The 72,089-nt window shown below is 46.7% G+C and overlaps 2 pseudogenes; one reads left to right on the top strand and one right to left on the bottom strand.

Moving 5' to 3' along the window:
* Positions 1–5,666: 5,666 nt before the first annotated feature.
* Positions 5,667–37,116, top strand: LOC142574740 (monocarboxylate transporter 12-like; annotated as a pseudogene).
* Positions 35,207–35,388, bottom strand: LOC142576932 (U2 spliceosomal RNA; annotated as a pseudogene).
* Positions 37,117–72,089: the final 34,973 nt, after the last annotated feature.

The following is a 72,089-nucleotide window of genomic DNA, read 5'->3' on the forward strand; positions in this document are numbered from 1 at the left end:
TCTCTCGTATGCGGTATATTTGTCTGTGTAGTGCAACTACATTGAAGCTACCTATTGATAACACCTCCTGAGTCTATCTGGTAAGTGATAGCTAACCCGCTCACAGAAATCGCACTTCGTTACATCTCGGCGACGGCTGTTTGTTTGCTTGAGGAATAAAATAATGAGTGATTTATCTTTGCGGAAGATGTCTAAACACGTGCTGCACGGAAGAAGTCGTTAGTTTAGAGAGCACTGTGCTTGCCTGTGGTTCTTGGTTGGACATTGCAAGTAACCTTAAACTTCGCAAGGTTCGAAAAGCAACTGAAGGAACTCTGGGCGGGCGCAACCACTTCAAGCAGGGTTTTCATCACGTTGTCAGCTACTGCGTCGGGCGCATTTTACATTGCGAAACGGAATTGTTTTAATGTTGCCAGAAAAGCAGCCTGATTCTCTGTTCTTTTTTATTGAATATAAATGTGCGATGGTGCCATGTTCGCACTTGCTAGTTGAGAAGCAAGCAGGCGAGCAGATTTTGTTGCGAACGAGCGAATTAACATTCGTGGCAAGTGGCGCTGCAGCGCAACGAGCACGAAGGTGCTTGCATGGATGCTTAGCGAGCCACACGCTCAGATGTTGCGGCGCATTTTAGAGCGCAGCTCTTTGGCGTCCGTTCCTGGGTTTCGCGTCGTCGTCGGCGTCGTCGTCGGCCTCGTAACCAGCTCCGCCCCCCTTTCATCCCCCCAGCGCTAGCAGCGACCGACTGATACCGCTGGATGCCGCTGACGCCGCTAGAGAGTCAAGATAACGTGACTGCATAGAACACCGTCGCCGCCATGCAGAAAGAGGAGGAAAGGGTCCCCCCCCCCTGTTCTTGTGTGGCGGATAGCTGGGGTTGACTCACTATCGCCGTCAGCGGCATCAGTCAGTCGCTGCTATCTCTTCCCTCCTCCCTTTATCGTGTTGTCCGCTTGCTGCGCGCGCTTCTGCCCCCATCGTTTGCCGCTGGGTGTACACGCCGCCCCCCTCCGCTTCCGCTTACTGCTGGTTGCTCTCGACGGCGGCGATGAGCCTCCGCTTCGGCGGCGCGAACTGCAGGGTCTTCTCGGCGGCGGCGATGAGCTTCTGCTTCAGCCTCGCTTACTGCTGGTTGCTCTCGACGGCGGCGATGAGCCTCCGCTTCGGCGCGCGAACGGCAGGGTCTTCTCGGCGGCGGCGCTTAGCCTCTGCTTCCCCCACGGCTGTGACAACCTCGCGAGGCACTTGTATAGATCTCGTCTTTGAGAATCAAGCATTGGTGTACCAAGTCGAACATATATCAGTCTATTTCTCCGACCACAAAGCTTCCTTCATGACTGTCAAGAACTGTTAGTGGAGTCTTTGTTAAAGGAATACGTGTGAAAAATAAAAAAAAAATTATGTGATAGCGCATACATGTGTTGCTCGATTTCTTTGCCTCAATCTATCCAAAAGGTGAAACAGCTTATTTGCTGCGCTCAAATTTCGCATTAAGAAGGAAAGTAATCGTCGGTAATTTTTTCTTCCCCCTGTGCAAAACAAATTCTTCTAGAGTAGGAATTTCTCACAGAAAATGGAGCAGTGAGTTAGGAATTTTGCAAGCCAGTGTTCCAGCAATTGGCATTCGGCCGAACGAGGAATACAACGAGGAAAGTAAATGTTGAGCGAACTTACCTGTAATTTTCTTATCCATTAGTGCATAAAAAATTCAAAGATCAAGATAATTTAGCTGTCAGAAACTAATCTGTATTTACAGACAATTGTTGCCATGGCGGCAATAATAATCTTGTTACTTCAGTATAGTAGCACTTCAAGTATGAATTTGCCGTGCTAAATTTTTGTGCCATACTTTCAGTATAAATCCCGACAACAAAAGATAAAGATATTTTACCTAAATGGATGGAAAGCACTATATTGTGGTAACAGTAATGACATTTCGTTTCATTTCAAATGACAATTTCTGTGCCTTTTAATCTCCCGCCGAAAGGAAGTACCCGCGTGCTATGGGTGTTGTGGCTCTCGTACTTTGAACACAATAGGGTGAACTTTTAAGCAGCATGATTGCGGTGCTGGCCCCTAATAACACGCGAATCCACATACACAACTAAATTGTAATTAAGAGAAAGAAGAGACTGGAAATGACAGCTGTTCACAAAAAAAAAAATCCGCCTCGATTCCATTCTGTGAAATTGGATGTACAGCGAAGCTTTTGCCGACGTTACGCAAGCCCAACCGACGTCAGACGAAGTTACACAAGCACCAGCACCACATTCGACGTGCATTGTGAGGTTGTCCTTTGCTGAAAGGTATGCTGTTCTGTGTGTTGTGCGCGTGATTCCAATGAATGTTTGCACTGTTCGCGCGCGAGAGAGAGAGAGAGAGAGAAAACATTTATTTATCATCAGTTTGGGCGACTTCCTCGCAGGGTGGAGCCCTTAGATCAGGGCCCCATTGGCTCGCGCCACTCCACGTGCCCGCCGGATCAGCCGCCGCTGCTCTTGCGGTTCTGAGCTGGTCAGCGCAGTCTCCCAGGAGGAAGGTGAAGGTGAAGGAATAGGGGAGTAGCCCGGAGGGTGTGGGCACTCCCAGGTGCAATGATATACTGTGGGCTTTGCTCCACAATAGGGACAGTATGAGGGATAGTGTGTGGGGTGGAAGAGGTGAAGATAAAAGAGGCAGGGAAATGAATTAGTTTGAAGCTGTCGCCACGCGACGGCATCTTCTCGATTTGCTGAGCGCTTGTAGCCTCTGCCTTAAGGGGGTATTAGCCACTGCATTTGTTGCTTCCTTACGGGTGTACGATCCTTTGCTTAGAAGGTATGAGCCATTGCTGACGATGACAGATCCGTGTTTTGACCTTGTTCTTTTCGAGACGCACGCTGTTCAGGGCGTTGTATGCATGATTCCAATAGATGTATGCACTGTTCGCTTCAATTTCCTGAGTGCTCGTAGCCTGGGCAATACGAAAGAGACGAGTCAATGCATGTTTGCCTGATTAGGGAGTATGTGCCATTGCTCAGGATGACAACTTTTGTTCACGGACAGACACAAAGTGCAGACCAGCGTGAGGATAATTGCTTCACTGTAAAAGCCGCGTGCGTTTGCCGCCACCGCCGTACAAACTGCTTGCTGACTTCCAACCTGGAGCAGGTTAGAAAAGACGCGAGAAAGAAAAATGACGGACTACTGATAAAGAAAGAAGAAAAACACTGCAGTACATCTAAACAGTTGTAATCAATATGCAGTGAAGCTTTGTGTCGCTGCATAAAGAGTCTAAACACGAGTAGAAGCCCACATACAACACACAGACACGTACAAACATACACGCAAACACACCCACACATACACACACGAACAAACACGACAACGCTGGCGCGCACTAAATATACCAAGCCCTTTGTTCAACTGAATTGCAGACTACTTGCGAGTACGACGGACCTCTTGAAGGCATCATAGTTCCAGAGGTAGGATGAGCATACATGCATAGCCCAATTCGAATACCTTCTATCCGCAAGAAGCGTTTACTTCCTCATCACCGTGCCGCGCCGGATGCGCGAACGCGAGCTTTCTGGCTCTCTTTGTTCTTTCTCTCGCCCGACATGCGCCGCCACTACCGCGTATGGATGGATGAGTGAGCGTCCCGGACGTATGAACGTCCTACCTATATTTGAAAGGACGGGAGGGAAGGGGGACAAATAAAAGAGCAAAAATAAAAGAGGATTCCCAGCATGACGCTTGCTTACTTGCTTTCTTAGAAGCCTGTTTTGAAGGCGAGCGCCATCTGATGCTGCTGCAAGGAATGCAGCTGCGCGCACGGGCTGCACTACGATTGGTCGACCTGTTAGGCGGGGGAATAGCAAGGTGGCGGTCGTGAAACCCGGCGAGGTTTCCAAAAAAAGCATCGCTTTAAGAAACATACAAATAATTGCTGTCTATCTGAATGAGCTATACGCAAGGGAAATTTGTACCTGTGGTTGTTCAATGACGAACCTCCGAAACCGCGCGCGCCGTCGCACGCCTGCCTTCACCGCTGCACAAAAATGGCTGTCGATCTATATCCACTCAACTGCTTCACTGCAAAAGCTTATAAGGCTGTCTAGTGCTGAGTAGCGGAATTATACCCCGCAGCTAATGGTGGTCCGCGAACACTTAGTAAGGCCTCAAATAGGCCCGTCACTTATTTTATGAGAATTAGCTCTTCAAGGCTAAAGCGGTGCACGTTCACTGCGACTGACCTGCGTAGCGCAGGATTGTCGCAAGATGGCGTTTATTTGGTAAGCCGGAGCAATGTGACTATTCGTAGAAACATTATTTTGGTTCCGCGCAGGAAATAAAAACGCGCGCAACGTCAGCAAAGGTCACCATAGAGATGGGACCCTTTTATCCTATAGTTACCGGTAACGGCTGTCACGACTGCGCATGCGTGAAATTTACCGGGCTCCGTTAAATTTACCGCACACTTACTCTAGGTTACGTTGACTCTGCAGCAACGTGGCAACGTCCAGGCTGCCCGCATTGATCCAAGTGCGTTAGGGATACTTGCTCTCTATCGTGCAGAAAAAAAGTAAATTATAAAATCAGTCATCACTTCGTAGCATTTCACGCCGAGGACAAAGTATAAGCGTTGTTTTGTTATCATTCTCTAGAAAGGTTGCTTGTTTTGTTGCTGGTGAACTTAAAGGCTCGGCACTAAGGCTGAAAGATATGTGGATTTTCATCCAACAGATGGTGCCGCGTCACTACACAGCTTTGACTCTGTGCACTATACCGATGGGATCTGCACCTGTTGAATCATTAAGTTCTTTTATCCTTCATGAATGTTTACGTATCCCTACCTAACCGTTCATGCGGCCTATTGCGCATTTACTTATATTATTCGCTGTTAGTGTATGCGTATTTCTATCCGTTTATCTCTATGTATGTTTCTCTAAGTGCCTGTATCTTTGTGTCTGTTTATTTATCTGTCTGTATTTTTCTATCTCTTCGCAACCACGCTCCTATCTTCTCTTCATACATGTATCAAAACGTAACTTTACGCAATAAGAGTTATGAGGAGTTCCATGACAGTGTAAATAGCATGAAAGAAAAGTATCACAAAAATTGTGACAATTGACCAGCAGAAAAGAATCTAGCAAATTAAATCTAGGATACTAAGCTGAATCAAGTCACGTAGATATAAAAAACCTAAACAATCGCCAATGCTAACAGGGCTGTCCCATTGCTGCAGAAGTGTACTTTTCCACACCATTGCACCACATGCCATTCTACCAAGATCCTTACGTTCATTTACTTGAAAGGGCACCAGAGTGCAATGAAGACTTTTGTAGGCTGCGCACGCCAGGACCATTATGCAATGTGCAGGCAGCGGGGGTATTTCTTTTGTGGAGTTTTCTTTAGAATGTCGAATTGCCTATAAGCGTTCTAGAGCTGCATCGATGTTCCGCACTGCGTATCAGCCAAACCCAGAGCACCTCACTACTGAAAAGAAGTAAACTCCTACAAAACCAGTCCTGTCTCAGAATGAAAAAGCAAACATGCAGAGCGGTGAGCTCCAGTGATCGACGATAAAAGCAAAGGAAGTGCTTCCACACAGAGAGCTCGTGTTTGCAGAGGCCCCTATAAAGAGGCGTTGCTTCTACAAAATGCAGCGTGGCAAGTGCACATCATCGATGGTCCAAGAGCTGAATGATTTTTCTTACCTTCCAACCATTGTCGTCGAGAATGCTGCTCTCCCCACCGTTGTTCCCATTGTGTCAAGCGACGGTGACGTCAACCTCGCAGAGGTGCGAGAAATCCCAAAGGTGCGTATGGCAGGTACATACAGTTAAAGGTAAATGGGAGCTTCCAAATGAGTACATACTTTTAAAAAATTATCTACACTGCCGCCTTCATCGTGTGGAAGCCTGAATGCAGCGTAAAAATTTAACCATGCCCTACCGCATCTATTACAAACCTGATTTGTAAAGGAACTTGAGTTTAGACGGCATTTCAATAAAACGGGGATTGAAATTGTGTGCAGGCTACTTAACAGGAAATACACAGCAGCATATAAATGGGTGCTTAGGTTTTTAGCCTCGACCGCGCAACGTCTAAATGCTCGTCTGAATGTCTGAACGTATGCTCGGTGGTGGCCTGCTTTAGAGGTTCCGTACTTGTTGCACTTGCTCCAATCCCGGGACAATTGTATTAGTCAGATGTATACGATACTATAGCATTCTGTGTTATTTGAAATAAGAATAAACTTCACAAATCTGCGAATTATTTAGAGAGCCCAAAAAACATTCCTCGAGGGTCTGTACTAAAAAAAACATTTTGCATGAACCATGTCCTTGCGCACCATAGACACCTATATGTGTTCTACCCAAATTTCGGTAGTGAACAGCATAAAATGCACACTTAATTCGATAAAAAAAGGATATGATTTATCAAGAGCTTTCAACAAATTGCACAGTTACCCTCTCTATAGACTATCTTTCCGTCCTCTTAATGTCGTGGTTTGCGCTTTACGTACCCGGTGCTGCTGGCTACTTAATTTTACCAAGCATTCCTTATGTTTGTCTTCTGCCTCCATCCCTATACAGAATCATTCGCGTGTCCAGGCATGAAATGCAAAGGCGAACATCTGGAAAACCAGCCGGCACGAGTGTTTTAATATTGAACAAAAACTGAACATGCTACTGCCATATGGGATCCCGATCAAGCATACATAATGAGCAACATTGAATCTCTGCAAAACCCTGCTGTTCGCTTCATCTTTTCCGATTATTCACGCTTCACCAGCGTCGCATCATTAAAACAACGGGCCGAGTTGGAATCACTATCACGTCGACGCCCGTTTGCTCGCCTAACCTTATTTCATAAACTTTATCACCATTCCACGCTTCACGATGACTTCTTTTCACCACCCCCTGCAGTTTTCCCGCGCCGTGACCACGCTAACAAAGTAAAACGCATAATGTGCCGCTCATAGCTCTACGCAAAATCATTTATTCCTCGCACAATAATAGAATGGAATAACCTACCATCACGTATAGCTACTGAAGTTAACTTACCATCTTTCCAAACTGTGTTGCAAGAAAACGGTTAGTGGTAGCAGGTTAGATATTACGTATGGTTATATGGCTCATATTAACATATTATGTAAAATGTTCTTGTGTATTCATGACTAAGTGCATGTACCCCTTGTTCATATCTATTTATTTTATGTTGCGTGTGTGTGTGTTTATTTGATGTAGTTTTATTTCCTTTGTATATTTAATGTTTGTGCCCCCCCCCTATGTAATGCCCTCGTGTGAGGGCCCTAAGGGGCAATGTAAATAAATAAATAAATAAAAAGAAATACAATGATTTTAATATCAAACATGTGCCGACATTGTGACACGAAAACACTTTGAGCAGCTCTCAATAATTACTACTCTATCATCTTCTATGCGCAAAGTTCACTTGACACGTGGCATTTTTGTACACCTGCTCTATAGCATAACAAAATTGAAGTATAATTTGCTAGGTGCTAAGCTAGCTTAAAACTCAGTCATTCAATGTTCATGCAGGAAAATCTGCAAAGCAACCGCCAACGATCCTACAGCTGTTAATTATATTTTTCCCCTTTTGTTACCGTTGTGCCTTACACCCTCGCATATAGCTCACCTGATAGGCCAAGCGACCACTTTGGAGGAAATAGCCATAGATTTGCCGGCCCGCGGTCCCAGCGTACTTGCTGCGGTTGGGCCACAAGGGATGGGCTGGTATTCAGCCCCCCATAGCAACACCCTCTCACTACGCCCACAGAATTCATTACCCATAAGCCATACCGATATCGAATAGAAAATCGTAGATTAGAGCAAACGCTTACACGAATGAAATAAAAAGAATTCTAACACACATTCCAGAAATATGCGCCAGTTGTGCCGCCAGTCAGGAGTCCCAATCAATAAGCACACCCTCACTGTTATCATTATAGGAAGTTCTGAACCTCTCCACACAACCGACAGAAATCGCACATGTCGAGGCGAAAATCAATCCACTGCACCAGAAAACGCTAGCCATAGAACAAAGCACCCAGCAGCTGGCAAATACGACAGAGAAGACTGCTCGCATGATATTATCACACGAGATTTTGGAAGAAATTGTGCAACAGAAAGTACGGCAGAGACGCCATACTGACCACCTATACTCCATGATGACTAGCAAAAGGAACCACAGGAACAAAAACCCAGTGCTCACCTAGCCATGGAAATGTCGCAGCTACAAAGGCAAGTACAGATATTGCGACAGCACATCGATAACGCCGTCACAACACCGAGAATCATCGCATTGCATTAAGCAAACACACAGCCAACTCAAACCGGCTACTAATCACATACCACAACCCTCTAAAGCCGCGTAGCCACAACATCAACTAAAACGCTCACCTCAACAAAACACGCTTTAGACGGCAGTGATGTCGACTACAACCTGATTGTGACCCTACCGCTCTAACAAGGCCGAACGAGGTTCCCATACTGAACGTCTACAGCCCACCTAAGCAGAAGCAGGCAAATTTCGATGACTTGATCATCAAAGCGCTTACTATAGGCAAAAACAAATTCGCGCTGATAGTAGGAGACTGCCACGCAGCTTCTCAGGTATGGAACAACAGGACAGCCACATCAAAAGGTACCGTTCTCCAGTAGATGATACTGCAGCACTGTCTCATCATCCTCACCGATCCCGCATATTCCACACGTCTAAGAAACAGTGTCTCCAGAGACAAGTGTCCCATATACGTGCCCCACTTTCTTCAGACATAGATGGACATTCAAATAACATCACACTCACGTCAAACATATCCGCAGTAGACTTGCATCTACTCTACCTCTCGGAGGCCTGCCGAGGCCTTGTTAGCTACTGGAAGCGCAAAACATAATCCGATGTCCCACAGGGCAAAGACACACTGAACTACCAACAACTACAAACCAACACGACAACTACAAACCAACACTTACCCCTTTAAGCCGACTACACTCAATACATCCCATACTGCACTCATACAAATTCACCCTTTGCGACGACTAAGCCTGCCTTTACCACACTACAACGGCATACTCCAAGGTACAGGCAGCGCCGCTAACACCCAACCTAAACCTGAACGGTGGGAGACCGTGCTGACTATCTCGGACCCTAGCGACAAGCAAAAGCCGGTATGGCGGGCCTAGGAGACAGCAAGGGCTGCGCTCGCCCAGGACTCAGGGTTCCTCTCCCCGCAAGCTGTTAGACACCTATTGTTATTAATCGCCAAACACTCCAAGAGACTTTCTAGCACCTGAATTGAACGTTGCGTCGGAGTTCGAAAAAAATAGAACTCAATTTATAGGACTAATTCCCGTGAATTTACTTCAGTACTTCGTGACGTTACCATGATAATTATGACACGGTCCCGCTCAGAGTGGTTGCACAAGTGGCCATCATATCGGTAGCGAATTCGAACCATTGCTTGCTAAATTCGCAATGCTAAATCCGCCTGCTTCACCACCAACGCACCTCCTCCGAACCACCCCGACCCAGAATGTTCTCTTCTAATTGCCTCAAATAGAACAATTGCTCAAGCCACTCACCTTGCCAGATGAGCAGTAGCAAGAGCTTATATTTCGTGCATTTTCTCACTCAGACAAATTCAGCCAGAAAAAAGAGCATCACCGACAGGTCGCCTTCGCTCTTTACGGGACCCACAGTTGCCCTGCCACACCTTATGGATAGCCTGTGGAGCGTGCCTCTGATCACAGCCGCCGCGGCGTTCTTGAGCACAGCGGGCATGTCCACTTACGGATTCTTCTACGTCGTGTACATGAACCACTATGGAGTCACACGCAAGGAAGCGTCCTGGCCCGCTAGCATTCACCTGATTATCTCCCATGTGATAGGTAAGACAAATTTAGCGTTCTGGCTGAACAAAGGCCACACGTGTTCTTTGCTGAAGTGGAATTTCGGATTTCTACATTAGTGAGAAGCACAGAGGGACGTTCGTCTTTCTGTGAATTGCCAGCAAAGTTCAGATCTTCTTACGATGTGAAAGCGTCAAATGACCCAAACGGCACCTCACACTCCATTAACTGCGACGCCACGTCGTGGGCGCACCTCGCGCGCTCGTGACGCTGGCTGGCGCATGCAGGCTCAGGAAGCAAGTAGCATTATGGAGTCTGCAGCGTCTACATCGTCGGCGGCCGCAACCTCGGCAGTAGCGAAACGCGGCCGTCCACACCAGTACCCCGCAGACGAAGCAAGGGAACGGAAGAACTAGCAAAGAGACAGGCAGCAAAATCTACCATCGTCGTCACCTCTACCAATACACGGTGGCCGGAATTAGGATTAACGCAAACATTATTCGCAGCGCAAAACTCGAAGGTCTGCTCAGTGGCGTTCAATTCGACATTATTGCTTTCGTATACACCATTCATAAGTACTTAGATGTCTTAAGAAATTTTTTTGCGTAAGCTTGGGTTTGTGAACCCTAGTAGCAATTCGTGTTCTCGTTCTTTTTTTCTTATTGATAAGACGATGTGTTCATCTGCTTTCTATTAAATTTTTACGAACTCTTCCCATCTTGCACTCCTGAGTGATAAACAGCACAACGGACTTTTCCTATAGCCGACAACCCTGTTCTCCTGTAAGGGGATGCTCATTTTGGGCTGCCATTGTGAAGGATAAAGAAGGACAGGCTCTATAGTAGCCGCTTTCTCTCCCCGCCGCGTGCATATGTACTGCGCTGTTTCACCACCATTTTTTCACGAAATAACTCGCCGCAGTAGATTAGTGTCTATGGCGTACTGAGAACGAGATCGCTGGTTTGACCTCAGCCGCGGCGGTCGAATCCGGACGGAAGTGGAATACAAGTGCGCTTGTTTTGCTTGCTTCGCGACACGTTAAAGAAACCAAGGTAGTCAAAATTAATCTGGGATTCCCTATCACGGTGTTCCTCATAATCATACTGTGGTATGGTATGTGTACCCACTAAATCTAATTTTAATGCGATCAGCATTCTTTGGGAAAGTCACGCACTTTTTGTAAGCCCAACCACTGGAACATACACGTTCTAAAGGATTGGCCAAGAATGTTCAAATACGTAGCGGCACATGCGAATTTGCTTATACCCAGTGGATCAAGTTGGGTATTGGGGCACATACCCAGTGGTACATACCTAGTAACCCAAGTTTTAAAGAGCTATAGCTCTTTCAAACTTGGGTTACTAGGTATGTACCACTGGGTATGAAAGAGCTAGTAATAATGTACCCAAGTTTGAAAGAACTATAGCTCTTTAAAACTTGGGTTACTAGGTATGTACCACTGGGTATGTGCCCCAATACCCAACTTGATCCACTGGGTATAAGCAAATTCGCATGTGCCGCTACGTATTTGAACATTCGTGGCCAATCCTGTAGAACGTGTATGTTCCACGGGTTAAGTGCCCAGAGAGATAAGCAGCACAAGAGGGAAGCAGTCAAGAACTTGGCAACAGAAATTTGAAGAGATCCATTAAAGAGAAGTGCAAAAGTCGCTATAAAAAAGCAGCCGAGTGTGAAGAATAAACGCAAGCCTACAGTATTGGACCACAGCGTGCATTGAGCAAGGATGGTGAAGCGCCAGGGCTGCCGTCCCCAAAAGGTAGCATTGCCAGACGATTGGAGGATGAGGCTACACAGATGGGAATAATTTCGCAATACGCTGTGTCGCTAAATATCTCCACTGCTGATCGCGATAAATTGAAATTCACTGGGAGGTGGGTTCTGCTGTAATTTTTTATTCCTTGATTGAAATTCGACATGCGGACCTGTAGCTTCGTGCCGCTATCCAAGATATGAGTAGAGAAATGTGTGTACAGGTCCGGGCATAACGTGCCCATGGGTTCGAAAAATTCAATATGGCGTTGCTCCTCCTGGTGACTTGCCCCTTTGGGGGCCGTGTCGACATTAGAAAGTTGATGAAAAGTCCAACTAACTTTGGATATTTAAGTAATTTCGCTGACTGACAAATTTCCCATGCATAGTAGAATGTGTTTCTATTAATCATGTGTTGTTCTGGCGTTTTGTTCATGTGGTGTGCATGCGAAAGTTTGTTTATTTGCCTGTTTTATCTTCTAGGTCTCATACTCGCAGTTCTACAAAGAACCGTATCCATACACAACCTTACATTGATAGGCGGTCTATTCTCCTGGGCGGGCTTCGTACTGTCCGCATTCGCTCCTAATATCCAAGCAATGTCTTTAACCATGGGGGTCATTTACGGTAAGTTATTGTCTTGAACACTAATCATGTCTGAGATCATTGTGCACTTGCAACATTACACGGTACTAGAATACACCAAAGCACGGTACTTTTGCAAGTCAGAATTAGCTTCCCGGGAAGCTTCTTTGCAAACCCCCTTTTTATTTTCTCTGTTTTGTTTTCGCTGTGGTATAAGGTACGTTAACTTTTACTGGCAAACTTGGCGTTTTCCGCAGCGATCATTAAACATTGCTTCAGCTTACGCATAGTGTTATTTGAAGGCAAATTAAGCAGAAACAATAAAGAATGAACAAATTTAGACTGGTGAGATATTGTTTAAAACCTCCGTTCCTCTAACTTTGGTGCTACAACGTTCATACTTTTATGAGAAAAGTAATGCGCAACTACCGCTTTCTTATTTTGCGGTGAGATTTTAGTGCCTGTACGCCAGTATACCCCAATATATTTTAAAATTTTATTCTCGTATTCGCACTGTTATGGCGAAACTAAACTTTGAATGATGAATAATCTCAGGGTTTGGCTTTCTTCGAATTTTTACGCATAATATGTTACTCAGGTCTCAGCAGACATGGTCCATATTCGAATCGTCGCGGGGTGCCACTGTGAAAACTACAGTGTGGGGTCACCACTGGTCTTGTTCTTGCGTTTGTTTGGACTTTACAAGCTTTATTTCATGATAACAGTGAGTCTATGATATTGTATAAGCGGAATGTACTAATACACCTCACGGCTTCTTTTTCTCGTTAGGGCCACTTTATGTATCATATGGTTTGTACCAGAAATTGCTGACTCCAGCAAAGGAAATGCAAGAAGACACTGTTACAAAAGGGGGTGCTAATATCCTAGCATAAATCCATGCCATACTAATGTATTGCTAAGGGAAAAAAATCGCATGCAGGCAAGCTCTTGGTTCCAACTTCCCATTTTGTGTTTGTCTGCCTTTCTAACGCTTGTTGAGCACTTTTACCATGCGTAAAGCTTTTAACAGAAATTCTGTATTGCAGCCTTAGTATGCAATCTAGATGTGAATAGGAAGCACGTGTTTCTATTTCCGTTGTTCGGCAGCTGCTGATCGTGAACTCATAGTGGAAGATCCCTCAGGCCCGTTTCAGTGGTTACCGTTGCGTTGCAAACCTAAAGATGGACGTAGTAAGCCAACCTCTCGGTATAAGTGACAAAGGTAGCTGAGTAGTCTAAGCTATGTCTGCGCCTTTAGTTTAAAACTGTGTGCAATAAATGCTTCGCGTGTTATAACACTACTGAGTATAAGCTTCTTTAACAGGAAGCGCTGAGACATTTGTTCGATTTCGGCTAAGCACATTTGCAAATTGTAAAATGTAACATGCAGGTATCATAATTATCAACATGATAAGATTTATTCTCTTGCGGCTACCAAACGTACATAAGGCGAAGCGGTGAGTAGCGTACTCTCTCTATATACAACGTTTAGCCTTTCAAACACACACACACAAAGAATGCGCCTATACCTGGACATTTGAGGACCCATGACCTCGGTACTAGTAAATTTTCATGCGCAAATGGCTGGGAGGCGCTCTATGAAATCCCCTAACTCTAAGTTTCCTGGTATCTGACCGCCCTATCCCATATATGAACTGCATTATGAGCTGTAAAGAAGGCCCACGCGGGGATTACAACCAAGAAAACTGGTGCAAGCATTAGCCCGTTCATGTCGTCTATATTATTTTTATTTCCTTATACAATAACTACAAAATTCATTTATTCTTATTATCACTACTACCGATTGAAGGGGTGTAACATCACAAGGTAACAGAGAGGTTATTAGAGGTGCCCTAGTGGAGGGCTGCCGATTATGCTGTGCCACCTATGGTTCTTTACGTGGCTCTAAAAATAAAACTGCGCAAGCGTTTTTGCATTTCGCGCTCATGTTAACACGGCCACCGCGGCATAGGAACGAACCCGTGACCTCAGGCTCAACAGCAAACCTCAAGCATTCTTGTATTCATCGTGCTAAAGTCCTGTGCTTGAAACTACGAATGTCAGTACGATGGTTACTTGAGCCCCGCACAATTCTAATATCGAGATTTTTTATCCTACTAGGTATTGGCTCCGGAATCATGGTGATTATGCTGTCTGTTTACAACGCTACATTCTTCATGAAGTATCGAGGAGTCGCCACTGGTTCCAAGTTTGTAGGCTGGTCCCTTTCAGGTTTAATATTTCCTCCTATACTGACTTTGCTCTTCCAATCCTACGGCTTCCAAGGTGGCATGCTGTTGCTCGGCGGAATAGTTATGAACGTCATGGTCTTCATCATGCTGCTGAGAAATCCGAGACCCATCAACTGTTGCACCACTGGCAGAAAGGAAGCAAGGCGACAGCAGCTACCTTCAGTGGTAGGTTCTGGCGGCTTCCTACGGACTTCCTTATTCCGGTAGAAATTCATGGACAGAGGTTAACAAGTTGAGAAAGCCTTAAAATGATCGAAAGGGGTCAGCTACGGAATCTATCAGACTGGAGCCAAGGTTTCGACATGGGCACTAGACTTTTTCTGGACCTTGACCACGACAAAGCTCCATTCGCGAAAAGACGACTCCAACAGGATATCCCTCAACCGACCAGTGTTACTGAATTTTTGCAGCGGCTATTTGGATTCGCGTTTGATGGTATAAGTACTGTAGCATTGGGCAAAAAAAAAAAAACATGTTTGGATGCGTAACATGAGGGTATATTGCGGAGACGAAAAAAAAAAACTTTCAAGCTGAAGCTTAAAAGATGTCTTTATCGACAGCACAAGCAGTAGTGAACAAAGCAAATATGATACACTGCATATGGATAGTCTGAGCTAAACTGTTCAAAATGCTTCTTATACGTTGTGCCCTATCACTATCAAAGTACAATAGTGTGTCGAACACGCCCTGTCATTTTACGTTATCCCCACCACATAGCCAGCCACCGTGCACCCAAGCGCATATTCCGGAAATGTACAAAAGGAAACAGGGAACATTAGAACATTAAACCGTACGTCAAAATATATACGTGGTAGTGAGAGTAATATTATTAATAGGTGGAGAGGTTTGCCGAGTGAAAGGCTTGCCATGCTGTGAAGTTTCAATATATTACAAGAGGTCGCAGGACGAGAGAAAGAAAAAAGAAAAGAGAGACGCACACGCTTCAACTCGCACAGAAACTCTGGAATGAGCAGCAATGAGCACCGTAAAGTCAACCAGGTGTAAAGTTGACCTTTATGGCACTGTCAAGAAACAAAATGTCTTTGTTTGTGGGTTTGACTGCGACACCGAAATAGATAACATTTTGTTTATCTATGGTTCCACGAAGCTGAACTTGAAGCTTTGTTCATTTCATGGAGCTGGCGAGTGCTGATTTCCGAGTGTTTGTGCGAGTGGACGCGTGCGTGTATTTTTCTTTCATTTCTGTGATCTTTTCGCCCATTGTTATGTATTATTCTTGCAGTGGTATGCCAAGCCATTCGCTGGGGTAACCTCCCAACCCATTATTAATTTTTTTTTCAGCAGCGAGCACGTATTTCGACACACAGCCTGATGTATATTGCTTACTTGTGATACATTCTTGAAATACTGGCAGAAGGGAAAACAGAGGGTCCTTGATTTTTGCGCATAACGACCATATATTGCCTGCAGGCAGTGAAGCTACAGAAAACACACGGGGTAACTGGCTGTTGTTGAATTGAAATGTAGAAAAGCAATGAACAGGAGTGGGATGAAAGTAGACCAAATGTCGACGGCAGACACCGAACCCACAACCTTCGCGTTACGCTTTCGTCCCCAGTTGCGGCCAGTATTTCTTCCGCCCAGTTACCTTTCCTCTGTTCATCATTACTCTTCTACATTTCAATTTCAACCACAGCTGAAAAACTCCTATGCATTCGTTGGCTTCATTGCTTGGTGCTTTATATGTTCTTGGAAAAGGCAACTTCTGTACAAGCTAGGCAGTTATACGGTGCGAATTGTGTAATATGGCAGAGCTTGTTTAAGGCACTGCTGCCTTAGGCTAGCGCCTGGCATAATGCAGCAGTGACAATCTCAACAGTTTAGCTCAGAGGCCTTAAATGCAAAATATCATATTTTTCTCTTCACAACTGTATTTCGGCTCTCATCGAATTGCTTGACACTTTGCTTTAGACAAAATAATTCATGACGCATAAAATCGTGTCATCACGTTATTGAACCCGATACGCTCAGTGCAGGGACGGCTGCATAAACTAATGATCGGAGTAGAAGAACAACGGCAGGACCATATATTCTAATAACGGTATGCAATATTAAAACATTCATTGAAACTTACAAGAATATCAAAGTTGAGAACGAGCAAACGTGTCTGTATTGTAACCTCTAATGTCATGGAACGTTCATGGTTGTCCACCACAAAGATCGCAACCTAACTGCCATGCAATTTTTATATTTATGCATTCCATGGTTCAATAACCTTGCCGAAATGCAAATATCAAATTGTGTGAATGAAGGGCTACACATATCCGCGGCGATGCACAAGGACGAAGACGATATTTTCCTAGGTGCTATTCGCAGGAGATGACGTGGACACTCAGATTTAGTGGGTCATACCCATGAGCTGCCTCTGATTGATCAGAGGGCGACTACGTGCCTTGCTTGATCTTGGATGGCTTCCATGTTGACCAATACTTGCAGTCCCTTATAGATACGCCATGTAAACAGTTTACTTACTTTGCTTCCACTTAACAACATGTTGCTTTTAGAGGAAGTTTACTGCACGGGACGAAAAGTTACTGTGCCGCCTACGACTAGGAGGCTCTTTCATGGTCGCCTATCACTCCTAATTGCAATGGCGGACGACGCCAATTGCAGCACATGCGGTGTATTAAAAATGATGGAACATGTCTTGTGTTTACGGCCCAGCATCCGAAGGAGAGGGTATAGACATTCGGACAGCTTTAGGGCAATTAGTTGTCAGGGCTTTCGCAGAAGAAAAGTCCTTGGGACCGCGGCCTGGTACGTCTGCTATGTAAAAAGCAGCAAAAGTGCTGGCACGCTTCTTGGTACGCACCAGCCTATACGTCCGCTTGTGATTCACTCAGCGATGAACACTTGATTGTGCGTGTGTCAGTGTAAAGTGGGAATGTCACTGTTATTTCACAGATTTCTATCCCCTTCCCCCTTTAACGAGTGCAGCGTGGCCTACCGGGCTCAGCCTGGTTTGCCTCCCTGCATTTCCCTTATGACTTTTCTCTCTTTTCTGGGGAAGATGGGTGATAACAGGTGTATCCACAGAAAAGTACACGTAACGACTAACATTTAACGATTGTTTAGCTCTTGTGTCACAGCGGCGCGTACCCATTCTGGAGGATTGGGCAAGAACGGGCAGATTTCCATTGGAATAACCCAATGTATATATCAATATATATGAATTAAATCAAAGAAGCTGTAAAATATGTTTCACGATATTGATAACAGCTAGCTGTCCTTTTTAGACAACCTTGAGCCGACACACTCAGTTGTGGCTTTATCTGGGCATCATAGTGGGATGCTTTTCTGTACAATTCGCCAAGAGCAGGCACTTACGCAGTGGGACCCAGTGAGCGGGTAAATGTATCAAAATAAACTAAATCAATGTATGCGTTATATCTAACTCACCATTCTTGACGATTCGGTGTGCATTGGTATTGAATATTTTGTGTTGGAAGTTATTGCTTTTTGGCGCAGAAATGAATAACTACATTTTGTTGCATATACTTGATCAGCATAGAAGAGGTATATTGCCTTTATATATATATATATATACTTGAATATATAGAAGCAGAATAGCAACCGACCTACCATTACCCAGAAGCGAGGCATCCACGCCTAACAGGAGAAAATAGCTTTGCCTTAAGAACAGCTGAAAACAAATTATTGTAGTTTACGACGTCTAGAATTTGTCCATGACTGTATTGTGACGTGGTAGTGACTGTGAACAACGTTACGTTATGGGGTTTTACGTGCCAAAACCACTTTCTGATTATGAGGCACGGCGTAGTGGAGGACTCCGGAAATTTCGACCGCCCGGGGTTCTTTAACGTGCACCTAAATCTAAGTACACGGGTGTTTTCGCATTTCGCCCCCATCGAAATGCGGCCGCCGTGGCCGGGATTCGATCCCGCGGACTGTGGACAAAGCAGCCAAACTGAGAAAGACGAAACTAGCGTTTTATTGGGTGAACTTGTGCCCTCAAAAACAGGCTACACTCAAAGAACGGCGACAGCGGCGAAACACAGTCGGCGATCGTCGAAAATCTGACGAGCGGGTCAACCGCGTCGGCTTTTACACAGCAGTCGTCGAATGTTCCAGACTAATCGTTGGGACCCGCATGCCTTCTACAAAGGTCTACGCCATTCGCGTCAAGCGATGAAATCCGATAACACAAGGTTCGGCGACAACAGACAGCAGATAGAAGCATCGATAACTTTCCAGAAACTTCGGATCATGCAGGCGCGTCCCGCCCTGTGCGATAACATTTGTTAGGCGATAAAACGTGTCGCCCGATAATGACAAGTACACGTGTCAATACCCCCCTCTTAAATAGCAACTACCCGATGCTGCAAACAAACGAAAGTAATAAAGAAAAGCAATCGTAGCCACGAAAACAAAATAAGAACTTCGTCAGCGTCCGTAATATGGTTTAAGACGCACCACGTGGACCACTTCAGGTCGTGCGCGGCGCCGCTGTGAATGCGAAATGCCGTCTGGCACGACCTCATAGTCCAGTGCGCCAATACGTCGGATGACCTTGTTGGGTCCGAAATAGCGTCGCGATAGTTTCTCACTCAGTCCTCTTTGGCGTATCGGGGTCCATACCCAAACACGGTCGCCGGGCTAGTACTCGACGAAGCGTCGTCGGAGGCTGTAGTGTCGGCTGTCGGTACGCTGCTTGTTCTTGATCCATAAGCGGGTGAGCTGTCGGGCTTCTTCGGCGCGCTGGAGATAGTTAGCGAAGTCAAGACTCTCCTCATCAGTGACGTGCGGCAGCAAGGCGTCGAGCGTCGTGGTCAGGTTCCTGCCGGAGACCAACTTGAACGGCGTGATCTGTGTTGTTTCTTGCACCGCCGTGTTGTAAGCGAATGTTACGTACGGCAGGACGGCATCTCAGGTCTCGTGTTCGACGTCGACGTGCATTGCTAGCATGTCGGCGAGGATCTTATTCAGCTGCTCCGTAAGAGGATTCGTCTGTGGGTGGTAGGCCGTTGTCCTCCTGTGCTTTGTTTGACTGTCTGCAGAATGGCCTGGGTGGGCTCCGCTGTAAAGGCCGTTCCTCTGTCGGTGATGAGGACTTCTGGGGCACCATGTCGCAGCAGGATGATTTCGACAAAGAATTTCGCCACTTCGGCGGCGCTACCTTTCGGCAGTGCTTAAGTTTCAGCGAAGCGGGCGACGTAGTCCGTCGCCACGACGATCCACTTATTTACGGTTGCTGACTTCGGAAAGGGTCCCAACAAGTCCATCCCGATCTGCTGGAATGGTCGGCAAGGAGGCTCGATTGGCTGTAGTAATCCGGCTGGCCTTGTCGGTGGTGTCTTGCATCGCTGACAGTCTCGGCATGTGCTGACATCACGGGCGACGTCGGCGGTCAGGTGCGGCCAATAATACCTTTCCTGTATACTCGATAGTGTCCGGGAAAATCTGAGGTGTCCAGCGGTCGGATCGTCATGTAGGGCGTGCAATACTTCTGGACACAGTCCTGACGGGACAACAAGAAGGTAGTTGGCGCGCACTGGTGAGTTCTTCTTTACGAGTAGGTTGTTTTGAAGCGAGAACGAAGACAATCCTCGCATAAATGCTATATGGACAACGTCGGCGTGCCCTTCCAAATAATCGATGAAGTTTTTTTCAACTCCGGGTCTGCTCGCTGCGGTTCAGCGAAGTCTTCTGCGCTTAAAATGCCAAGCAAGGCGTCTTGAGCTTCGCGATCTTGTGGCGGCGAGTCAATGGGGGCGCGTGATAGGCAATCGGCATCAGAGTGTTTTCGTCCGGACTTATAGGTTACAGTGATATGTTCTTGCAGTCTTAGGCTCCACCACGCCAGCCGTCCTTCAGGATCCTTTAAATTCGCTAGCCAATACAAGGCGTGAAGGTCGCTGACGACCTTGAATGGCCCGCCATATAGGTAAGGCCGAAATTTCGCTGTAGCCCAAACGATGGCGAGGCATTCCTTTTCGGTTGTAGAATAATTGCCTTCCACTTTTGACAACAACCGGCTAGCGTAAGCTATCACGTGTTCATGTCCATCTTTTCTCTGGACTAGGACGGCACCGAGGCCTAGGCTACTGGCGTCGGTGTGGATTTCGGTATCGGCGTGATCGTCGAAGTGCGCAAGTACGGGCGGCGACTGCATGCGTCGTTTGTGTTCTTGAAATGCTTCGGCCTGCGGCATTTCCCACTTGAACTCGACGTCACATTTAGTTAGCTGTGTCAGTGGCTCAGAGATGCGTGAAAAGTGCTTGACAAATCGCCTGTAGTAGGCACACATGCCAAGAAATCTACGCACTGCCTTCTTGTCGATGGGCTGCGGGAACTTTGCGATGGCAGCTGTCTTCTGCGGGTCGGGGCGGACTCCAGACTTGCTGATGACGTGGCCTAGGAACAGAAGCTCATCGTAAGCGAAGCGGCACTTTTCTGGCTTCAGAGTGAGCCCTGATGACTTGATGGCCTCTACTACTGTCGCAAGCCGCCTAATGTGATCGTCAAAATTTTCGGCGATGACGACGGCATTATGCAAGTAAACAAGACAGGTCTGCCACTTCAATCCAGCTAACACCGTGTCCATGACGCGCTGGAACGTTGCAGGCGCCGAGCAGAGTCCGAATGGCATGAGTGAGCTCGTAGAGGCCGTCTAGCGTGATGAAGGCTGTCTTTTCGCGATCTCTCTCGTCGACTTCTATTTGCCAGTAGCCAGACTTGAGATGCATCGAAGAGAAGTATTTTGTGTTGCAGAGCCGATCTAATGCGTCGTCTACTAGTGGTAGGGGGTATACATCCTTCTTCGTTATTGTGTTCAGTCGACGATAATAGACGCAGAAGCGTAATGTTCCGTCCTTTTTCTTCACCGAGACCACAGGGGATGCCAACGGGTTTTTCGACGGCTGGATGATGTCGTCGCGCAGCATTTCGTCGTCTTGTCTTATAGCTTCACGTTCTCGCGGCGAAACTCGGTAAGGGCTCTGGCGGAGTGGTAGAGAGCACTCCTCGGTGATTATGCGATGCTTGGCGACCGGTGTTTGTCGAGTCCTCGATGACGTCGAAAAGCAGCCTTTGTATCGTTGGAACAGACTTCTGAGCTGCTGTTGCTTAATCACGGGGCGACTTGGATTAATGTCGTAGTCTGGTTCGGGAACCATCGTCGTCGCGGTAGATGCGGCGGGATCCGAGAGGACAAACGCATTACTGGTTTCTACAATTTCCTCGATGTGCGCGATCGTCGTGCCCTTGTTGGTATGCTCGAACTCCTGGCTGAAGTTTGTCAGCAACACTTCAGTTTTCCCTCCATGCAGTTGAGCGATTCCTCTTGCGGCGCAAATTTCGCGGTTAGCAATAGACGTTGGTCACCCTCGATGACGTCTACGTCGGCAGGTGTTTTCTTGCCTACGGAAATGACAATGCTGGAGCGAGTCGGGATGCCGACTTGACTATCGAGCCCGCTTAAGGCATGGTGACTACGAGAGCTCTCCGGCGGTATCGCTCGATCTTCCGACAGCGTTATCGGCTTCGACTTGAGGTTGATGATTGCGCCGCGTTGGTTCAGGAAGTCCATGTCGAGAGTGACGTCTCGCGAACACTGTTGGAGCATAACAAAGGTGGCAGGGTAAGTCCGGTCATGAACGGTAATTCTTGCCGTGCAGATTCCAGGTGGCGTGATGAGGTGTGCTCCAGCGGTCCGAATTTGAGAGCCTTCCCATGCAGTTTTAACTTTGTTCAACTGGGCGACGATGTGTCCACTCATTACGGAGTAATCGGCCCCTGTGTCCACTAAGGCGGTAACTGCGTGGCCGTCGAGAAGGACGTCTAGGTCGGTGGTTTTTTGTCTGGCGTTGAAGTTAGGTCTTGGCGTCGGATCTGTTGAGGTCTTGACGTCGGATCTTGGCGTCGGATCTGTTGGTGTTGAACTGAAGCTGGAACGTCGCGTCGTCAAGTCGTCTTTCCTCGGTGTGGTCTTGGCTTCCCGACTTCGTCGAGGCGGTGGCGTGTCCTTATTATGTCGCGGAGATGGTCTCTTCGGCGTCTTTGTCGGCGGCGGAGGATCTTCGTCAGTTCGACGAACAGCCACCGCACCTCCATCGGTTGCTGCTTATAGTTTTCCGGATATGGGCTCGCAGAGCTGCCCCGGGCTGGGCCGATGTATGGTCGGCGCTGCGGCGACAGCTAGCGGCCTGGTGACGGCGAACGCGACGGTCGTCGAGAGTTCCACTGAGCGGCGGCTAGGTAATCGGCGATGGCACATGGGCGCTCCCGAAGCTGCGGATGCGGCGCGTTGACGCGGAACATTCTATGCCCCAAGTCGCGGTATGTGCATCGGCGGTACACATGGCCGGCTTCTCCACAGTGATAGCAGAGCGGGCGGTGGTCGGGGGCTCGTCGTATGTCCGCCTTCCTCGCGTGGGTGCGCTGGGCGACGGGTGGGCGTGCAGGCGGCGGCGGACGACGGAATTGCGGCGTGACAGGGCCCTGGCGCGGTCGCGGAAGGGGACCTTGACGGCGTGCGATGGCGGCGCATGTCATCGCTTCTGCCTGGGGCTGCGGTAATTGTGGTTGTACCTCAGGTACTCCAAGCGATTGCTGAACCTCATCTTTCACGATGTCAGCAAACGAGGCCACTTGAGGCTGCGACGAAGGCAAGACTTTGCGTAGTTTTTCGCGCACAATTGCCCTGTTGGTCTCGCGCAGATGGTCCGTGGCCAGTGATTCAATCCCTGCATAGTTGGTAGAGTTTGTACGGCAGTTGAATTGCCAGTTCCTCATTTCGAGTGTCTTCTCGATGCTGGTGGCGTCGCGAAGAAACTCTTCTACGGTCTTTGGTGGGCTTCGTATCATTGCGCCGAAAAGTTCTTGCTTCACACCAAGCATGAGTAGGCGCACTTTCTTCTCCTCGGGCATATCCGGGTCGGCATGGCGGAACAGACGGCTCATTTCTGCCGTAAATATGGCAACGTTCTCGTTAGGTAGCTGCACTCGGGCGTCTAGGGTGGCTTCGGCCCTTTACTTGCGCACGACGCTCGTAAAGGTGCGCAGGAAGGCGCTACGGAACAGCTCCCATGTTGTCATGGTCGACTCCTGGTTCTCAAACCACGTTCTAGCGGCGTCTTCTAAGGCGAAATATACATGCCGCAGCTTCTCGTTGCAATTCCAATTGTCGAAAGTCGCGATTCGTTCGTAAATCTCCAGCCAGGATTCCGTGTCTTCAGTAGCTTGTCCGTGGAAGGTCGGTGGGTCCAGAGGTTGTTGCACGATAACGGGGGACGCTGGGGCAGCCATTGGGGTTGTCTTGGCAACGATCCTCTATGTCGTCTCAGGTAGAAGTCCGTCCTCTGGGGGCATTCCTTGCAGTCTGCGGTTAGCACGCTGGTCTTGGGCGATGTCCGTTTCGTCCTCGGGCTTCGGGCTTGGATCGCGGCTTTGTGGGGGCGTTCGGTGCATGAACGCACAAGCGCCTCCACCCGATGTCACGTGTTAGTGACTGTGAACAAAGCAGCCAAACTGAGAAAGACGAAACTAGCGTTTTATTGGGCGAACTTGTGCCCTCAAGAACAGGCTACACCCAAAGAACGGCGATAGCGGCGAACACCGTCGACGATCCTGGAAAATCTGATCAGCGGGTCAACCGCGTCGGCTTTAATACAGCAGTCGTTGAATGTTCCAGACCAATCGTTGGGAAAGGATAGACAGTTGGGCGAGTTGGTACGGTAACATGATTTTGGCTTCTAGCGCGAAGTGAAAGACGTACACAGAAAGGATCAGACAGGACGAGCGCTAACTCTCAACTACATTTTTATTGAAACGAAGAACATATATATATAGGCGATTGCAAAAACCGTAGCATAAGAACATGACAAGGTAAAAGTATCAGTGAAACATATCAGGGGGTATGGAAGTCAAAGAACAGAAATTATTTCAGATTAGTACACGTATTGCGAAGGTACTGAAATTCGCAATCTAACAGAGACAACGAAGCATGACTGACGCAAGTGTCTCCTAATCTTTTTATGTGGAAAGCCTCGATAATTTCCCGCGTGGTTTGGCATCTGTGTCTCGATTTGACATTGGCATTGTTTCGATTGTGGTTGTAAACCTTTCTTTGAAGACACAAAAATTCTTTCTAGACACAGATGCCAAACCACGCGGGAAATTATCGAGGCTTTCCACATAAAAAGATTAGGAGACACTTGCGTCAGTCATGCTTCGTTGTCTCTGTTAGATTGCGAATTTCAGTACCTTCGCAATACGTGTACTAATCTGAAATAATTTCTGTTCTTTGACTTCCATACCCCCTGATATGTTTCACTGATCCTTTTACCTTGTCATGTTCTTATGCTACGGTTTTTGCAATCGCCTATATATATGTTCTTCGTTTCAATAAAAATTTAGTTGAGAGTTAGCGCTGGTCCTGTCTGATCCTTTCTGTGTCCATGTTTCACTTCGCGCTAGAAGCCAAAATCATGTAATCGTTGGGACCCGCATGCCTTCTTCAAAGTTCTACACCATTCGCGTCGAGCGATGAAATCAGATAACACAAGTTTCGGCGACAACAGACAGCAGATAGAAGCATCGATAACTTTCCAGAAACTTCGGATACATGCAGGCGCGTCCCGCGCTGTGCGGTAACATTTCTTAGGTGGTAATACGTGTCGCCCGATAAAGACAAGTACACGTTTCAGTATAGATTATAAAACCTGCCGAGAAACGTATGATTTCGTAACAAATGAGCGCTAATGTAGCGTGCTGTTCTGTTGATGGTTCCTCGCACATTATTGATGTGCCGGTTTTTCGCGTCATTGTAGGAGCCCATGTAGGCTGTGACGGCATGATGTAGCCAAGGAAACCAAACTTCCGGGTCACTACCTTAATGGCTCCGATGTACGAGATCATATGGATCACATACAAGCTTCTGGCAACAGACCAGACCTGAAATTAGATGTTTCTTGAGCAGGAGGCATCCCTCGAGGTGCAACGCCTTCAATATCGTGAAGTGGCACGTGTGCGTTGCTTTAGTTTCTCATGCTTTTGAAATGCGCAAATTCTGAGAAGGTGCGAGTAAAAAGCTACTTCTTCCGGATTTATTAGGCCAGCTCTCCAAAACGAGCATTTTTTCTCTGCCATGTTCATTAGTGTGGCACTTGAAAGAATGCGAGCCATGGGCGGTGGACACTTTTCGAGAGGCGCAAACGCCGCCCGTAGAAATAAAAGTTCGTCACGAGGTTCGCGAAAGAAGTGCTTCCACTCCTTGAAAATGCTCGACCAGCGGCAGCAGCTCAGGGTCAGCGGGCTGGTGCTCAGCCATTTTTATGGCTTCGATAACGCGGACAAATGGCAAGTCATGATCAGGGTCCGATGACGTCGTAGGGAGTGGTGCGCGTGACAAACAGTCAGCGTCACTGTGCTTCCTTCCAGATCTGTAGACAACTGTAATGTCGGACTCTTGTAGGCGCAGGCTCCAACGTGCTAGTGTGCCTCAAGGATCCTTGAGGTTGGCAAGCTAGCACAGCACATGGTGGTCACTGACTGCGTTAAAGGGTCAACCGTACAAGTAGGGTCAGAATTTACTAATTGCCCACACAACAGCTAAGCATTATTTTTTAATGGTTGAGTAGTTTTTCTCTGCCTTGGTGAGACTGCGGCTTGCATAAGCAATGGTGCGTTCCGCACCAGCTTGCCACTGCACAAGAACTGCGCCGAGACCAGAATTGCTGGCGTCAGTTTGAATTTCAGTGTTAGCGTCTTCATCGAAATCAGCAAGTATTGGGGCCTCTTGCAAACGCTTGCGCAATTCATTGAACGACTGCTGCTGCTTGTCCGCCGAAGTGAAAGGTACATCGTCGCGTGTAAGCCGTCTCAGAGGCTCAGCAATGCTCGAGAATCCCTCGACGAAGCGCCTATAATATGCGCACAAACCATGGAAGCGTTGGACAGCCTTCTTGTCCGTGGGTGGTGAAAACTCCGCCACGGCAGCTAACTTCTCAGGGTCTGGTCGGACGCTTTGTGCACCAACGACATGGCCAAGAAATTTGAGCTTTTGCAACCCGAAGTAGCATTTTTCAGGCTTGATGGTGAGGCCGGCAGCATGGATAGCAGCGAGGACACTCTCGAGCCGTGCGAGATATTCGTCAAACGTGCTCGAGAACACGACGACGTCGTCTAAGTATACGAGGCAGGTTTGGCATTTGAGTTCAGCAAGCACGGTATCCATCATCTGCTGAAAGGTGGCACGTGCGGAAGAGAGACCGAATGGGAGAACTTTGAACTCCTAAAGCCCGTCAGGTGTGACAAACGCTGTTTTTTCACGATCCCGTTCATCAACTTCGATTTGCCAATACCCTGATTTAAGATCCAACCAAGAAAAAAACTTTGCATGTTGTACACGATCTAGTGCGACCTCGACCGCGCCGACCGAGGTCGTCGTCAACCAGCCGCGAATCCCCACGTCCTTCCATAGGGACACCTTCTAGGATGTAGACGACTGGCTCGATCACTTTGAGCGTGTCGCAGAATACAACGGCTGGACTCTAGAGCGCAAGCTACGCAACGCCTACTTTGGCCTCGAGGACTATGCGCGGACATGGTTTGAGAACCGTGAGGCGGCCCTATCGACATGGGACGAATTCCGACGGCAGCTAATCGGCACATACGCCAGCATCGATTGCAAGGAGCGAGCTGAATATGCAATTGAGGCGAGAGAAGAGCGGCCGAACGAAAGCTTCGCAATATTTGTTGAAGATATGTGCCGATTTTTCCGACGCGCGGATCCGTCCATGCCGGAAGAAAAGAAACTCAGGAACTTGGTGCGCGGTGTCAAGCAAGAGTTATTCGGTGGCGTAATACGCAACCCACCAAAGACCATTGCAGAGTTTCTCGCGGAAGCCATATGAATGGAAAAGGCACTGCAGCAACGAACACAGCAGTACAACTGCGACGTGTCGACCCTATCACGTGACCCTCTCGCTATGCCCTTGGATAATACCGACGCCTTGCGGGAGCTCATTAGGCTCGTTGTTCGAGAAGAGCTCAAAAAGCTTCAGGTGGCTCCAACATCGGTACAGCGACTCGCTGTGGCTGAGGTCTTCCGGGAGGAAATCAGGCAGGCAATCCAAGTCCCAGAGCGAAGCGAGGCACCCCAGCACGAGGTACGGCAGCCACAACCTCGCATGTCGTATGCGGAAGCAGCGCGAAGTTCGTTGTCCCCGATTTTTTGCGATGTGAGCGGCGTCCCGGACTTTCATGGTGTGCGCGCCGTTGAACAAGCAACTGGCGACTTCAGGCCTCGCCGCACGCCATTCATGGCTGAAACACGACCACCGCGCAAGAGCGACGTATGGCGCACCGCAGACCAGAGGCTCTTGTGTTTTCATTGCGGTGAAGCCAATCACCTCTACAGGGTGTGTCATTACCACCGAGCAGGGCTCCGTAGATTTTCACTGAATGCGCCGTGCCCGCGCAATGGTGAACGCCCCCTGGATATTGAAGCATACCTCGCGGACGCCAGGACCTCGTTTGCCCCACTATTACGTGAACCGCGGTTACCGTCACCCGCCCGAAACAGGTCTTCCATCCCCCTCTTCACGCCGAGCGCTACCAAGGCGTTGCTCACCCAGCCCTGACTCCCTGGAAAACTGAGTCCAGCGACCTGCGGAGGTGAGGTCGCTGACGTTGCGAACGCTGAAGATCCTCGACTATGACGACCACGATATGACGTAATTGAGACGCAGAGAAAGCAGTGTAGTTCCGTGTCAGTATCCTGCGACGTACCAGTTACCATAGATGACTACGAAGTCACGGCGTTAAACGACACGGGTGCGGACACATCTGTTATGAGCCAGAATCTCGCGCGTATACTTAACAAAGTTTCGACGCAATGGACCGGAACTCAGATTCGTACTGCAGGAGGGCATCTCATAACTCCAATAGGCCGGTGCACGACGCGAGTCAACATTCGGGGCTTCACGTACATCGGCGACTTCGTCATTCTTCCTGAATGTTCAAAGGACTTTATACTCGGCATGGATTTCCTTCAGGCGAACGGTGCGATCATCGACCTACAAGAGTCTAGAGTCAGCTTCGCTACTACGCAAGCCATAGCGAACAGTAATGACAGCGACTATGATGTCGTGCTTCGCGTAGCTGGCGATCACGTCACGTTGCCACCCAAGAGCAGCGTGCTTAGCCTTCTCGGATGCGACATGGAGGACGAAGCCGAAGGAATTGCTGAGGCGAACATGCCCCTGCTTCTTGAGCGCCACATTTATATCGCCAGAGGGCTTCTTCAGGTGCGAAACAAATGTTCAGTCGTTTTGCTAACAAAACTTTAGCAACGAATATCGGCATGTACCGCGAGGAACGACAATCGCATTTCATCACGAAACCACTGATGTTACTTACATTGCCACATTGGAAACCGCATCGTCTCAGCAATCTGGGTTACCCAGCACCTCCACCAGAAAAATGTAACGTAGATTGGAGACAGAGTGTTAAAAATAGACGTTTCTCTTTAATGGCAGGCCAGAAGAAGAGCGTGCAGCTTACGCACTTCATCGTCTTTCATGGCTCCGACCTTTGCGCGCGCCGTTCTGCAGAGCGGGAGCCCCACATCTTTGTGTCAATATATGTGTCAGCGCTTGATCTGTATATTCGGCCAATTACCTGATGAAAAAAGAAGGTTGGCATATATTTGTAGCATCGTAGGCTTCGCTGCTCTATTGCGAGCGAACTTCTGCTACGAATGGTACGTTCACGCTGTTTACAAGTCCATCGGGACCTCAGGCCGAAATCACGCTACAGCTTGGCAGTGTTCAATATGTAGTCATGAGAGATTTAAATGCTACGTTAACTCATCGCGAATTGTTTTTCGTCCATGAGAAGTTTTACACCCACTTTTTGCGTAGTTAGCAATGACGACCTTTAAGAAGGTGGCGATTTGAGCATGTTGGTACTGTAATGCCAACAATTAACCAGGGCAGAAACACGGAGGAGCAGGGTCACCATTGGCCCTTATCCTTTCGAGTTCATTTGCAGTTGCACCATCGATGGTCATGACTCCTTAGAGCAAAACTACTGGTTTCGTGGCCGCAGTGGCCACGATCCGATGCGTTCGTTCAGCAAGTGTGAACGTCATTTTCTTTTGTGGGGTGTCCGCCAGTGTAACCTCCACGTGCTGTCCAGACATAGAACGGGAAGGAGCAATATTCCTTTATTAGCTTTTCATAGTTTTTAACATTTTACTCCACTTCAGGGATTGTTCACACATTGGAGGGTTAAAAAGAAATCGTCTTCATAACACCAGTTGCCACCACTGAGTAGTAGCGGTAACTGGAACGCATGAGCCTACACTGTGCCATGCGTAATAAAGATCTCATATGTAGATCTTTTTTTTAGAGCCAGGCACTTTTTTCTGCGACAGCACAGCGAAGTGTCCGCAGAAAATTTTGCTCACGCTAGTAACTTCAACGGCGACGGCTGGCACTCGTGACGACGGCAATTCTAGGAACTTTAGGGGTAGAGCGGTCGTATTATGACATCTAATCCACCGGGCTCTCAAATTAGTTTCACGAAAGTTGTCTGACCACTGCATATTGCGATAAAAAGGATCCTTTTCACTGCCTCAATTCATTGCGCCGCTAGCTTCGCTGACATTGGCAATTGGACGAAAACGGCATCGTCATGATAACCGCGCTCGTGCAAACAAACAGTTGACATGACAGCCAAAATGCCCCTAGATAGACGTCTTAGCCTGTCACAATCTCTAGGGAACTGAAGTCGCAGGTGTCGACAAATTACCGCCTGCGGAAGGAGAAAACGATGATAGCATTGAAGTTCGCGCAGTAGGATGTGTATAGCGAACATTGCCTGTCGTCGAAAAGACACGATGACGAACTGCCAGACGGCTTGTTCGCGTCTCCCGTAATCACTCTGCGCAATTGCAAGGTGCGGAGCCACTGAAAACATTGTCTAAATTGATGAAACAAGTGTGTGATTATTGACTGCGGGGTTGATTCTCCCCATGGGGACTGTTTTGTTCAATTAAACAACCACTTAACCTTCACCCTAATAATTGGAGTTTCACCGCTACGAATTAATGGCTGTGCTTCAGGAAATAAGTCAACGCAATGGGGAAGCTAAGCGGTCGCCAAAGATTGTGCAGTTATTTACTCGAATTCAGAGCTCTCCATTATAGTCCTTTTTACCTGATACTTCTTACAACATGACTCTGTTGCAGGCACTGTCTGTGCACAACGCAGAAAACGTGCGTCCACTGGCCGCGGAAATCGAGCTCAAGGCGAGTGGTCAATCGCAAGCGGAGCCGTGCAAGACGCAGAATATATGCACAGGGTCACTCTGCGCCGTTTTCGCGCCACTGAAGGCCCCTATATTTTACGCCTTCCTTCCGGCGTTTGTGCTGTGCGACTACGGCGACATGCTCTGTCGACGATCATCGTGGACTATGCCATAGACAAAGGATGGACGATTACCCAAGCCAAGCACATGATCATGTGCATCTCGCTGGCGGGGCTCGTCGGGAAGCTATTGTTTCCACTGGCAGCTGACCGGGGCTACCTGAGCCGCAGCGCGCTGGTGGCACTCTGCAACGTGGTCACAGCACTTGCATGCATGGTATTGCCTCATGTACACTCGGTGGTAGGCGTGTGGTTGGTCAGCTTCGTGGCTGCGGCGGAACTCGGTTGCCTCGTGACCATGAAGGGTGTCCTGGTGGCAGACTACCTTGGCATCGAGCACATTGCGGCCGCCATGGGCCTCACTGGGGTGGCGATGCTTCCTCTCCTTTTGGGAACCCCGGCAATCGTAGGTAGGTTAAACGCTGCTCCAGTGTCTTAAACACTACCTTGTTGCCAAGTTAGTTCTCTTTGGCACAGCTATATTGAAATCAGCGTGATCAAACGTGCACGTACGTTTCAGCGTATTGCTACAAGGTTGGCAGTTAGAAACAAGTATAGCCTAATATTATAATTATTGAGCCTTTCAACACAGACAAAAGTTCCAAATATATTGCCCGAATATTTTTTTCCGAATTAACAATTATGTCAAATCCTTAACATTTGTGGTGAAACAGTTACATGTGTTACACTGCCCTCTCTACATGCAGCCCAACTAGCTCTCTGCCTAGCCTGAGCAAGCAAATAAAAAAACATCCAGTGCACGGATACTGCGTTAGAAATTGCGCTATGGGTATGGGCGCTTCTCGCAGCGTGTCTCCTGAATTTATGTGATTAACTCGCTGCGCGTAGTGCATCTTGAAATTCCGTAAGGTCTCGATAATGAAGAGACCTCGAATCAGAACGCATAGCCTCAGAAAACTTAATTGAAACTCCATGGTTCTAGACTGGGCCTAACATGCTGGAAAAAATGCACTCTGGGGATGCAATTTGTAAGAGTTTTACTTCTTAACTTCTTTCTATTCGTTGCTCTTGATCCGTCAAGAGTGATTCTAGCGATAGCGTGAATTTGGCTTCCTGCAGGTCGGCGACGAAGTGCCGGAAGTGTGAGAAATAGAAATTATTGCAAGCAAAACTCAGCCTTCTTGAGAGCTATGCAAGAAGCCGGGAAGTAGGGCGAATCTCGAGCATGCAAAGATTTCGCATTAACGTTGTTCGAACAAGTGTGCGCGGACTAGAGAGTTTTATAATCCTGCGATTACTAAACTATGATGAAACCGTAGAACGCTCTGGACCGATAGGTTAACACATCCAACGAGTATTGAAGAGGCTGTAGAAGTGTTTAGGGCCGCGAGTTCCGTCCATTAATCATCGCTGCACGTTGGACCTACTATTTGGTTGCGGACAATGTAAGTCAAGCTTTGTCAAAGACCCATGAGATGACGACTTGATGGTTTTTAGCTAATGAAACAAGGAAAGCCGGGGATCATGGACGCTATAACGTAAAACTATGCAACGTTTTCTATTCCAATTCTGCAATCAGCCCTCCGTGATTGGAGAAAAACTTTCTTGGAACCCCCCCCTTCCACCTGTCTGTCACGCGACGTCACGAAAACCGCGACAGCTCCCAATCTGATATAACGTGTACACACGAATTATGCATAATTTCACCGAACAAAAGAAAAATAGTTATTTCTGATTCGACGCCTCTTTGCCATTAGTCCTCGGCTATTGGTCAAAAGTTTTGGGGCAGCACCCACTTCACCTGCCTCTCACGCGACGTCACAAAACCGCAAAAACTCCCCGCGTCAAAGTGACAAGTACGTGATAAAAATGCAATAATATGCCGAACAAAACTGAATTTCCTTCTGAATAGCCGCAGCCTGCCCCGTTCCGAAAGGAATAAAATATGGCTGCCGCCGATCGCTCAGGCACTGCCTACTTGCACCTGTCCGAGAGCATGGGCTTATTTGCGTGTAATAAAGGTTTTTGTGTGGCCGTGTAAAGTTTTTGAGCACTTTGGGCACATTTACGATCTCTTCCTGCCAACTCTCCTTTGCTAAGGATCCGCTTTAGCGTCATTCTTCAGCTTCCGTTGCATGCCGCTGCGATTGTCGACGAGCCGCTGCAAGCTAAGTAAGGGAAAGCGGACCAATCACAGACGCCGGCACCACCGTTTTCATCCGGTTGTCGATTTTCATTGCAATGGCTCTGTCCACTGCACTGAATCTCTCTCCATTTGAGCGTGCTCCTCGCCTCTTGTGGGCCAATTAGATAAGATAAGCCGCTCAGTGTAGGCAATGTTATTCGTTTTTAAAGCAAACAAAAATTACCTCCTATGAACACGGAGAACGTTTGATTGTTCTGTTCAGAGAATCCTGCGGGTGACCACCCGATGCTTGCGTCGGTGGTTACGCAAATTTGATGTCAGAAGATTCGAATAGTTTTACTTTATAGGGCCCCATATTTCGTATTTTGGTTACAGAACTTAATTTCCGATAGGGGGTCAGCAGAACGCGAGAGAAACCAAGTTCAACCTGCCTGACGCTTTCTAAATAGTCCTTTTTGATTCAGAGGGGCGGGGGTCGGAAAACGGCTGCAACTTACACAACTGAAAGCTCGGCAAATTAGTAATATTGAGTAGTAAGGCGGGAGTTAGCGTCACCCCTTCCGTTTCTCGTGTGTCCATATTGTTTCCCAGTCTACCTTTACAAAATATGAACGCTAGCAACGCCGAAGGGCTTTTTTAAGAGGTGTCAATAGGCATAAATATATATTGTGCTTCGTACATAATCGTTACTTATTGTTATTTCATGTCTCGAGCTTCATTCACGTCACGAATTACTCAGAAGGCCGTCCTTGTTATTACTATAACACATTGAACCTGGTTTGAAGAGCTTGTAGATTAGCCGTGAAATTATATAGGTACACCGGAGGAGGAGACGGTGTGTAGAAATGTGGCTTACTCTATTTGTTGACGTTTTTCTCTTCGTTTCCGAGTGGTAGAAAAAGTGTGTTTGCCGTCTTGCGAAATATCCGTAGTTTTTCAAATAACCGATAATTTAAGGCTAAACACTTAGGGAAAATTACTTCTCGTATTTATGATTGTGCTGTGGGTTCATACGAAACAAAATCTCCCCGAACTAGTGGATAACAACGTCGTGAGTAATTTTGGTCCACATTTGTGGCGCCTAATGTCGAATGAATAATTTCCCATCAAAACCTGGAAACATGTTTGATGCCATTACGGGTATTATGTAACTCGTACATGACAATAAACACACTAACAAATGTCAGGACGCCCGCCCTAATGAACCGTTCTGTGTGTCACTTCAATAATTCTATACATTTTCCGTAGGCTTGCCGCATTAGTGTAACAGAAGCTAAATCGGTTCTGTATAAATTTGTTGTGATTTTCATAACACTCGTAGTGAGAACATAAGGAATTACTGGAGTGCATACGGGACGTTTGTTTGGGCAGGCTAGGGTAGTCTGTTGGAACGAAACGAAAGCAAAAGCGAAAAAAGAAAAAAAAAGGCAATACTTTTGACGGGACCGAAAATGTTACCAAAACGTTACTTATTATTTTGCTTAGTAGTGAAACCTACATATTTTGATCGGTTTTCGGTTCAAGGGGAAAGTCGGCAATCCGAAACAACCGGCGTCAGGCACCGTCAGCATTAGCGCGTATCTCAGGGGTCCGCATAAGCTCGTACATCAGGCAAGGATAGTGCGAGTGATAGCGCGTCAAGCGTTCAACTAATCTAAGCCTGCCGCTCCGTGCACGAGCAGATAGGCATCGCAGCAAAACCCAGGCCTTCGCGCCGAAGAGCTGACCATATCATTTTTCAAGGGTACAATATTTTGTTACCAAAGTTCTATCATCTGTTTATGTTCATTTGTGTTCGTTTAATTGAAACAGCGGTCCCGCATTTCGGCGAGTACAATCGATGACACGCTGCTTCTGATATCATGCTCAGTGCCTGGACTCACGGCAGTGAGCACGATCTGAGAATTCATAATTTACATATTGAGAAAAATAATTAGTCTCTTCATCGTTATATCACTCCCAAAATTTTTGCATGCAAATCAACACCGTTATAAATCATTACGGATCATTTTTTCCCTTTCCGCAGCACAACTGGAACGGAACTTTGTTCAGTGGGACAAAACAAAACCCCGAACGAAAGACATTTCGTTCCGACACCCAGGGCTAAGCCGCATGCATATGTTTATCCTGTCTAAGCAATTTTCAGCTTATTAAATTATTTCACCTTTTATAGCGACACTGTTTATGGCTAGGGTTCCGTGCATTATTCTACTGCGTGTATGAAAACGGGCCGATTGTGGTGATAGTGAAATACCGGGCAGACCCGCGGCGGAGGTGAAGTAGGCTTCAATCACTCCGTCAACATTCAAAAATAAGTTTAATATCTTGAGTCCAAGTACAGGACCCGTATCAGATATTAAGCTGATAAGAACGGATAGTACACTTTGGCTCGCGTCGGCCATGTGGACTTTCGCACCACCATTTCTTTCCCGGCTTTTCAAGCACTTGTTTATATACTTTCTTTCCGCTTTCCCGTGTAGGTGGTTCCGTCTGAAGTCACACGTGTCTAGTTTCCTCCATCTCCTCGGGGCGACGGTTCAGTCGTCGACTTGAATGTATATAACAATCAGGGTAACTAAGTTCGTACTTATCTTCAAAATCCTGTGTCACCTCTGTGTCATGTGTTAAATAGGTTTGCGGGCCATGCACCTTCGCAGAGTCGAATGGGGCATTACTTTTTTTTGAATACGCTTGTAGGTTATACGTGTGAATACTGACATGTCTATTCTCGCAGGATTCTTTCGAGACAAAATGGGCTCGTACGACAACCTCTTCCGGTCCCTTGCAGCCTTGGCCTTCCTCGTCGCGGTGATGCTTCTAGGTCTCGTGTGCCACGAAAGGGCAAACAGCCGGATCCGGTGTCTGAATGGTCACTCCGGCTCCATTAGCAACCACGGAGTCACCGTATAGCGGCAGTCTTCTTGCACCCACCGAGTTGTCATGTTAGTGAGCTGAGTTGGGTGCCCGGTAACGTACCTAAGTGGTTTCGCGCATGGCAATACGCTCACCGAAGCGTATGTACGGGGTTCACCCTGTTTTTTTACTGTTTAGTTGAAAGCCATCATCATCCTGACCATAAACTCCTACGAAGGAAGGCGACCAAGTGAGGTTTTTGCAGACCTCTCTGCTTTCAGCTCCCCATGTTTTCGCATTCTTTACATATCGCGACAATAGCGTTGCGCTTATAAGATGGCAGCGCTACCAACATGCTCCACAATGTAGTAGTAGGCTGTGTTCGTGGATGTCAGATATAGGAAGGGGAATGGTGCGAAAAACAACGACACCAATGACCCATGACCTACAATGCTACCAGTGATGATTCCGCTGACGATGGCTTCGTGGTTGTCATCAGCACAATGCAAACGTAAAAGGTTCAGCACCGTACTTCGTTTAACTACTTCATTTGTATAAGGAAGGCAGGCTTCTAAGGCATTCACCATAATTTTCATCCCTGTACATCATCAACATCATCAGAGATCCCAACGTGCAAACTGTATATACGCATCTCGAGGCGATGATTTAATGGTGTTGATAAAGGCCGAGTCAAGAGCCGCAATTATTTTTCCAGCAGCAGGTATTCTTGCACTAAACGTAGGCCTTCTGAAAGATCACCGACTTCGCAGGTACGAAAGTCTGCTCTCCTGTTTCGCCAGACAAACCAATTACCATTAGTGTTAGCAACGACAATGACGACACGATTGTCCAAGCTGATTGACAACTTCCAAAGGTAGTTACAGAAGGAGCTATTTTACACATTTTTATCGTGTTGGCAAGTCCTGTTGTGTGAAAGTTGCAATGGTGAATGCTCTCCTTTGCTTGCCACGGTGGGCTATTTCGCGTATTGAATTTCTCTTTTTTATACTAAGATTCCTGCACTGCCAAACATGCTTAGAGCTTGTAGACGTGAGCAATGCGCGAGTGAACAGTTGCTGCAGGAATCACACCAGAGTGACTGCCGACGCTGTTTCGACTACAATTGAGCAATGTAGCAAAAGGTTATATTGCGACTGACGGCATGTGTTATGTATGAAGCGTGTACTTCAGCAGACCTCGTCTGTGACGCATTCCTCTCGACTTGCTGAGCCATCTGGCTCCGCCGCCACAAAGTGCGTGCATGAGGCTTGTCTGAATAAATATTCTCGGAATATATGTGATGTGCATTCTATTCCGCCCAGCAGCGGAAAAATTTTGAGAGCAAAAAAATCATCATCATCATCATCATCAGCCTGGTTACGCCCACTGCAGGGCAAAGGCCTCTCCCATATTTCTCCAACAACCACGGTCACGTACTAATTGTGGCCATGCCGTCCCTGCAAACTTCTTAATCTCATCCGCCCACCTAACTTTCTGCCGCCCCCTGCTACGCTTCCCTTCCCTTGGGATCCAGTCCGTAACCCTTAATGACCATCGGTTATCTTCCCTCCTCATTACATGTCCTGCCCATGCCCATTTCTTTTTCTTGATTTCAACTAAGATGTCATTAACTCGCGTTTGTTCCCTCACCCAATCTGCTCTTTTCTTATCCCTTAACGTTACACCTATCACTCTTCTTTCCATAGCTCGTTGTGTCGTCCTCAATTTGAGTAGAACCCTTTTCGTAAGCCTCCAGGTTTCTGCCCCGTAGGTGAGTACTGGTAAGACACAGCTATTATATACTTTTCTCTTGAGGTATAACGGCAACCTGCTGTTCATGATTTGGGAATGCCTGCCAAACGCACTCCAACCCATTCTTATTCTTCTGATTATTTCCGTCTCATGATCCGGATCCGCCGTCACTACCTGCCCTAAGTAGATGTATTCCCTTACGACTTCCAGTGCCTCGCTGCCTATTGTAAATTCCTGTTCTCTCCCGAGACTGTTAAGCATTACTTTAGTTTTCTGCAGATTAATTTTTAGACCCACTCTTCTGCTTTGCCTCTCCAAGTCAGTGAGCATGCATTGCAATTGGTCCCCTGAGTTACTAAGCAAGGCAATATCATCAGCGAATCGCAAGTTACTAAGGTATTCTCCATTAACTTTTATCTCCAATTCTTCCCAATCCAGGTCTCTGAATACCTTCTGTAAACACGCTGTGAATAGCATTGGAGATATCGTATCTCCCTGCCTGACGCCTTTCTTTATTGGGATTTTGTTGCTTGCTTTATGGAGGACTACGGTGCCTGTGGAGCCGCTATAGATATCTTCCAGTATTTTTACATATGGCTCATCTACACCCTGATTCCGTAATGCCTCCATGACTGCTGAGGTTTCGACTGAATCAAACGCTTTCTCATAATCAATGAAAGCTATATATAACGGTTGCTTATATTCTGCACATTTCTCTATCACGTGATTGATAGTGTGAATATGGTCTATTGTTGAGTAGCCTTTACGGAATCCTGCCTGATCCTTTGGTTGACAGAAGTCTAAGGTGTTCCTGATTCTATTTGCAATTACCTTAGTAAATACTTTGTAGGCAACAGACAGTAAGCTGATCGGTCTATAATTTTTCAAGTCTTTGGCGTCCCCTTTCTTATGGATTAGGATTATGTTAGCATTCTTCCAAGATTCCGGTACGCTCGAGGTCATGAGGCATTGCGTATACAGGGTGGCCAGTTTCTCTAGAACAATCTGTCCACCATCCTTCAACAAATCTGGATCAGGTAACAGCAGATTTGTTGGAGCAAAAAAATAATGTTTATTTAATGTGCCGATGAAGATGCAGTTCACCAGTTGTGTGGAATGCTCAGTACAGGACGCCGTGATCCCTCGCCCCCTGTCGTGCTCTATCCACGTGTCGAAGCAAGTCCTCGAGACAAGAGTTGGTCAGAAGGCCCTAACCCTGCTCCGCGGTAGGGTTTTGGGGGATGGGAGGCACTGTCCTGCTGCGCGCGCTCTCCCATACCTTATTGTAGAAAGTGCACGGCGCCGTGTATTTCTTGCGCGCGCAGTTATGACATGTCGAATACATAATGTGGAACAGTGCTTGCTTGTAGCGTTCTTCATCAAACGGCCAACTCTCTGGTCGTCTTGGGGAGTGGTGAAAATACCACCTAGTGCCGAGTGTGTGTAGAGCCATTATTTTTGTGCATCGTCTAGTTACAGCTTCATCTAGGGCCCCCGCGGCGCGAACACTAATCCGCTTAGCCCTGAGAATCTTCGCGGGCTGCGGCGTGTGCCAACATGATCCCGGCCAGGCACTTCAGCCCCTGAGTACACACTTGTACATATCCGGGATCTCCTTAGTCCTTTTCAGCACGTCTAAAGCCACAGCACATATCCTTCCAAGTTTCTAGTGTCTACACGCCGCATGGGAGCCCATTACACGACTACTTGCTTGTAGTCCGGCACACATATTGAAGAGCGGCACATATCCTGTGACACGCACCCAGTGGTCTAGCGTGGCATGAAAATGGTTATTGAAGAACGGCGTATACCATATAGCCCATACCTAATCACCTAAGTTGAGGAGAGATTGACAGACGCAGTAGCGATGGTGGTCCGACGCTAGATTCCGAATTTAAATTCGTCAACGCAGCTTCCCGATACTTTACCCATTAGTCCATGTACTATCCCATGACCCAAATTGACGCGATAGATGTCAGATACGAAGCGACAAGCTAATCGCAGAGAAAACCATTTTCGCAAAGAATGCTAATCACTCAGCAGAATGCCCACGTGCTCCAGCGATGAGGACCTCCACATTACTGACACCTAAGTGACCACTGTTCCAAAGTTCTCCAGAACTATGTGACCAGGAATACTCTTCCACGGAATACCGTTACATTAAGAACGAGGTTCGTCTTGCAGCAGATTATGAGGAATAACGCGTCACAGAAAGAAAGTGCAATTATTTATTTATTTTAACTGTCTAAGTTCAGCTGGCAAATGCTTCTTTAACCCTTTCAGTGTCACCGATATACCAATGCGTCTCCATTTCTGTCCAGCCATGTGAATGATGCACCCGCACGTTATCCACTCTCTCCAGTAGGACGTGCACATTAACATGAAGTTGGCGAGCGTCGAAGTACTTCCGCCATTTGCTGCATATTTCTAGAAGCACATTTTCTCGTGTCTGTGGGTTTGCTCTGTTTGGGATCTTCCTAGCGCGCTTCGGAAGACGCCCCTCCATGGACGGGGTTACGCCGTGCGGAGTGCACATCTGCGTATACGAAGGGTGGCTCCCGGTCTTTGTGCACCACTAGCGCGGCAATCCTACGTTAAAATATCGTACCCCAGCACACGCCTGCCACTATTACGTGTTTCTACGATCTGCCGTACGTTCATATAAGGTGCTTTTTAAACGCGAAGCATTCCCTTGCAAACCTTACCGGGTTTCGTGACCGTGGTCGCTGAGGTTGGGATGTTCCCTTGCCGAATGGACTAACCAATCACAGCTAACCATGCGCGCAGCTGGGTTTCTCGCAGCACCACACGATGGCGCTCTCGTGCACGAAAATGTGGTAGCGGTGTCGCCAGCCTTGCGGGGGAAAGACAATAAGAAGCAGAAAGGTCGCCTTCGCGCATCCGTGGCTGCATGGTAATGAAGAAAACACTTCGGGATAGAATGGTTAGCTTTACGTACGTATGCGCATGTGCCTCTGAAACCACGATGCGTACAAGTCATCCGTCGGACTTGCTAGTAGTCAGCAACTCAACCTAACAGAAGGTTCTGTGCAACTGCTGTGCCCGCACGCTTGTGTGTGTGCGTGAGCGCGCGTGAGTGCAGTCGTGTTCGGACTTATGTCGTGTTTGGACTTGCAGAAAGCTTCGCTGTATACGCATTGTAACTCGTTGGACCTGCTGCAGATCTTTTTTTCTCTTTTCTTGTTCTTTTGATCCCGGCAAGGCGGGTCGAAAATTGGCAGAACGCTTAAGATTCGCCTTTAAGGGTGGAACGCGACATTTTTCAAAGATCCCTGACTGCTTCTCGCGCTTCCCGGCAACTGCAGCTTATGAAACCGTAATGCTTAACGGGAAACGCTCGTGCTGAACGCTATGGACGAAGCAGAGCTTTCTTGTAGAAACGGTAGGCGATAAGGAGGAGGCGATCACCATCTGGAGATGTTGCAGGGAAACGGGCGCGGCTCATCGTGGCCTCCGAGGTAGGCGCGCACAAATCTTGGAGGCCATGGCTACCATATGAATGGTATAAATGCTGGAAAATGGGTTTGTGTTTGAGTTCCCGCTTAAAAGAATTGCTTTCTTGTGTACTCAAATTACAATCAGACGCTGTCCTGTACGTGGATTGTGTTTAGATTGTACTTTACAATTTTTCTGAACCATGTTACGTTGAGGAATTCAATTATTTCAATAACGCCTCTGTGCCACTTGGTGGGCTTGCCTGGTTGCAGTTCGGAATAATTTTTCACCAAGCGACCTCCAAGGACGACATCGGATTTTTGCGACACGGGTGCCTTAACGCCATCACGTAAAAATTGGGGAAGTGTGGGCGTCAGAAAGAAACTAAATAGGAGATGCAAGATTAAGACCGTGCTAATAATGCCTTGGAGGTTCTGTATGCTGGACAAGTTGGTATCCCATACTCAAGAAAGAATAGCGCTAATAAAACAGGACGAGCGCAGGAACAATACACGAACAAGCGCAGACTAGCGACAGTAGTTTATTAAAAAAGACACACCTGTGCACGCAATCTGGCAAACACGTGTATAAGCTTAAAAATTAGTGGTTAAAGAATCAATTTCTGTTTCGTGCAGACTGCAACCACACACGCCACCACGGGTGGGAATAAATAGTCATGCAGCAACTTCCATCACTATCTTCTCTTTGTCTCTTGACAACTCCTTGGTTCCCCCTCATTAACGGTTTGTACTTCCATTCCTTGCGATATAAGCACAATTTCGACGATGGCTTCACTTTCAAAGAGTCTTTGTGATCCATTAATCTGTAATGTACCACATTATTATTTCCGTAATGTACTACATTATTTATTTATTTTTACATACTGCTTGCCATCTTGCGCTATAGCAGAAGTCGTGATATCATGGTATGGTAATGACAGACAAAAAGTCGGTCACGGGCAATGTACGAAAATTTCAGGACAATGCATTCACACGTTGAATTGTCGACGAGAAAAAACTATGTATACCCATGTCAGTTCCGGTTTGCAGCGGCAAAATGTTTACTTTATGAGAGCTACGCGTGGGGGAAGGTTCAACAAACCTAGAGTATTTATCTAAGCTGGTAAAGCGTGGCGGGCTAATTAAAGTGTGGAGGAATTTATGCTTTCGTTGTGGTGGCGCGTTGCCAGAGCGGTTAAGTTGAGATTAGAGATGGCATAAGAAGGTGAAAAATTGGTGTCGTAGGGACGGCAGATAAAAAGAACAGCTTTTTGTTGTGCGGACTCAATCTTGAGCATGTGTTGGCGGGCTAGTTGGTTAAGCATGATCACAAAGACGGCACCGAATAAAACAACACACGAAGAAGGGGGACACGAGACAGCACGTCTACGTGCTGTCTCGTGTCCCCCTTCTTCGTGTGTTGTTTTATTCGGCGCCGTCTTTGTAATCAGACTCAATCTTGTTAATAGCGTTTGTATGAAAAGTGTACCAAACTATCGAAAAGTATTGGGCAGGTTAGTGCTTTACACTTTAGCAGCTTAGTTTCTTGAGGAGTCACACGAAGTATTCGTTGCAGATAGCCGAGTTTTTTTAATGATTTAGTACATATTACTTCAATATGCTTGCTCCAAAAGAAGTTGTAAGTGAATAAAAGTCAGATGTACTTATATTCGCGTACTTATTTTCGTAAAGGAGTTAATGATAGCTTATGAGAAAACTAAAGGATTCAAACGACTAGTGAACGTGTTTTAAATGATTTTGCTGAAGTTTATACTAATCTGCCAGGTGTTACACCATGAGCAGAAGTCAAGTCAAGAAAAAGTCAAGAACACAATTCAGGGCATTATAGTACTTCGCAGTATCTGAGTCCATGACGATAGGAGGTGGTTGCGCATGGCAATCTTTCAGGTATTGTGTCACTGCTACATCATAGCTGGTCAGAACGTCTCTGTTCCGAGAAAGACAATGAACGGTCCAGCAAGGCCATTTTATGGCCATCATGCTTTATTGTCCAGGTATGCGTGTAAGACTTTCATGCGGGCAAACTTCTCATCTAAGGTATTTTGCATTACGCCTCATTACCTTTATTGGCCATCTAGCCATCATCCAATGACTGTCGCAAAAAATCGTTGCCGTCGGCTGCGTTGGAGCGCGTGATTGCGTCAGCACAGCAACCCGATGGTCTACCCCAAAAAACATTGACGCATGTATACAAATGACACGTAGCACATTTAGCAATGAATTAACATGCGATGCGTAGACGCAACCACATACAAAACGCAACAGGGAGTCGTAACTATCGTGGTAGATGGGCACCAAGGGAAGCAAACAGGACGTCGATACGCGGGTATGAAGCTCTATACTCTATCTCAGTAGTTCCTGGTAGCGCTTTAGAAGCTACACGAATTCTTAACCAATAGGAAGACCGAATGTCAATCCAGATATGTTCATCCGCGCCACGTCGTCTGCTCAGTATCTGCTTGCCATCCTGTTGGTACATACTCCATGGTTGGTGGGTTGACGAAAAAATATTTTGACGCCATACAAGAGACGGACAACAGATTCCGCGAGTCGACCACATATGCATTCTTGGGCTCCTAATCGAAGCCACCGGATGCCACGGACACACGATCAAATACTTAACCGCCAAAACCAAAAACATGATCAGACTCATTCACAGAGTCTCAGGGCGCAGGAAGGGTCTCTGCGAAGATAACCTTCTGCGCGTGTACCACGCGTTTCTTATGAGCCATATTAATTACGTCGCCTCTGCCCGCAATTGGACGAAAACATAAAATACGAGACTAAACACACTCATGCGCAAGAGCATCAAACAGGTCTTGGGCATTCCACAAAGAGCAAGTACAGTAAAGGTTGGTCAGCTAGGCATGAACAACAACATCGACGAAGTGATTGAGGCTCAGACTATGGCGCAAATACTCCGCCTATCCTCGTCCAAAGCCGGTAGACTAATTCTAAGCGAAGCTAATGTCTCCCCGTCTCCCTATCTTGAGTACGCTCTTACCCTACGGAGTGAAATTAGAGACAACTACAGAGTCTCACCGTTTCCCAGAAACGTCCACCCACTATACAACGTGTGTAGGCGCCGGGCCCGCGCCCGCGCGATTCTCGACCGCACCGACGCGGATCGTGAAGCCACCGCATTTGTGGACGCGGCCCAGTACGGCAATACATCAAAGTTCGCGATAGCAGTTGTGGACGGCGACGGAACGTTACGGCCATCGGCATCGGTTAAATCGACCACCAGCGCTAAAGCCGAACAGATAGCCGTAGCCATCGCCATGGCAGACCCCACATTTACCCATGTTCTCACGGATTCGCGTGCTGCAATTCGGGCTTACGAAAGCGGCAACGTATCGAAAGAGGTAGCGCATATACTACTAGCAAGCTCAAAAGAGTGCAAACGATGTCCCTCCTGGTTCCCCGCTCACATGGGAAAAGACATCCACCCGCAAAAACCCAACCTCAATGAAGCGGCCCATGACCGTGCGCGAGAACTTGTCCGCCGCGACGGTCCCACGGCCTCCGAGGGGCTGGACATTCAGTTTAATGACCCGCTTCTCACTTACCAAGAAATCACCTCACACCATCGAAAAGGCAGAATGAAATACCCGCTCCCGCACGCCAAACTCGAGCGCGCGCAGGCGGCCACGTTTCGAATGCTGCAAACGGACTCGTATCCATCACGAGGCCTATTAAGCCACTACAATTCAGAAATCCCGGAAAATTGCCCAGACTGCCCAGAACCCTATTGCTCACTCTCGCACATGCTTTGGAAATGTACCGCGTTACCAGAGGGCCCTCTCTCCAGTGAGCCCGAATGGGAAGAAGCCCTCAAAAGCCCGGATCTCAAACTGCAACTCAAGGCCGTCCAGAGGGCCCAAGAACTAGTGGAGCGTCACCCCGTCACCACGACTTGGGCGTCGCCTACGGTTTCGGCCCAAGGAGCTCCCCGCGTGCGATCTCCAACGGCTTAGACCCCTCAGGACCTCAATAAAGTTCTTGACTGACTGACTGACGCCATAACCACAAGGTTCGTTTACATGGGTGCAACTGCGGGGCTTCGCTTCCGCTGTACGCTTTCCCTGCAGTTACCTTCCAGCCTCTTTAGCAACTAGTAAGCGCGAACTCCCTAAATGTTCACCTGTGGCAGAGCGTCTGCTTCGCGTCTATATGGCGTTTTTTCGCAACCGTCATGGCGTACCAGGCTACAGTGGGGTCATAAATTAATGATGCAGTAAACAATTAGGCCATTATAGCATTCTGCATCGTCAACATATCACCAGTGCTAATGGTGTGGCGCCATCTCCTAACTAGAAATCAAACCAGTTTTACAGATTGGCGCTATGTCTATAGTCCTAGCACCGTGAAAGCAAACAGCCGATCTGAATAATTATGGCAAAACTTACCTCATGCTTTGACCTCAGCTTGATATGAGACTAAGCGATGACGGATTTCGCAACTTGTTTCTTGCTGACAGGGCTGAGAGCCAGTAACAAGGCAAATCCAGGTCGAAGCGGGTAGTCGGCGCTGTAAAGGCGCTGCCATGTTGCTATAGTTGATCACGGTTAGGTTACCGGTGGCAACTGCCACAACAACTCTCGGTATACAACGGGTATAAGCCAAGACCATGACATGTCACGTTTCGTTGTACCCTCTCATGTAGCGAGCAAAAAATAAAACTCCCTAGTGCGGCCAATAATCAGCCAGTTATGTCCGGAACTAAAGACCGCTGTGCAAGGATATTGTCTGTGTGCGCCTCGTACCTCCGGTAGTGCTCCAAGGTAGTTGTGACATGGAGCACAGAAGCCAAAGAGGTGGTAATTAATTGCACTAGTCCTTTCAGAGGGCAACGTGAAGGGAACGTCTTTAGAAATCCTCACACACTCTCAAGAAGCACGAAGTATACACAGCGAAGTCCACTAGAGCGCGGCGGGGGTTCTATTAGCAAGCCGAAAGCCCGTCCTCTCGAAATAGCGCGTTATGGACGCTTTCACACGAGGACGCCGTGGGTAACGTCAAGGGAGATGCTGTTGCATGAGGTGCTCTCTTTGAACCGAGCGGGGGATGAAGCCGAGACCACCGAGAACGTCCCTCGCAGCTACAGGGACATACAGATCACTGCAGGATCGCATGGAAGTGATACTGTTCTCCGCACAACAAGCTGAATTCCGAGGAGTGAGTAGCCTGGAGAAGGCTGTTGAGAAACACGCAAGTAACCTACACATACTAAGTGAAGGCAACTAATTAGTATTTGAGGATACATGTCATCAACAAGGGGAAAATTCCCCCCTCTATCACACCACATGGTCCTTCCAAAAGCAAACGGCAGCAGAAAACATCACGAGTCCAAACACGCGGTTGTCCTGTCCAGCCCAGAAGTGAACGATTAGCTCGAATTGGTCGATTGAGCTCGCCACGCAGCAGAACCAGCTAGCGCCTTGAACCGCTGGTGCCACTGGCACTCTGCCAACCTTGAAGACTCCGAGAATCGTCATTTCCTTTTCAGCAATAAATGTTTTTCAATAAATAAATCGGTGACAGCGGTGTTTCATCGTCTTTTTCTTGAGCTAGGCCGGTATAGCCTAAAACTATTGCAATCTGATTTTATTTGAAATCCGCCATTAGCGCTCCGGAACAGCTCAGACATTCGGGTCCAGCCCATATGCGCGCTCGCCATGCCTATATGGGCAGGGCCCGAGTCATTTTTATCTCTCAAGGAGAGCTAATGGCCGGTTTAGAATAAAAGGAGATTCGAATAGTTTTACTTGTTATCGGCCCTAGTTGAGCTAGCTTGTAGGTATTCCTCTTGAAAGTCAGCACGTCTTACCTTTTTCACGACGAAGCCTGCAGTCTTTCATTGAACCGTGATGACCCATTTCACATTGACATATTTATTTATTTATTTATTTCAAAGTACCTTACAGGCCCCAACGGGAGCATTGAGTAAGGGGGGCGTCATTGAACAAATGACAATAGAAAACAGATATATGAGCGCTAAAAAATGTGAGAGTCAAAAATGTTTGTAATGATCACATGCTTCCAAAACCGTGTTTAAAAAACGCTAAATCAATACAAAGAGTTATCGGGAAAGGAATGAAAAGTACATTTCACCCTAACATAAAAGGCGATGTAACACTTGCGCAAAATAACGTACATAGCGCGAGCACATAAAGCAAACAAAATTGAAACCACAATAACAAGAAAAATAAAGTCACGTATTATATGACATGACATATGTACAGATGAAGATATTTTTTATGATGAAGACTGTAGGTTCAGTAGTTGTCTAAATTTATCATTGCTCATTTGAGCGACAGTGCTATTAGGAAGCGAATTCCATAACCGAATCGCTCGTGGTAAAGCCGAGAAGTTAAATGCGTTAGTGTTGTCATAAATGCGAGTGAGACTTAAATCATTATAAAGTCGTCGTGATGTGCAAGACGCGCGTTCCAGTGGCAAGTTTGGTGGCTTGATTTGGTGAACATATCTATGGAGCAAGGACAGGAGTGCTATGTCACGTCGGCTACTCAGTGATTGAAGGGAAAGGTCGAGTTTTATTTGAGTAATGCTTGACTGGTAGCTGTAATTTCGGGAAATAAATCGACTAGCTCGGTTTTGGATGGCTTCTATCATGTGGATTAGGTATTCATGGTAGGGAGACCATATAGGGGACGCGAACTCGAGCTGAGGGCGTACAAATGATACGAATGCTAATTTACGGATGTTAGACGGGCTATTACGCAAGTTGCGGCGAATATACCCAAGAGATTTGGAAGCGTTTGCGCATATGGTTGCAATGTGAAAGGCCCAGGAAAGGCTGGGTGTAAGATTTACGCCTAGATATTTATATGCTGATGCCTGAGATATTATATTTGAGTTCATATAATAGGAAAACCTATGAGTTGATGTTTTTCGCGTGAATGTCATTAGTTGGCATTTAGATGAGTTAAGTTTCATTTGCCAGTCTTCACACCATTTGGTAACGAGATGAAGGTCCTCTTGAAGAATGTGATGATCATCAAGGCTGCGAATTGGTCGATATAATATACAATCATCGGCGAAAACACGCATGCAGGATGAGATGTTATTGGGCAGATCATTGATATAAATAAGAAAAAGCAAGGGTCCTATACGCTACCCTGCGGTACACCGGAACTGACATATGCAAGGGGTGACGTAAAATTATTAACGACTGTAAATTGCTGACGATTTGTTAGGAAGTTACGAATCCAGGAGAGCGTTAAGCAGTCTAATTTGAGAACGGATAATTTGGAAATTAAACGGCAGTGAGCCACACGGTCGAAGGCTTTGGAGAAGTCGAGAAAAAAGCAATCTGTTCGAAGATTATGGTCCATGTTAAAATGCAAGTCTGTAGTGAATTCTAGTAACTGCATCTCACATGACAAACCTTTCCTAAACCCATGTTGGTTAATAAAGAAAAAATTATTTGATTCCAAATGATGATATATGTGAGATGCAATGATATGTTCAAGCATTTTGCAGCAAATACTTGTCAATGATATCGGCCGATAGTTTTCTGGGGAATTCTTGCTACCATTTTTGTGGACTGGTATCACTTTTGCAATTTTCCAGTCTAAGGGAAGCTGGCCTGATGACAACGACTGGCGGAAAATATTGCATAAAAATTTGCTAGATAACGTGACTGTATTCTTTAAAATTTTTGAGTTAATATTATCGACACCCGAAGAAGTAGTCAACTTAAGGTTATTTATGAGACCTGTGATACCATCCTCTGTTATATCGATGGATTGCATGTACTGGTAATCTAGATCAGTGACTTCCGGCAGATTAGAATGGTCTTCTACTGTGAATATGGATGAAAAAAATTCATTAAAGACGACTGGGCATTCCTTGTCACTGATTGGAGCTTGATTCCCATCACTTAGTGAAATGTGATGTGAGCCACTATTGGGTGAAATCACCTGCCAGAATTTTCGGGGGTTGTTTTTAAGTAGTGAAGGTAGATCTTGAGAGAAGTACTTTTCTTTAGCCTCTTTTAAAGATGAACAGTAAACTTTCAAAAATGAGCTACATTTATCCCATACCACGGGTGAGTTTGTACGCTTTGCAGTTGCGTATAGCCTTTTCTTCTTGTTTCTGAGCCGTCGAAGGTGCTTGGTGAACCAAGGGTTCTGTCTATCGCCTGTTATTCTTATTTGGGGGATATACGTTTCCACTAAAGCACACAGCTTTTCTTTAAACAGAAGCCAGTTTTCGTTGACTGACCGAGCAGAAAACGAAGCTAAAAAGGTGCCAGAAAGAAAAGCATCAAGTTCTTTGTTAATATTGCCATAGTCTCCCCTGTTGTAATCACGAATCGTTTTGTTTGAGACGCCTGTATATTTCAAGGGAATGTTAAGAGTAAGTTGTAGTAGCTTGTGATCACTGAAACCGTCTAAGCAAATAACTTCACCAATTGTTTCAGGGGTGTTAGTGAAAACTAAATCTAATATGTTAGTGCCACGGGTGGGCTGGGTAATTATTTGGAATAAATTGAAATCTAACATTAAAGAAATGAACTCCATTGATGTATGACAAGAGGATGATAGGTTATTCCAGTCGATCAATGGAAAATTAAAGTCGCCAAAAACATAGACGATATCAGCCTGACAGAGCTCAAGGGCTTTAGAAATACTATTGCGCAGTTCGACAAGAAAGTACTGGTTTGCATCTGGAGGACGATAACAACATCCTATCAGTAGCTTGTTTCTGTAGGTTTGACATTCAGCCCATACTATCTCAATACTGGAATCTACATTAATAACTTGTGAGGTAACTGTTCTTTTGATACCAAGGAGTACGCCACCACCTCTCTTTTCGGTCCGATCACACCTTAAAATGTTATATGTGCTATCAAGTGGAAATATTTCATTATCTGTTATTTCAGAGTGTAGCCATGTTTCAGTAAGAACAAGAATATCTGAACTGCAGTCATCAAGAAACGAGGCAATATCGTCGCGTTTAGGCAACAGACTTCGGATATTTGTGAAAGATATTGACAATGATGGTGCGATGACAGGTGGCTTTGACTTCCTGCAGTTCACATCATGCAGTGTGGTTTGCTGCTATTTAACACAAGGAACAACTGTATTCCGAGTGCTATCAAACATATAAATGGCGTCCCCAATTCGTAGTCGATCGGTTGACAACGTAAATGGCTTTGCTTCAGTTTTCGCAAAAGCAATTAGCTGCTTTCTTGCTTGCCGGGTAGCTGGCGAAAAATCCTCGCGTATTGAAAAACCAGACCCTTTCAGTTTGCGTGCAGAAGACAAGATACGGCCTTTGTCTTTGAAAAACGTCATTTTCGCAATAATAGGCCTCACCCTGCCTTCCGCAAGCTTCCCTAATCGGTGCACCCTCTCAAACTGCGCAGTCGTGAATTCCGTACCCAATTTTTCGGAGCAAAATTGTATCACTTTTTTTTCTGAAGCTGCCCAGTTTTCCTTAGCCTCATCAGCTATTCCAAAGAAGAGCAGGTTGGATCGTCGCATACGGTTTTCTGCATTTTCACATCTAGAAGATATTTTATACAGCTGATTGGAAACGTCACGCAATGTTTCCAAACACGTTCCAGAATCCCCAGCTGGTTGAGACGGCACAGATGATTCCAACGCTACTAGTTTCGAATTTAGCACTTTGATTTCGTTTACGGCGGCAGCGCGTTCCTCGTTCGCTCGTATCAAGTCACTGCGCAAAGCCTTCTCATTTTCTGCATGTTTGCGTGCAGTTTCCAAAGCAGCTGCCTGTCCCTTTTGGAAATTTTTACAATCGGCTTGCATAGCAGCCACGGCGTCTTCAAGCTTATTTATTCGTTCTAAGGCAGCAGCGAAGGCGTCTGCCTCAACCTTGGACATGGGGCCGGGATTCGGCTCGACGTCACCCGCGAGGACAAGTAACAGCTCAAACAAAGTAAAGTACATTTTTGCAAACAAAGTAACCAACCGCTTAAACGCGTCACTCCACTCTGTCGGGCGCGACATCGCTATGAAACAATAATCGCTAGATTTAACCGAAGCAGCACCCGCCAGGTAACTAACCTGCAACAATGGCAATGGTGAGGAAGGCATACTTGAAGCGATGTCGTGCCCGAAGCGGACGGTGGCTGGCTGGCTTTTAAATCCCCCGTTGGCTGTGACGACTGTAGTATCAGTTCCAGGTTGCCAGACGAGTAGTCGAGCACGATCCATATTAGGCCTTGCGTGCGCAGCCAGATCACAGGTTGGGAGCGGTCCAGTTTCGCCTTGTTGGTTGGCTCCGAAGATGATGTAGCAATAGGCCCATGTCGTGGCAATCTGCAACAATGGCATTGGTGAGGAAGGCATACTTGAAGCGATGTCGTGCCCGAAGCGGACGGTGGCTGGCTGGCTTTTAAATCCCCCGTTGGCTGTGACGACTGTAGTATCAGTTCCAGGTTGCCAGACGAGTAGTCGAGCACGATCCATATTAGGCCTTGCGTACGCAGCCAGATCACAGGTTGGGAGCGGTCCAGTTTCGCCTTGTTGGTTGAAGGCCTTCCGAATGGCATTGATTGTCCCGTTGAACGCCACCAAGTGCAGCTTGAAATCCATTTATGGCCTGGTGGGATCTATAACAAAATAAACCTTATTGTTAACAATTATTGTCCCGGCCTCTGAAAGGTCGCCTCTAAAGCTACCTTTATTGCTTCGCCGCTTGCCACGTTCACAAGTCAATCATGCCGAGTTTTGATTTCCACATGTGGCACTTCTCGAAAGGCTCCCAGTTTCTACAAAGGGTCCCAAAAATGTACGGACGATCGCACGTTTCATGGTGCTAAACGACCACACTATTTAGTGGTTCATAGAACGCAGAGTTGGCAGAAATACACGTTAGTCCTTAGGTACAAAAGACAAAGGGACACCACGGCCGCACGTGGCCGGTGTGAAATTTTGCACGCAGCCCACCATCCTGCGTCTGCTGCCCTCGGTAACGAGAAGCAGAATAAATAGCTCACACAAAGGGCAGCACTGATGCACGGATCGGCTTTTTTGTTGCGCAATCTGTACTATACCTACATGCGTAGTGCGCACTGACGGATGCGCCAATGGTGGCGACCACGCAAATGCACTCGACAAAGGAAGCAGCAGTCCGATGTAGTTTTATGAATCACTGCTAGTGCATCTCTGTTTGTTCATGATTTTTGGAGCCAAAATAGAACGTCCGGCGTACATGTGCGGTGGTAAAACGTTCAAGGCATCTCTAAGAACAATGTTGCGCGGCAGCGTGCTCAAATACCTGCAAGAACTTGCGGTCGACCAGCTACTGATCATTCCAGTTCAGATCTCATGAGCCGGAGCAACAGCAGCAATGGATTTGCGCTGTTTAGCGCGAGAGTTCTCGTGGTAATAATACGAATAGTAATATTAACGGTTATTGTGCATTTCCTTCTGCATTAAATAAACTCTGTTATCAAGCTCTATTTTGTCAACTAGGTGCTTGCCGCACTTTATATCATCTTTACACGGGTAAGTGACGAGGGCCCCTATATATATATATGGCGAGGGCGCCTATATATATATATATATATATATATATATATATATATCCGCAGATGACTGCATTATCTACCAGCGTATAAATACTAAAGACGATCAAGCTGCCCTCCAGAACGATCTGAAGCTTATTGAAAATTGGTGCACATCATGGATGATGGAATTAAACACTAGAAAGTGCAGTTTTATGCAAATTTCTCGGAAGCGGTCTAATTTAATTTATCCTTACTCTTTATTTTCTGAGGATCTATTGCAGGTAGAAACTTGTCGTTACCTTGGCATCACAATCAATAGCAAATTAACTTGGGTTGTTCATATCACAAAAATCACGGCCGACGCTTCACGTATACTTGGTTTTATCAGAAGATCACTTCCCACTTCCCCCGCTAACATACGAAAACTGGCATATGAAAGTTTCTTCCGCAGTAGGCTTGAATATGCATCCGCGATCATGGAGTCCTCATCAGTCCTACATAATTAACATGCTTGAATACGTACAGAACCGTGCAGCACGCTTCATATCGTCGACATACGACTTTCATTCCAGCGTAAGCTCCATTAAACTATCACTTGTCCTCACTTCCTTAGATCTCAGACGAAACGTTGCACGCCTGTGTTTATTCCATAAGTTATATTTCAATTTCCCCTATCTGCGTGGTTCCCTTATATCTCCTCCTATTCGTACATCGCGCCGCCTATTCAATTCAAATAGCGTCCAACGACTTCATGGCTCCACTAATGCTTTCAATAAGTCCTTCTTTCCGACCGCAATTGAAGAATGGAACCTGCTGCCCGATTCAATAACTAATGAGCATGACGCGACAAGGTTTAAGGCGATGTTGCTAAATCATCTGGGTTGACATGTTTCTTTTTGCTCCGATTTGTGTTCATGAAATTTTATCCCTTTTCCTGTATTGAGTTTTTTTTTCTTCTTCCCTGTAACCATTGTGTACTCGCCCTGCTGCCCTAACCTTTCGCCGACATGTGTGGCGCTTGTGGCTTCAAGGCAATATTGGCAAGCACCGTGTTAACTATCGCGTTCCTTGCTTCTTTTTATGTACCGGTATTGATTGTTATGTTTTTGACCTTTGTTCTTATTGTACCTTGTGTACGCTCCCCCCTTATGTAATACCCCGACAGGGGCCTCTAAGGGAAAATAAATGATGATGATGATATATAACATGTCTAATTCAATCTGCTTTTAATTCTATGCCATCACGCCAAATTTAAGCAAACGCCGACGCAAGTCTGGAGCGGTGACCCGCAGCGTTGTTTGACCTGCCCAGTCAAACGCTCTCCCCGTTTATATGAGCTCACGTTTGTTTGCTTTCAAAGCAGATAGAATTGCCTACCTTGAAAGGCTTTTCTTGTCAAATTATCTGACAAGACGCAAGGAGCACAAGGAATCGAAGAGGGTTTGTTGGGGAGTGAAAGTAGATAAGCACATGAGGCGCGTGGTGCCGGCGTCTCCGATTGCCCCCCTTTATTTCGCTAAGTTTGCGATGCCGGTTGAAAATCGCGGCGGCGTACAGCAGAACTTTAGAAATGCCGTGAAAACGAATCCTGGGTCGCTATAACGTAAAACTGTTGCACTATGCCTTTACTCCATTCTCCTGACGTCCAGCAGGCCCGTGAAGCGGACGCCAGGCTCCCACGTAGGGACCTGACGTAGGCGCCAGCCACGCGCAAAGGCGTCCTGCATGAGCATATTAAAGTTTTCCGGTTCAGTCCTGACGTCAAATTTACGTAACCGCCGACGCAATCCTCGCGCGGTGGCCCGCAGTGTTGTCTGAAAAGCCCAATCAAACGCTCTCCTAGCTTATAAGAGGTCACCTTGCTTTCAAAACGAATAACATTGCCTATACTACGCGTTGTTTGTTTCTAATTGGCTGCCAGAAGGCGAGGAGCCCGCTCAAAGGGAGAGGGTTTCGATGGGGCTGAGCCGGTGCATTGAAAGTAGATAACCGGATCAAAGGGTGGTTCCAGCGTCTGTGATAGGTCCGCATTGCTTTATACCTCTTTAAACGGTTGCACTCTTGGTGTATATATTTGCCCCACAACGATAATCGTCATCTGCCTTGCTTGCGTTTCCTTTCTTGAAAACTCGGTGTTCGCTACTTTCCTGTCGAGAATGCTGATAACGCACAAGCCATTCCTGACTGGCAAGTACCGGGCGCGCAGCGTTGAAGAAAGGAAACATGGGCAAGACAGATGATGATGATCATTGTGGGACAAGATAAGCACCAAAGGGTGTAATATTTTTAGAGTATATACCTACACTTTAAGAAAAGTTTAGGACCTTTGGGTCGTATCTTGCCACAGAACAAGATACGTCATCTCTCTTATCCGCATTTCCATTTTTTTAACTCTGCGAGCCCGGTACTTCCCATTAACGAACGGCATGCGCGTTATCAGCATGACAGCATTGCCGACAGGAAAGTAGGGGGCGCGATGTTTTCAAGAAAGGAAACGCAAGGCAGATGACGATTATTGTTGTTTGGCAGATATACACCCCAAAGGGTGTAAACTTTTTTAGAGTGTAGCTTGCGGTGGCTGGTAGAAAACCACGGCGGCATGCAACGGAAGAATAGTAATGCCGCTAAAACGGATCCGCAGCCAAAAATAGTTGTCAGAGCGAGTTCGTAAACGTGCCGAAAGTCCTCCAAAACGTTACACGGCCACGCAAAAAGCTTTATTGTAGGCAAATAAACCTGTGCTCTCCGGCAGGTGCGAGTAGCCAGCGCGTGAGCAAGCGGCGGCAGCCATCTTTTATTCCTTTCGGAGCGCGGTAGCCTCCGGCAATTCAGAAAGAAAATTAGTTTTATTCATGACACTAATGCGTCTTTAACGTAGATACGTGACTTTGACACGATGAGTTTTTGTGGTTTATTGACGTCACGCGACAGGCAGGTGTGTGTGCAGCCCGAAATGTGTGCAGCCCGAAAACTTTTGGCCAATAGCAGACGACTAATGACGATTAGGCGTCGGTCGAATCAGCAATAACTACTTTTCTTTTCATCGGTCCTAATATGCATGATCAGTGTATACACGTCATTTCGGATGGGGAGCTATTGCGGTTTTCGTGACGTTGTGGGATAGACAGGCGAAGTGGGGGTGGTCGAAAACTTTTTTTTGACCAATGGCGGACAGCCGATCGCGGGATTTGAATGGAAAAGTTTGGTATAGCTCTACGCTATAGCGCCCCGAAACAAAGATCAATTGGTAGAGAATTGTCGTGTACTTGCTGAAAGAGCTACGCAATGTAATATAACCACGTAAAAATCTTAATATACGCCAATAAATCCGTTGTCCTCAGCAGTTCTAAGTAGCTAGTGCTAGAGTGATCGGTAGGCAGATGTCTATTCCTTTCACAACGGGACAGTGTCTGGCTATACCACTCCACTACCCCCCCTTCCCCCCCCCTCCGTAAAAAGAAATGTTTGGTTCGGTCTGCAAGTGCATTTTTAATGCGTACACGTCGCTTTTATGTGGCATGTTCTCACGGTTTTTGTCATCGTGTGGTAAAAAGGCGAAGGGCCGCATTCCGAAAACTTTTGACGAGGAGTGGAGGGCTAGTAGCGCAAAAAGTGTGGTACCGCAAACAATTATTTTTCTTTTGTTCAGTCTAATCAAGCATATTCAGTGCGAACGCATCATATCAATTGGGGAGCTATTGTGGTTTTCATCACTCCACGTGACGGTGACAGGCTGTAGAAACGGGGGCAGCCCTAACAAAATTTTTGACCGATTCTGGAGAGCTGATAGCAGAAATGGATAAAACAGTTAGGCATACCTTTGCGTTATGGCGCCCAATGCTGATGGTGGCTTACCCATCTACTGGCTCAGTTTGCCTGCAGTATAGAATACGGGATAGGCGGATTTCGCTTAGGTTCTGAATGCCGTTTTCGACCTCTACCTTTTGGCCCCTCTTTACCGTGTTGCTCTTGTTAAGATAAACACGACTGTACGAGTGCATCGTGTCGTGGATTAAATCTGCTGAGGCTTGCAAAAACTGATTTTACTGGTTTTATGCAGCCCAATAAATCGACGCACCAGCTGTCATGCAGTTCATGCTTATTGGATATATTATGTTCGGCTTCGCGTATGTGTAGCTGTTGCTAGTTGCTCCATAGAGAACAGCCGATATTTCTTGGTACGAGGTTTTCGCCTCGCTGCGTTTTAAGGGGCTTAAATCACGCTGTGTTTGGTCGGAATGATTAAAAAGAATGGTTGCTTCACAGCTTTACTCGTTTCACCCAAGGGCATCTTCGACATTACAGCTGATTGGGAAATCTGTTAGAAAAGAAGTAGCTCACGGCAAGCATTACTGTTAGCTGCTGCATAGGGCTTCATCATCATCAGCCTGGTTACGCCCACTGCAGCGCAAAGGATTCTCCCATGCTTCGCCAACTTCCCTGGTCATGTACTAATTCAGGCCATGTTGTCCCTGCAAACTTTTTAATCTCGTCCGCCCACCTAACTTCCTGCAGCACCCTGCTAAGCTTCCCTTCCCTTAGAATTCAGTCCGCAACCCTTAATTACCATCGGTTATCTTCCCTCCTCATTACATGTCCTGCCCATGCCCCCCATTTCATTTTCTTGATTTCAACTAAGATGTCATTAACTCGCGTTTGTTCCCTCACCCAATCTGCTCTTTTCTTATCCCTTAACGTTGCACCCATCATTATTCTTTCCATAGCTCGTTGCGTCGTCCTCAGTTTAAGTAGAACCCTTTTCGTAAGCCTCCAGGTTTCTGTCCCGTACGTGAGTACTGGTAAGACACAGCTGTTATACACTTTTCTCTTGGGGGATAATGGCAACCTGCTGTCCATGATCTGACAATGCCTGCCAAACACACCCCAGCCCATTCTTATTCTCATGATTATTTCAGGCTCATGATCCGGATCCACGATCACTACCTGCCCTAAGTAGATGTATTCCCTTACCACTTCCAGTGCCTCGCTACCTATCGTAAACAGCTGTCCTCTACCGATACTGTTAACCATTACTTTAGTTTTCTGCAGATTAATTTTTAGACCCACCCTTCTGCTTTGCGTCTCCAGATCAGTGAGCATGCATTGCAATTGGTCCCCTGAGTTACTAAGCAAGGCAATATCACCAGCCCATGCATAGCCCAAGCATAGTGCTTAGCTCTTAAATTTTCGCTGCGAAATTCCCCGTTTACTTTGTAAAGTTAAATATAAATGCCGTCTGAGCAAACGTAGCACGCATTCTCCCTTTTTGCGTCTATGTTCTTGTACTCCATTGAATTCTTTCTAATATCTTGCGGTACATGAGTTCAATGCCTATGCGATAAGGGGACAAAACCCCTCCTTACCACGAGCTCTCTTTACCCCGGCGGCGCTGATCTGCTATTAAATGTAACGTGTGGCTTCTTTCTTTTGCAACAGTCAAAAGAAGGAATACCAATACTGTTGAAACTTTAGCTTTGTGCGTTTCCAAGGAGATCACTAAGGGAACTTTGATTGCGACCCCTACCGGCCGTGGTTGCTCAGTGGCTATGGTGTTGGGCTGCTGAGCACGAGGTCGCGGGATCGAATCCCGGCCACGGCGGCCGCATTTCGATGGGGGCGAAATGCGAAAACACCCGTGTGCTTAGATTTAGGTGCACGTTAAAGAACCCCATGTGGTCAAAATTTCCGGAGTCCTCCACTACGGCGTGCCTCATAATCAGAAAGTGGTTTTGGCACGTAAAACCCCAAATATTATTATTATTGCGACCCCTACGCGCGAGAACAACAGTTGGTCCACCTACTCAGGGGGAATGAATAAGCAGTGCAAAGCTAATACGTGTAATTATTCAGACGTGCAATTTGTGAAGTCGTTGACTAGTGTATGCATCTCTGTTAAGACTCCTTTTCTTTTTTAGTCTGAGTCCCTTTTTCCGTATGCTTTCTTCTTTTTATCTGTCTGTCTCGCGGTACTCGCACCTCAGTGTAGGGTAACAAAGTGGATATTTTTCTTCCGGTTGACCTTCCTGCCTTTCGCATCTGATTTATCTCTCTCTCTCTCTCAGCCTGAATAAATTTGTGATTACTCTTATTACAGTGAGTTTGGAGGAACTTACTCGCCGATGGCATGTGTATGCGTCGGTAACAGCAACACAACAATGTGTACGGGCATTGCGCCGTGATTAGTCATTTGAGATATAAACCTGCACCTACGACGTGTGCCCGTTATAGAGGTACAGAAATTGTATTACAGCAAGCACACAATAAACAAAAAACCTTAAGGACTAGCCTTAGTAAAAAAAAAAAACAAGGGGCCACATAACACAATCTCCACTTTGAATAACTGGACTTCGCCGTGCTTGTCTTCGGGACGCATGCGGCACGTATGCGAACTCGGTTGTCCCAAACACCGGTAACATTATGTACATGTCCACTCTCATGCAGACCTGCGCCTTCCCTGCAGCTCTCACTGCAGGAGTAGCCGTCTGGCGCCTGAACAAACAGGCAATCGGAGCCACGAACTTCGACCATCCTTGCGGCAAAGTGTTGTCGCCTGCTATTGCATCCCAAGCCTAGTTTCGAAAGCGCTCTCACGGTGTCTATCCATGGCGCCTCTGTGGCGCTGACGAGATGGAGACTTTAGCGCACTGTGGCGCAACCTGCTGGCGAATAAAGAAGCTCGCCGGGTAGTACGGATAAGACGCCGCGCCATGGAGTAACTCGGGTCTAGCTCGTTGTGTGCGTTGTTTTGAGTTCTGTGCATAATTTCTCGCACCCAAAAAGTGCTTGAAACATACGCATCAGCTTCTACGTTACTGCTTCTAATAGATGTCACCGATGTCACAAGCAGTGCTGAAGGTGAGTGGGCCCGGTGACATCGACGAGCAGGGCGCTCTCCTAATTGAGTTACGCTGTCATCGGGCTTGGTTGACTTCTGTGTTGAGGCTACACTTATTACTTTGCTCGGCTGTTTGCTACTGGAAGATGCACATTCATTCGTTTGCAGTAGACGCTAGTTGTTCTCACCTCGCTGGCAGTGCATGGTATGCTTCGCCTAAAATCATGCAATAATCTGGAGCAAAAAGTGCGGTCTAGTTCCTAGAAGCATGAGCAGTGGTGTCTTTTTTCCTTCACTAACTCCCACGCACAGGAATTTGTGGGCTTAAAGGAGATTTCTTCTTTTGTACTGAAACGACACTGGCAAGCTCATAGAGTGGTAGAAAGTGCTATAGAACTGGTTGCCGAGAGGAAGAACTAAACACAATCATTATTTACCTTCCAAAAAAAAGGATGTTCATATTAACCATGATATCATTCTTAATAATTTTAAAATAGAAATAGTAAATTCCTTTAAATTACTAGGTGTACTTTTCAATGAGAAAATGACAAGGGATGACCACACACATTACGTAACATCTAAACTGTCACATGTCATTGGATCGATTTACACTCATAAGCACCTCCTCCCTATAAAAGTGAAATTGCTACTTCACAATTCATTGTTCTGCTGCCACCTAAATTATTGTCATGACTGGGGGGAAACATCACTCACGAATCTACGAAAATTACACGTTCAGCAGAAAAGAATGCTCAGAATAATATACAGTGTAGCATATGACCACCCACCTAAACCGCTCTTTATGGAACATAATGCCGATTCGGGATCTGTACGCATACCACCTAATCTCTAAATACATTACCGAGGTCAAAAACAACGTCTCGTTCATTGCACAACCGACATCACTGCCGAAATGAAATTTCACGTACGCAACCAGAAACACCGATATTTGGTACATTCATTCAGAGCAGGTTACGGACAACATATGCTCAGAAACACTCTTCCATATCTCTTAAATCTGTGCCAACATTACAATTTAAATCTCCAACGCACCCGGCGAAAAGATTTGCGTCATTTTGTTTCAGTTATACGCGAAAGGGCGGCCCATTCTGTTTGAAATGTACGACATGATATTATGCACATCGCTTTGTTTTTTGGAATTGTACATTTGTGTAAAAATTGTCATTTTTGTGCATTGTGATATTCCTTTTTGTCTGTACTCATATGTTTGTACTGTTTGCCTTTTTTTTTCTAAACATCATGTATTTCTCTCGGGGAGGTGAGAGCCCGTCAAGATAGATAACTAGCTTTCTCCCTCCCCCTCCCACATCCTTGGTATGCAAAATAAAGGCATTATTATTATTATTATTATTATAACTGATGTGGCACAGAGAGTCAGTTACAATTTGAAATGAAGGAATCCTTTATAAAAAGTGGTTCTGAAAGATTTTTTGTCACATTCTACGTTGTTATTAAAAGGCGATTGACCAACAAATGACTGAAAAATAAGCGAAATAATTGCAGGCGTATCGTTGTTACTATATCACCAAACACCTGCGCGTGAAGGCAAAGGATAGAGAAAATCACTACATTTAACAATGGTCACGGCTGGAAAATGCGCATTTGCCGCTTAATAATGTTTGCCCCAGTCTCACTGCATCCAGTGTCGACACGCACCAGAACTGGTCAGACTCAGTCACAGTGGTATCGCTATAGCAGCTCATTTATTCTTTCATTCGTTTTATATAAGTTTGTTATATCACCATTGTTCAATGGTCACTGTTCTTAGTTGATGCACAATAGGCGAAGAAACACAGAGTGCAACAATATGCGGTTGCAGCTAGACAACGTGTGACTTGTACGGCACATATTTAAAAGCAGTAGTTAGTGAAGGAAAACTGCATCTACGACTTCTCAGGAGTCGTGAATTCGGCACATAATTTTGTTTCCTTATGTAAGGAAGGCATGCGACAAAGCTTCCCTACTAGAAGGTCTTCAAAACTGCTCGACACATCTGAAATGAGTCGAGCAGATGTACCATGGCGTGCTGCGTTCACCAGCAGCCCTTCACGTTTTTTTTTCTAGTTGGAACTCCATATAACGAAGTGATTAACACGCTCAAATTATTTCGTTAGGTAGGGAAGTTCGGCAAATCGAGTAAGGAATTTTTCGGTCCTTCGGAATCTAAAATCATAACGTAGCGACGCCCAAAGGTACCGCGACACTGCATTTCCGCTAACCCACGCCTGCACGTGTGGAAATTCCCCGAGGGGGCCAAATATAGCCGCCCCTAACGCCATCCGGAAGGTATGAGGGCTAGCGATTACTGAGTCCGTTGTTCCGTGCATGGGCGTGGCGTGCAGCTTCATCAAAATAAGGCTAGGGCCGTGACTAGGGTGCCTATATGTTTTAACGCGACAGCGTCAGAGCGCACGCTCGAAGAAAAACTCGTCTGCACCAAAGTAGAAAGAAGTCGCAGCCTATCTTACTCACTTATTTCTGGAAAAGCTTCGTTAAGTCGGGTTTAATGCAAGCTAGTTTCGTTAATTCGGATTGATGAAGACAGCGAACCTTACGGGTACTTGCCGGGGAATATAAATTTCTTCGTCAGGTCGGGAACTTCATAAAATCGGCTTTCGTTAGATCGAGTATGCTGTATACGCGAATGCGACATCACGCCATGAAGAGCTCTGTTGACTGGTGTTTTCACAGCGCCGCCAGGGCAGCCGGTCACACTCATGGGCTGTGCACTATGCGTACAGATGTGCTATTATTTAAGAGCACGGCTTCCAGTTTAATCGTGCGATCGATGAACTACTGAAAGGTAGCTAAATAATCTCACTGCAGTAAATACATGCATTCGGGTGTACAATTCCCTTCTGTAATTGAAGCATTATATACCTTCTTTCCCGGGGGTTGCAGCATCTGCTATATCGGCATTTCACGAGTAAAGTGAACTGATCCTGGAGAGAGTACGAAAGTGCAATGGTAGTCTAAACTGTGCTGATCGGGACGATGCCATGATAAACGTGGTCCGATCCCACAGGCAGCGCAATTCATGGTGGCACGGATAAAGCGGCTCGCGTTATGCGTGGTTCCACATGTTGCTAATTTGCGAGAGGGCACGTAATTCCTATAGTACCATGCTGGTTGCAGAATAAGCACAGTCTTATAGAATTCGATGAACCGCTAATTTGGAAGTTTGGCTTCACATAGAGTCGACAATGTGCGGTTGATACATCTCTTTCTTTTTTAAAATATTTCATATGACCTACTTCGTTTTGTACCCGACGTTGATCCTACTCACAGCAGCGCCTGTCATCACATGAGTAACGTGCTTCACACAGCACGTTCTTTGATGAATAAAGATTATGCGGATCCAATTTACAGTGGCAATCGATGTAAGCGAAGCTTCATGCGCTGCTTGCGTTGACTAGCGATAATTGGATGTGTCGTTTACTGCGAATGTTTAAGTTCATCCGCGTTAATTAAACATTGGTGAGTTGATGTTAGAAAGTTATTGGCATACATCACTTCTGTTTGTTCATAGTGAGAAGACGACGAGTTAATTTCGTGCTCGGTTGGAGCTTTCTTCTGGTGCTGAAGTTTCTACCCAATTATGTACTTTTCCTGGCAACAGTAACCGGCAGCGACGTTTGTGTTGAATCCTGAAGGCTCGTGTTCTGCTAGGAGATCCTTCCCGCAGAGTTTGCCATGGAAGAGATGTTCTTAGACTCGTTTGGTTGCGAGCGCAGACAACCAGCAGTTATTCAGTAGGAGCAGACGCTGCTGACTCTGTGCTTTTTCACTCAAGATCGTGAATATTCGGATGATGTTATACCTGCCGAGCACCGCCGTTCAAGTCGGACGTCTCCTTCGTCGTCCTCAAGTGAAGCGACCATCATATACAGCAGCATCATGACTACGACAGTAGCTTTCATGCCCATCGACGCGATGGTAAGCCTGAATGCTATGTCCGACAGAAAATTCGACTTTTTTTCAAATTTGCGCCTTGACTACTGCAATAGGTTCGCGTGAACCCCGAGATAAATGTCATGTCCGTTGACACAACATATGACAAGATGGTGCAAATTCTGCTTGGTTTGTCGGAAATCTCTGGTGTCCACACGTGGCCTTGCATACCGCAGGGTGCACATATAGCAGTTGGTGCCTTTGCTGATGTTAATTTGAATCTCAAAAACGACGCATTTGATAGCACGATCGTTTGCACGCAATCGCGCAAAATAATTAGCGTCAAAGTGTATGAGGGTACTACTTGCCTGTTGAACGTTGCCTAGTTCTATAAACACTTGACTCCTGCGCCATCCTGTTCGGGTTTCATACAAAGGTCCTTACTATGTCACAAACTTAAAATTGGTCATATTCAAGGCTTTTGAACCAAAGATCCGGTGTGCGCCAAATGGGGAGGGAATCATCATGTTGACTCCCGTGACAGTGAGACATATCGCTGTCTTAACTATTAAATAGAACATTTGGCAAAGAATAAAGGACGTCCTTCATTGAAAGATGAATTAAAAGCACTAAAAGGTAAAGGCAGAGGAAGATCAAATCTCGCGTCACTGTAGTGCTGGTCTAGCCACTGAAAATGCCTTGAATCAGCAAAACACTGCGTTCACAGGATAGCAAAGACACAACGCATCGAAAAGCGGGATGATAGACCTTCCACCTATTATAGTCATTTTGACCAGCGCTGTGATTGAAATCGTTGGAAAACATCTATAAAAGTTGCGACCACAGTGAAGAACCTTGCCGACAGTGTACTTTAACTGGTCTCAGCCAACGATGATGTACAACTTGTCAATGTTCTGAATATGCCTGTCAACATCATCAGATATATATTTGCCGGTCATCAGACCCCAGTAGCGTCAGCAGCGGAGAAACTTTCGGAGGCCCTCGTTACAGACCTCGACGGCCTTAAATAGACGTTTTGCGGGTAGTAATCTTAACATTTTTCAGTAAGCCCGCCCCTTTGAGCTGCAGTGGAATGTCAGGTCGCGGCGACCACGGCAAGCTGATCTAGTCCTATGACTCATTGCTCTGAAAACTACACCACTTGCTATATAACACATCAGAAAAATAATGTAAGAAAAAACGAATACCGACTGCCAGGCTTCGTTGGTGTCCACAGTCGATATTCGATGAGTGGAAACAGCCTATGGCATTTTCAGGTCCGTGGATGCGGCGTATACGCGCAATGCTTCAAAAGCATCAGTATACGAACGCGTTGTCTCGGATTTCACGGTTTTTGGCAAAGACCTATGTGATGATAAGTTTGAGTGTACAGGTGTTGCTGTGAATCTCATGGGTGTGACTGCGACGATGGCAAGTGTAAACAACCGACCTACACGTTCTCTAGATATGTGATTGCTGGAGCCCTCAGTGTCTCGGTGTTGTATACCACAACGTTTATGTTAGGCGGAGATTTCAGTGCCCACCATCCGCGGTGGTGTTCACATCCTTACGACAATTGTGGGGTAGAGTTTAACGAGCTCATTATCATGCATCATCTGCAAATACTGAATGACGGTCCACCTACATTTATAAGTAAAGGAGCAGTCTACTGTAGACCTTATGATGTCAATGAGAGGTATGTGCTTAATCTGGTCATTTGAAGCTGACCCGTGGGGCAGAGATAGCCTACACATTTGATTACCACGAACCTCATACTGCGTGCCGCCAGACAGGTGTCTATGGGCGTCTTGCGCTGCAGTCTGAGCTATAGTAGCGGCGCCTGGTGGCGGCGAGAAACGTCACCTGGGTAGTACCAGCTTTGGTATACTGAGTCCTGGCTGTGGCGAAGCACGTTTCTAGCCCGAGTTTTGCGTCGATTCGCACTTTTTTCTGCCCTGTTGCGAGTGCGAAAAGGCTCGTCACTTCTCACTGTCTACGCTGACCACGCTGCGAGCTGGCCGCAGCGCATAGTTTAGCGAAAACGGACTCTCCGTGTGCCGTGGGACGTAATGCTGGAAGCAGAACGAATCGGCGACGCGGATCCGGAGAGACCTAGCTCAGCATCGAAAAAGCGTCACCGTCGTTACTGCTGCGTCATAGGCAGTAACGTCGTAGGCTAGCCTATTGCCGTCGTAGGCTACAATGCACAAGAAGCCCTTAGTTCCAACATCATATTCTACCGTTTTCCTTCAAGGCCTCACGAAGCGGAGCGTCCCGCGCGCTGGATAACTGCAGTTCGTCGCGCTGGGTAAGCGAAACTTCGCGCGATGATGACTGCTTCGCCTGTCTTAAAGCCTGCTTGATTATCTGCGTTGCCTAAATTCGGTCTTTTGCACCTACAGTCCCGATGGCATAACATGGGAACCACCAGAGCGCTATCGAAGGCCAGACCGATATAGCAGCAGGCATGGCTGGTGATTCACGATTCCAGACCCGGCCCCGTACAGCGCCAATTAACAATTCGGCCGGCGCGAAGTGGTGAAGTGACCAGGTGTGTGCAAATGGCCACAAATGGTCGGCCTGATTCGGTGACGATTCACTGCCCCACTACAAGCAGCACAGGTTAGAGAGTTCAATGTGCTATCCTTTACTTTAAGCCAGCACGTTGAGGCAGCGCAGCCAGGTAGTATTGATTACAGCACATCGAGTTCCAGCGCTGTCATTAAAAGCTACATCAAGCGAGCAGCGCCCGAGCTCGCGCTGCAGCGCGATTCGCACGTACGTTACTGCGAGCGCATATGCATTGCATCAGTTATTGATCAGTTGCTAAAAGGACAGGTGGCCGCTACTACAGTGCAGGCATAACTACATGTCTAGCGGCATGCAGTCAACAAACATCACAGGAGGCCCACCGTTTCGCGGCATGTCAAAAGACCGCTGCCGTCGCGGCGCGTACCGTCATGCGCTCGAGCAGTTCTGTACACATAACCTTTGCTTATCGCTGCTGTGAATTCAGCTTTAGCAAGCATTTCCATGAGTTTGTGCGCCTGAATCCAGCAGCGTGCAAGCCTTACCTGAAATTCAACTTCGTACGCGACTCGCTTGTCTTGCGATTGACACCGCACTAGAACTTCGGCGCTTATTTCTTGAACCGCATACACGTATTCGGCGTTGCATGATTCCTTGCCTTTAGGCAGCATGCCACCCCTGAAAAAAATCTTCGGCGCCCGATATTTGCTGCAAGCCCTGGTAAAAGACAACCGAAAGTGGCGAGTCCTAATTGTAAACGTGCTTTCTGAAGCAGACGACCGAGCTTGGTACTACCCATTTCAGGACAGAGGGCGCTTTTTAGCTCCATTTTCGCAGTGCCGCCTTGGCAAAGCAGGAGCCCTACACAGTCACAAATAGGAACAAGTTCCGTCAGGATCTCACAGGCACCATCTCAAGGCAGCCTGTTCAAATTGATGAGTAAGTGTTTACGACAACCTAAAATACAACGACCACGCAGTATCGGCAAACGAAACGCCGATCTTAAGCTTATGCGGCACCGCGCATGTCCATACCGCTCTTATTCGCAGGCACAGCCTTCTAAACCACGCACCGACTCGACACTGTATAACAGCATTGATGCCGCTGTATATGCAGCGTGTAAGTGTTAACGTGATTAAATTGAGTAAACAGAAGTAAACATAAAATAACACAGATATATAACAGGAATTTGTTGTATAAGAAACGTTGCAAAGCGAGAAGAGCCCACAGCTTCTGACGCTACAGGACGAGTGAGTCCAACCGTTCTTCCAATGTCCAAACTTGCCGAGCCGACGCCACAGACGCTGGCTGTAGTCACGGACACGATGGGCGTTCGGCATGAACGCGGGGATACGCTGAGGGCGCTGGCAGTAGCTCTGCCTTACCTTACGGTGCGTTCCCTCGTTGGTGCTGCTGCACTTCCATATGGCGGCATACAAAACAGCTTCGTCTCAAGAGCTGGGGAGACGTGTGTAGTTCGCTGCATACTGAAAGTGGTTTTGCAAATCATCATCATCATCTTCATCATCATCAGCCTGGTTACGCCCACTGCATGGCAAAGGCCTCTCCCATACTTCAACAACCCCGGTCATCTACTAATTGTGGCCATGTCGTCCCTGCAAGCTTCCTAATCTCATCCGCCCACCTAACTTTCTGCCGCCCCCTGCTACGCTTCCCTTCCCTTGGAATGCAGTCCGTAACTCTTAATGACCATCGGTTATCTTCCCTCCTCATTACATGTCCTGCCGTTGCCCCCATTTCTTTTTTTGATTTCAACTAAGATGTCATTAACTCGCGTTTGTTCCCTCACCAAATCTGTTTTTTCTTATCCCTTAACGTTACACCCACCATTCTTCTTTCCATAGCTCGTTGCGTCGTCCTCAATTTGAGTAGAACCCTCTTCGTAAGCTTCCAGGTTTATGCCCCGTAGGTGAGTACTGGTAAGACACAGCTATTATACACTTTTCTCTTGAGGGATAATGGCAACCTGCTGTTCATGATCTGAGAATGCCTGCCAAACGCACCCCAGCCCATTCGTATTCTTCTCATTATTTCCGTCTCATGATCCGGATCCGCCGTTACTACCTGTCCTAAGTAGATGTATTCCCTTGCCACTTCCAGTGCCTCGCTACCTATTGTAAATTGCTGTTCTCTTCCAAGACTGTTAAACATTACTGAAGTTTTCTGCAGATTAAGTTTTGACCCACTCTTCTGCTTTGCCTCTCCAGGTCAGTGAGCATGCATTGCAATTGATCACCTGAGTTACTAAGCAAGGCAATTCCATCAGCGAATCGCAAGTTACTAAGGTATTCTTCATTAACTTTTATCCCCAATTCTTCCCAATCCAGGTCTCTGAATACCTTCTGTAAACACGCTGTGAATAGCATTGGAGAGATCGTATCTCCCTGCCTGACGCCTTTCTTTATTGGGATTTTGTTGCTTTGCTTATGGAGGGCTATAGTGTCTGTGGAGCCGCTATAGATATCTTTCAGTAGCCTTACATATGGCTCGTCTACACCCCGATTCCGCAATGCCTCCATGACTGCTGAGGTTTCGACAGAATCAAACGCTTTCTCGTAATCAATGAAACATATATATAAGGGTTGGTTATATTCCGCACATTTCTCTATCACCTGATTGATAGTGTGAATATGGTCTATTGTAGAGTAGCCTTTACGGAATCCTGCCTGGTCCTTTGCTTGACAGAAGTCTAAGGTGTTCCTGATTCTAGTTGCGATTACCTTAGTAAATAGCTTGTAGGCAACTGACAGTAAGCTGATCAGTCTATAATTTTTCAAGTCCTTGGCGTCCGCTTTCTTATGGATTAGGATTATGTTAGCGTTCTTCCAACATTCCGGTACGCTCGAGGTCATGAGGCATTGCGTATACAGGGTGGCCAGTTTCTCTTGAACAATCTGCCCACCATCCTTCAACAAATCTGCTGTTACCTGATCCTTCCCAGCTGCCTTCCCCCTTTGCATAGTTCCCAAGGCTTTCTTTACTTATTCCGGCGTTACCTGTGGGATTTCGAATTCCTCTAGACTATTTTCTCTTCTATTACCCTGGTGGCTCCCACTGGTACTCTATAGATCTCCATAGAACTCCTCAGCCACTTGAACTATCTCGTCCATATTAGTAATGTTTTGCAAATGTATGGCGCATACTGAATGCTCTCTGCACTCCCCAAGTGCCTAGCGACTGGCTAGCCACCAAGAGTCCGCGTGGAGACATTTGCACATCTTTTCGTCTCTCCTACGTCTAGGACGCCACAAATCGCGACATTATTATGTTCCAGCCTGCCAGATGGACGTGGCAGACTTCACTCTTGACGTGCTGCAACATGTGTTCAGCCTCTCCAAACGCCACACTGCCCCAGGTGAGGACGGTGTGATGTACCAAGCATCGAGGAACAATGATAAATATTTTCAGGACTGTATATTGGAGGAGTATAATGATGTACTTGAAACCTGTGCAATCCCTGCTGACTAGAAATCGTCTGCGGTGATACCAATCTTAAAGCCCGGGCGCGCCTGCAAGATACCTCAAGTCCTACCGGCTAATATCGCTAACTTCAAATGTCATCAAGTTATTGGAGCCAGTGGTATTGTTTTGCCTAGGTGTCAGGCTAGAGATGCTGAATTTTATTTCCTTGATGTCATGAGTGGTTTTCGTTACCGCCGCGTTCAGCTCTGGACCACATCTCAGACCTTGTCTCAGCGCTCGAATTTGCAACAAGACAAAATCTCTCCACCTACATGCTTTCCCTAAACATACAGAAAACTTTCAACTTGGTTCCGCATACAGCGATTCATTTCGCTCTTGCAACCGTGGGAATGACGGGTCTTCTGCGACGCTATGTGCGTAATTTTCTATCGGAGCGCCGGATGGAAGTCCGAATAGCAAATGAATCCCGCGCTATGAATATTGCGGTGCATTGTTTTTGTCAACATCATAACTTGTTTGCTTGTTTCGTCTTTTTAAAATTTCTTTCTTTCTTTGTTTAGTTGTATTTTTATTTCTTTACTTTTCTTCTTTTTCTTTACTTTTCCTTCTTTTTTTACGACGAGCGCGCGAGCAATGGATCTAGTGCGTTTGTGCAGTGGCGCTGATAATTTTTAACAGACCTCTTTGAAAGAGTCGTACGAAACACTTTTTCAGAAACATCTGTTATTGCCATTGTTCCTGGGACCTATGGGTCCCACGTGTCACAAGGGTAGTTCAAGGGCGCATTACAGGTCCCCGAGCACACAGGGGCATGTGCCATAGAGCTTGAACCCTTTCTGACTATCACCAAGATCGGCCCACATAATGATCTGTTTATGTCAGCATCTCAGACACATTTTGCTCCAAATCCTTGTCATAGATAGCTTCGCTGTAACAACAAGGTCGTCCAGCAATGAGATGACGGTACCTTGAAGAGACGCCGATGAGGTGGGTACGACAACACCATTATTTGAGCTTAATTGTGGAGGATCGCATCTCTTGGCCTCCTGCCGTCAAACTTGTACGACGAAAATAGCAATCCCTCCTTAAGTATCTGGCGACCTTGACTCTTAGCTTGAATGCATATTTCGACCAAGCAACGGCTCTGCAGGTATACAAGTCACCTGTATTCTCACACATGATGTGTGCGCTAACAGTCCTGAACATGCTACCTAGTTTGATGGCCCAACTGAAATGAGGTCGCCGCGTTGTCCTTCCATAAATTTTTGCATTACCTTGAGAGGCGTAATCTGTTGAAATACTTACTGAAGTGCATCAGTTACCCCTGAGGCTGCAAGCAGACCAGAGAGCGCTCGATAATATTGAGCGTCTGCACCGCGCATGGAATAGACGCTCACTCCTCGATCGCCAGATTCCCTCCCCGTTTTCTCACGTGGGATAAATGACTGCATTATTTATGAACATTGCTGGCATTTCTGAACATGCTACTTAAGCTACGTCTGCGCCTCCGAATTAAAGCACCAAACACTTGCCCCCAATTTATCCCACAATCGTTGGCATAAGCAAAAAGCCTGATATGAGTGTTTCGGAAATATTCGAATTGACTCAGTCGCACATCTCCGAAAGATTTCAAGATTATCTCCAAGTATTCACAATTATATCTGTGCACAGCGACTGTCAAGGCGATTCTGCATGTTTTTTTGCCATTCAGTGCAAGTATACGACGTATATTTCATGCACCCTGTCCAGCCTAGTCGACATCTGCGGATCTAGCAGCCATTAATGTTGCACTGAAATGCATGCTAGCGGAGGTAACCACATGGCATACTGCCATCTTTACGGACTCCTGCGCTGTCATTAGCAGGCTACGACGCAGTCAGATTGATTCTGCGGTTGTGCGCAGTATTAGTTACTGTGCCAACAAACTTCAATCACATGGGGTATCTCTCGTTGCCCAGTGGATACCTTCACACGTAAGAATCGCCGGAAATGAAGAGGCTCATTGGCACGCTTGAACCTGCCCTCATAACAACTCTGTCTGCCCTGAAATATTATGCAAGCTTGATGACGCTCATCTGCTGTTTCGTCGGCCTTTACTACAGCACCGTCACCACCAACGCGTCACAAATGGAACGTTCCCGCCCTGTGTTCGCGGTCTATGCTTGCTTCGTGACGCCAGAGCAAAACCGCTCAAGCGAAGGCTTGGCGCCGTGAACGCATTTGCACTTTTACACCGACAGAGAGGCGTGGCCAGTCCATCATGTACGTTTGATAGTTACTGCTAGAAATTGCAGTACTTGATGCCGGAGCGTCTCGCTTTCATTGTGCAGTGCACGACGCTAGTGAAGGACTATCCTCCTTAGCCTGCGGTGTGGGAGACTCGACGAGTGTTTGTACTCCAGTGATTGTGGATCTGGACGCGATCACGCCCATCACGCTTTGCTTACTTTCTTTCAAAGGAACTAACTTAGATTCGCGTTTGTAGCCTATTTATGTTTTCATGTACGGGACCTCAAATACTATCCCTTCTATTTGAACATTATTTAGTGGCTTGCCCTGCAGTGACTGGCCCTACTGTGTGCGACTTGTGCTGTGTGTTTTGTGCTTAATACATTGACATTTGGCTTCTTGCTGTGTCTTTCCTCTTCCCTCTCCTTCATATATTCCATTTCTATTGGTACCTTTGGGTGGCAGCACTCGGGCCGTTTTCAGTGCACTCGCGCGGTACCGCACATTCGTCTGGGCGCCACGCGTGTGGTGGCGCATGTTTCGCTGGGGCAAACACGACACGAG

The sequence above is a fragment of the Dermacentor variabilis genome, chromosome 3 (assembly GCF_050947875.1).
Source record: "Dermacentor variabilis isolate Ectoservices chromosome 3, ASM5094787v1, whole genome shotgun sequence".
Taxonomy (NCBI): domain Eukaryota; kingdom Metazoa; phylum Arthropoda; class Arachnida; order Ixodida; family Ixodidae; genus Dermacentor; species Dermacentor variabilis.